This window comes from Cygnus atratus, chromosome 2 (assembly GCF_013377495.2).
Source record: "Cygnus atratus isolate AKBS03 ecotype Queensland, Australia chromosome 2, CAtr_DNAZoo_HiC_assembly, whole genome shotgun sequence".
Taxonomy (NCBI): Eukaryota; Metazoa; Chordata; class Aves; order Anseriformes; family Anatidae; genus Cygnus; species Cygnus atratus.
In genome coordinates, this window is record NC_066363.1 from 93,753,711 (window position 1) to 93,825,799 (window position 72,089).

The following is a 72,089-nucleotide window of genomic DNA, read 5'->3' on the forward strand; positions in this document are numbered from 1 at the left end:
ATATTTTTATTTGGTATTCTCATTTTTTGTACAGTAGCTTTTTAAATATGATAAATGATACTTAGCTTCAAATGCATTGTAAATACTGCATGCATATTACCAATACACATTTCAGAATTTTCTAATCTTGCTTTAACACATATGGTATTATCAATTACACTATTTTAATATAATGTAACATTTATTTAAAATGACATACAATTTATACTGGATGTCACTAGCCCCTAGACTACCTTGGCACATATTTATATATTTCAGCTACAATTTATCACTTTATGAAATGCGCTTTGTGTAATTGAAAATAATGACACAAAAATCATCTACTCTTAATACACTGGTAGTATGATATACTATCCTGATAGCTTAGTGTACTATATGAAATCAGTCTGTGGAGCCATGCCTTTGAAATATGATTTAAAACAGAATTTATAATGTCACAGAATTACATAAAACTGTGTGAAATTGTGCAGATAATCATTTAAATCTCCCTACATGAAAAGATAATTGCTCTAGAAATTAACTGTACCTGGGGTTCATTCATTTGGTCATGGCTAGTTTCTTATATAGTGATGATTTGATATTAGAGCTAATTAAGATCAGGTCAGAGTTGCTGAAGGTCAGACACTAATGCACAGGATCATTGAAATGATAATTATAAACAGATTAGGAAGCTACGGTCTTTTATAAGGGGTTATTAGATAATTACTGTGAGAGTGTACGGCTTACTGTAATAATGGATTATCGACTACTTACAGCATTTTAAGGGTGAGAGTATATTACTTCCTCAAGGACTAAAAGGAATAATGCTGTTGGAACTCAGGGCTCTGTAAATAAAATAGCACCAATTGCATTGCAATTTTCTTCTTGAGAATATTTCCTCTTGTTGGAATACACTGAATTGTTTTATCTTAATTAAACTTTAACTGTTCATGTGACTTGGAAGATCCTTTTTTTTTTTTTTGTTCACCTTTTGAAGAGGAAAAAATAAAATGAATTTTAAAAATAAATATTTTGTTTTATTTTGAATATATAGCAAAGGCTGGTAGAGACTTTAAGAACGGCAGTAGAATGGATACAATAAAACATTTTGCAGTGATTTGGGGAATATGAAATGATTGGTCTGAAACTTACTGATGTGACAACCAACTGCACACTTCTCTCATTACTATGACTATAATTCTAACATGACTTTTCACAAATTAATAATAATAATAATAAAATAATTACTGTATAGCTATAGCATAACTTGATCTACTGATTGAATTCCGTTTCATTTGGAGCTTTGTGCACCAGAGCATGATTTATGAATCAGAGAGTGAGAAAGAGCTAGGGTGTGTTGAAGAGCCTCTGGAAAGATTGCAAAATTTAAATATTGCAGAAGATGTTCACAGACAGGTTCCAAAAGTGGCTAGTGTAAAGGAAAAGGAAAGTCAATCAAGCCATCTGTGGTGACAGTGGTTCTAGAACCAAGTAAAACAAGCATAAGGAACACTTGTATCTTCTCCTCTGAAAATAAGGCTGTCCTTCTGTGCAGAAATAGCCTTTGGAGAAAATGATAACATTATTGTCTTGGACAGAAGTTGTTTTATATAATAACAATGTTGAGTTGTAGATGGAAAAGGAAATGTTTAGCCCAATCTTTTCCTCAGAGGCAGGAACAAGAGTCATGAAACACACTCTGGGAGTGTGGCCTCCCAGGTGGGTCCCATACCTGGTCGTAGAGAAGACTGGAAAAACTGCAAGGGGACTGAGTGGCATGGGTGATGGGGGAAGTTGACCTCTTACACCTGCAGACCTCTGAAAGTATTTCAGTACCTACAGTGGAAAAAAAATATGTACAAAACAAGAACAGAAAGGGGGCTTTTCATTGCCCACAACTATGAGAAGAGGTCTTTGTCATGTTATTGTTTTTAGATCTTTCTTCACCAGTGGTTAAGAGGCAGTATTTTATTTCCTGTTATGCCTTAGAATATGCTGCAATACTGGGCTGGTATTTCAGCATTGGAGACAGGAAAATCCCCTCTCTGAATTTTGGAAGGAATCAGTCTGGGAGGAGCTTTCAGTTATTGCTTTCTCACCTTTACCAAGAGACAAAGGCATTCAAGACCAGTCTTACAGAGGCCATAATCAAATACTTGTGACGGTGCTAAAATCCCTAAAATATATCGTATCCAATCATTGTGTCATGTGAACTGATCCCTGACCTCCACTCCTCTTACATCCCCAATGTCAGGCATCAAACTGAAAAGAAACCATTATCTACCCAGTTATACTTCTATGAAAGTGTAAGTGGCGTTCAGTAAATAAAGGCAAGCATTTGTAATCATTTAACGTTGAGACTAGCTCTGTTATGCAGGCCTAATCTACCCCTGCTAACACCTATGTTTGTCAACAATACTCAAAATTGTTCCATTTTCATTTATGTGTCTGAGGTCAGTCTGTGCTCTGCCTATTCAATCCACAGATGTAAATATTGAAACGTAGCCGTATAAGCACAAAAGTCAGTCAGCTAAATCTATTGTGCTATATCCTTAGTCTTCTACTGAGTGTGTTTGGGCTGCTTGGAACAATGGACGAAGGAAAAGCCTCAGGAGTAACATACAGGTATAACACCTCTCCCAGATTATGGGGAGCACATCACTTTTCCATTCTCAGCTCTTCATGTGATGGAATATCTGTCATAATGCTCAGATTTTAATAGAGTTACTTAAAATTGTAGGGGTTCTATACTGCTTAAATGCAGAAGATTTACTTCTCTATACATGAAAGAATGAGCATATTAAAGCCTCAAGGACAGCATCCCATGCTATCATTCTACACAGAAAGCTAATGTTTCTGTTACAGAATAGCTATAGTTATTATACTTAATACTGAACAATGAATACTAACATCCAACTGCCTTTGAATATTGCTTCCCAATTAATATTTTAGAGGTTTTCTTACTACACATTATGTCTACTTCACATTTTAAAGTTATTTTAAGCTTCCACTAAATTTATTCAATTGTTGAAAATGGCAACATAGTGATTTTTCCCCCTAGCTACCACTGTTGAAGTATTTTATAACTTACAGACTGTCATCTTCCTACTGCATATTAATTGATTATAGGTGCTGAATTGTGATGGATAGCCATGTGATACCTGCAAAAACACCAGCAAAACTGCATGCTTTTTTTTTTTTTCCTTTTTCCTTGCAATTATATATCTGGATTTGAACGGCTTCAATGAAAATTTCTAATTTTTCTTTAAAGGAATGATTCAGAACAAAACAGATACTGATCTTATCATATCATTTTTTTCAGGGATTATTCCAAACATGTTTTAATACAAAAGCACTTTACCTCAAAGGAGAAATCTAATTATAGCAGATATGTTAGATGAAGCTTTCTGTGTGTTTGTGAGTAATAGAGGTTTAATTGAAGAGAGACTTTTGTTTGTTGCTATTCAATCACTGAGACTACACTTTGTACAGTGGAGGTGTTGATTTACACAGTCATAATATTATACCATCTCTTTGTTCAGTCTTTGCGGGAGAAAATTACATATATCTCAGCAGTACTTGGAAGATTACATCTACAGTTTAAATTTACTATTTGAACCCTGTATTCAAAACAGCATTCCATAATTAGTGAGCCATGCCGTGTGGCCTGAGGTTAAACTAAACAGGAGGCAGGGCAAGGGATGCCTGTGACCAGTGTTTTCAGCTAGAGTGTGTGGTTCTCAGACTACATAGGGCTCATTCATATGTGTCCATTTTTGACAGTCATGCTGGTCAAAAAAGATGCTTTTCCAAGGGTGAAAAGTGTCAGCACTTAGGAACAGCATTACTGCCTGTCAAAGTAGAGAAGAAAATCCTGGATGTTCAGATCTTCCCTGTCTTTCTTGCCTTGCATGAATAATAGTAAGATGGCCATGGAGAAACAGAAAAACATCTCTTATGGAAGCAAAATAATAATAATAATAAAAAAAAATAGTCCAAGCTGAATATTCACCACAACTTGCAAGCCCTAAAATATTATTGACCATATGTCAGTTTTGTCTGCTTATAACCAGTGAGGGCTGGAGTACTCTTTTTCTGAAGTGTGAGGGAAGCCAGGGCAGGGGAAAAGGACAAAAGAAGAAGGAGAGAAGGGGCACCTGCCCCTGCTGTGAAGACTGAAATCTTAAAAGGGACTGCACAGTATGCTTACTGCTTCTGGAGAATCTCACAAGATCTGACGAAAATCACTGAAAAAAAATGCTACTTTTCATATCTTTAGGATGGGTGCACAGACACCAGTTTGTTTTTACTTCTGATATTTATTTATATTAATAAAATCATAACATTATGCCATGCATATAATAGAGATTGCACAGACAAATTGCATGTTTGTTTATAAGTAGATGCTGCTGATATAAGTAATTGAAAAGGTTATAACATTGTGATATTTATTCTATCTCAGCAATGGTAAAACAAATAAGTACTTCTAAATATACATAGTGTATGCATGTTGAAGTTGTGAGCGTAGATAGATTTATTGAATCATAGAATGGCTTGGGTTGAAAGAGACCTTAAAATTATCTAACTTCAACCCCCCTGCTATAGGCAGGATGAAACTTAGTGAACTTAGTGACTTAGTGACTTAGTGAAGTCAGGTTGGCCAAGGCCCCAATTCAGCTGGCTTTGAACACCTCCAGGGATGGGGCATCCACAACTTTCCTTGGCAACCTGTTCCAGTGCCTCACTACCATTACAGTGAAGAATTTCCCCGTAATGTGTAATCTAAATCTATCCTCTTTTAGTTTAAGACCATTCCCCCTTGTCCTACCATTATCTACCCAATAGATGTATGTATACCATGTTTTCCTGAGTATGAAAAGTCTGGACAGAGTTTAAGGGCTGACAGAGTTAAGAGATAATAGGCAACTTATCTATGACAATGGAATCACACGGATGAAATTCCAAAAATTCCAAAGTGATTGCTTTGACCTCTTCCCTTTTTTTTTTTTTCCTGTAGAAAAAGGTAAGTCACAGGCAGGTTTAAAAGAGTATATCATGGCATGCCTCTTTTCCTCTGGATCCAATAAAACACTCACACCCACTAACTATGATACTACAGCAAATAATGCTGACTCTTCAAAGTATTCAAAACAGACGAATGAAGACTCAAGAAATAAGATTTGAAATGAAACTCCTTTTGGAATTTTTGTTTTCTGTTTTTGTTTTCTGTTGCTTGTTTTGTTTTCTGAGCTTTTTGTTTGCTTGTTTATACATATATAGGTTTGGGTTCTTGCTTTGTAGCTTTTGAACAAAAATTTCCGCCACAATAAGACTGAGAAGTGGTTTTTTTTTGTTTGTTTGTTTGTTTGTGTGTTTGTTTTCCTGTTCTTGAAAGTGAAATTCATATTTTGCTGTGTCGGAAGTATGGATGAGTGAATGGTAACTGAGAGGTAGGACAGGAAGAGCAAGACAGAAGACAAAAGGGAGAAAGAAGCAAGATCTATGAGAAGGAAGAAAAGCTGAAGTAGGCTGGAAATGCAAAATAAAAGTGAAAGATTTTTTGGCTGTGTAGAGCAATTTATTGAAGTTAGGCAAGCAACGTATACCCAAACTTGTGCAAATAATCATTGTAAATACTCAGCAGTGTAAGTAAATTATCAGTCCAAGCGTGCCTGTCTGCATACCACCAGCTATTCATCTAGTCTTTCTGTGACAGCAAAATCATCAGCATTCTAGTATACTTTACCTTTGCTCAAAAGATCATGATTTTTAATTTTTTTTCTTTTAATGATTTTTTAATTTTTTTTAGTGATTTTTTCTTCTTTTAATTATTTTTTCCCCTCTAATTGAAAGATGTTCTCTTGTCAGCACTGTCACTATTTATTTGTAAGAATTAAAGTATATGAATTTTAAAATATTTAAAAATATTAATGTTCATAAAGAAAATTTTAAAAAGTTTTGTTGTGGTTATTGTTGTTCTAAATTACTTCTGTTGAGAAATTTACAGTAATTCAGTTTTAAATGTGATTAAATGTTTCTGGGTTGATACAAAAGCAAAACATTAAAAATACTTTAACTGATGCCAACTTAATTATTTTTTGAAAGTTAGGGATTTCAATTTTTAAGACAGCTGTATTATGGGAAAACTTTACAATCTCAAAAATTTGCAGAGGATGGAGAATTTTTTTTCCAGCTATCCCTCTAAATATTAATTCAGTGAGGTGTCCAGAGAAAATGAAATCCATGACCATATTCCTAAAGGGGAAATAATACATTCCTGCAAAAGCCATTCTATGATTTTAAAACTGAGGCATGTGTGAGAGAGAAAAATTCCAGCCTCAGTGCTGCTCGAGATGTCTATCTGAGAAGAATGTGTGCTTCCCTTAATGCTTTTAGATCTAAAAATGAGAGGAAGGTACAAAAGCCTGTCCTCAGAAAGAAGGAGACTCAACTTTTACAGGGTTTTCCAGGATGAGGTTTTGATAGGTAGGATGGAAAGGTACATTATTACTATTACTATTATTACTGGAAAGGTACTATTACAGTACTCTGTAACTGGAAGAGATCTCTAGTAGAGAGACAGCAGAGAGATATTTCCTAGTATGAGTGATTCAGGAAAGAGTTGTGTTCAGAGGGAAGTATTTTTAGATCACCAGACTTCTCAACTGCCAATTTTCCATCTGAATGTGATGTACCCCCTCACATGTCTCTCTAGCAATTTTCCAATTATTATTTTCTACACTTATACTATACTTATACCTTATACCTTATACTTATATACTTTATACTTATATATAAGTATATATCTTATACTTATATACTTACACTATACTTATACCTTAAGATAAATACTACTAGTTTTCAGTACAAACATTTCCAGCTCCAAACACAGCTTATCTACAGTTTAAAATCTGGATATAAGGGATACAGAAACTAAATACACAGGTTTTCAACAAACAGTATGTTCTTATACCATCATTTACTCCTATCTCAGAAAACTGAGACATTGTAGAATTACCTTTTAACAATGAATTCATTTTATCATTTATTTATTTATTTATTTGTTTATTTCCTCTGCTCTATCTATTTTTTTGCAGTTACTGATTATGATCCATTTAGGTCCAGATATCCGTGATAATTCCTGCTCTGTTTTCCACAGTATAATGCATCCTATTGGACAGTAAGGGAAATCCATTCACAGTAACTATGTGCTGAGCAGGCATCTGTGACTATCAAAAAAGTGTAGTGCTGCCTGGTGGAAGATTCTTTCCATCTGCTCATCAGCAAACACTTAGTCAATTCTAGTTAAATGCAATGGTGACATCCATTATTTTGTCTTCAGTTGTTCACTGGATATTTACTGTGGCAAAGTGACCTTGACAATTATATAAACATCTTCAAGATGTATTTTAGTTTAGGGAAACAAGTATAAAATTTATTTCCTAATAGTTCAGAGGCAAAAATGTTAGACAGCAGAGGACCTAAGTAATAGATACTCTTTCCTCTGTCCCTCTAAATGGAATCCAGCTTGGCAATCCTCACAGTGCAGTAGGGTAATGCAGACACATGCACATGTTGGGTTAAGAGTCATCTTACGTTAGGCAGAAAGAGACATTAGGACAGGTCTATTGAAAAACTTGAGTCGCTTGACTCAATAGTGTATGTAGGCAGGATTGGGGGTGGAAGGAAGGGAAGTGTTATTATGGGATCAATAGCTTGGTATAACACTGTGGCAATACACTTGCATATCTTTTCTGAAAAAAAAAAAATGAAGGAAAACTGTCTTGTCTTCTGAACTGGTGTCATCACTCTTAATCCTGAAATCCTGTAAAGTTGCTTGAACTGCACAGACTCAGGACATTCTCTGCTGCACAGACTCAGGACATTCTTACAAATATCTGTTAAAGATCACACGGGGAAATAATCACAAGATGGGAAACCTAAATTCAGAGGAGTCAAGCGGAAAAAGTTAGCTATTCATATGGCAAAAAAAGGCCTACCTGTTTAGTGATTATAGCATGCTCCCCAAGTAGAGGGCAGATGTGATTGGACTTCTGCCCTGAGCTGAGAGATACTGGTTTAAAATCCTAACCGAGGCACCTAACCACTACAGTTTTGCATTTGCAGAATTATTAATAGCTTCTTGTGACTTCCTTGTAACTCCTGGAGGAGAAAGACTTGTTAGAACAGATATATAAGGAATTTTGGTGGTGACTTTTAGTTTTATTAGAACCCTACAAAATATTTATTCTTTCTCATATGCATAGTAAAGGAATTTTAAGATTTCTAAAGATGATCAGATTTTCTTTTGCATTTCTTCCAGCTCCGTAGACTTTCATTCAGAAAACTAACTTTATGCATTGAGTGAACTGATTAAAGTATATGGTAAATGAAAAAAATGGGAAGAAGCCCAGTTTGTGGTTTGAATTTCTTTTTATTATTAGACCTAGAATAACTTGCAAAAAATGGTTAATTTTGCTTGTCTGTTCAGATATGTGACTTTTTTTTTTTTAACCAGAAGAATTTAACAAAGACAAAAACAAAAACAATAAAACAAACAAACAAACAAAATCTGACTAGCAGAACTAATCCCGCTCTCTTTTCAAAGGGAAGTTTTCTGGCTGTTTCTGACTTACCACATAGCTCAATAGAAAACCATGGAGCATATGAAAAAAGCATAGGGATACGTTTTGCTTTTTTCACTTTCAAAGGCCATAACATTATTTCTGGGATGACAGTTGCACACAAATATTCAGTTTCCGTGGAAAAAATTCATCCTTGGCAAGCCATTCACTAGTGTATAATCATTTTTACTCTTTTCTTTAAACTGGTAGAAAAAAAAAATGTTGTATTTCTGTTTCTTGATTTTCATTCATTACAAAATTGAGTTCCAAATATGTTTATAAATAAATTCTATACTTATCTAGAAATGTCTTGATATTGTGGTGTAAATCAGAGATCGATTCTCCTTCCTCATCATAACTAAATCATTGCTTACTGCTCATTGTAACAAACCTTAAGGTTAACCTCAACAGAAGTCAATCAATACATCTTTATTATTCTGTGTATGTGTGTAAAACATCAAAGACTAACTGACAAGAGACAGCTAACATTTCATTTCTTGGACACGAACCCGTGAAACTTTACTATATGTTGAATGGCTGAATCTTAAACAATTTTAATGTCTTCTCATATTTCAAAGTCTGAAGAGTTCAAAAATTTGAAGCACATATATTAAGCAAAACAGAGAAAATAATATGAGCTCAGAAAAAAAAAAAAGGGTATAAACTTCTGCAACTATTATAACCATCTTTCACCATGAGGATCTTCATTATATTAGCTGTCTTTTGTAAGCATATGCTTCTAGGCAATACTATCTTATTCAGGATGGTTGACTTTCTCATATGATGAAGTATACACACCAGAAACATCTCTGGTTGGTTCAGAGGAAGAATTCAGTCTTAAATGCCTGCTTTCAGTTCCTGTAGTACATGTATGTACAGTTGAAAAAAGCATTTTCCAAATTCAAGAAAAGATGCTGACAGATTTTGGCACTTCAAATGGGAAATAAATGAAAGATCTTGTCTAGTAAACTATACACAAACTGCTCATGTTAATTTAGTATCACAGAATCATAGATTCATAGTATGGTGAGGGATGGAAAGGACCTTAAAGATCATTTAGTTCCAACCTCCCCTGCCATAGGCAGGGACACATCCCACTAGAGTAGTTTGCTCAAAGCCCCATCCAACTTGGCCTTTAACACGTCTGGGGGGGGGGCATCCACAGCTTCTCTGGGCAACCTGAGAGCAACAAGAGCAGAGTAAAGGGGGAGAATCACCTCCCTTGACCTGTTGGTCACACTGCTTTTGATACAGTTCAGGACACAGTTGAATTTCTAGGTGGCAGATGCACATTGCCAGCTCATATAGAGCTTCTTGTCAACCAACACCCAAAAATCTTTCTCTCCAGTGCTCAGTGATGTTCTCAAGCCATTCTCCATCCAGTCTGTATTTGTGCTTGGGATTGCCCCAACCCAGGTGCAGAACCTTGCACTTGGCCTTGTTAAACTTCATGAGGTTCACACAGGTCCACCTCTCAAGCCTGTCCAGGTCCCTCAGGATGGCATTCCCTCCTTCCAGTGTGTTGACCGCACTACATAGCTTGGTGTCATTGGCAAACTTGCTGAGGGTGCACTTGATCCCACTGTTCATGTCACTAACAAAGATATTAAACAGTGTTGATCTCAATACTGACCCATGAGGAACACCGCTCCTTACTGATCTCCACTTGGACATCAAGCCATTGACCATAACTCTTTGAGTGTGACCTTCCAGCCAATTTCTTACCCACCATGTGATGCATCCATCAAATCTATGTCTCTCCAATTTATAGACAAGGATATCATGTGGGACAGTGTCAAGTGCTTTGTACAAGTCCAGGTAGATGACATCAGTTGCTCTTCCCCTATACTCCAGTGCTGTAGCTCCATCATAGAAGGTCACCAGATTTGGTGGTCTTGTTGGACACACAGGTGAGATTGACTGGCCTGTAGTTCCCTAGGTCTTTCTTTTTTCCCTTTTTAAAAATGTTGCTATATACCTTCTCTTCCAGTCAGTGGAAACTTCAGACTGCCACAGCTTCTCAAATATGATGGACAGTGGCTTAGCAACTACACCTGCCAGTTCCCCACGGTTGCATCTCATCAGGTCCCCTCCAACGGATATCAGTGTGGTTGAAGTTGCCCATGAGGACCAGGGCTTGGGAATGTGAGGCTGCTTCCATCTGTCTATAGAGGGCCTCATCCACTTGATCTTCCTGAGCAGGTAGTCTGTTGCAGACCCCCACTATAATATCACCAGTCCGTGACCTCCCTTTAATCCTGACCCATGAGCTCTCTGCCAGCTCCTCATTCATCTCCAGACAGAGCTCCATGCACTCCAGCTGCAATTTGACATAGAGGGTGATGCCCCTCCCTTCCTGTCCTTCCTAAAGAGCCTGTGTCCTTCCATTCCCACACTCTAGGCATGGAAGCCATCCCACCAGTCTCCGTAATGCCAATGAGGTCATAGCACTGCAGCCGTGCGTATATCTCTGACTCCTCTAGCATATTCCTTATGCTACGTGTGTTAGTATAGAGACATTCGAGTTGGGCCCCTGATGAAGCTGACTTACTGACTGGAGTGGCTGGAATTCCTTCATGCTGCTTTTCAGGTGCTCTTCTGCTGACCTGTGTCTCTTCTCCAGGCTGTGGGCATCTACTTCTGACACTGGCATCACACTGGGAGGAAAGGGATAGACTGAGGTTCCCCTCCATTGGCAACTTTAGTTTAAAGCCCTCTTCACCAGCTTGGCAAACCTATGACCAAAGATGCTCTTCCCCTTCTCTGACAGATATTTCATTAGCATTTCTATATAAATAAGTGGATTTAATAGAAGCCTTATTACATGATGAAAAGTTATATATATATTTGTATATAATATATATAATTATTATAATTATATATAATTATATATAATTATAATTATATTTATATATAATTATTATAATATATTTTATAATATATATATTAATATAATATATATATGTAATCATAGTTAAGTATTTACAACACATCAATACTTGTTATTTTCTCTTATTCCCTTATCAAACTGTACTTAAACATTCAAAATGACATTGTTCAGCTGTTTTTTATGACAAGAAGCTAAGGTTTATGTGAAAATAATTAATACAAAAAAAAAAAAAAAAAGATGTTCTCCGAGATTAAGAATATTGTAGTTGCAAAGTCATCTCTTTTGGTGTTTTCTATTCCTACAAAGATTTCTGACACCACCATTTAATATTTACATTTTATAACTTCTACAGCTAAATCACTTTGAGATTTTAGCAGAGTGGAGGAACTGGTCTAGTGGTATATAGAATGAAATTAAATAACTAAAACTATAGAAGTGAGGACTTCCATCCATTACATTTGAAATCAGTGGGGATTTTTCCTATTTCAGAGCGATAAAAATTGCAAGAGCAATCATATTTGTAGTTTTGGGAGCTGGAGCTGCTACCTATTTATAGAATCATAAAGGTGGCAATGATTGTGATTTAAAGGAAAATAGTTACTAACATTTAATTTGACTAAGTGGGTAAGTCTTAAGATTTCTAGCTAGAAAGTATCTGCACCTCTTCAGTTTAGCAGCTGTTTATTTAAATATACTTCAACTATTAAAAAAAAATCTTAAAGATCTTTCAGAACTTGTTTGGCTATTATTTGAAAATCTAAAGATTTTATTAAAAATAGCTTCTTTTACAGAATTTTACTATCTTAATGTTATTCTCTCTGAATGTTTTAAAGATACACTCTTCAGGAATTCAGTTGTGATTATTTGAATATGTTAACTGTGTCTTTTTTCCCCTCATCTATCTATGTAAAGCCTCTGGTCTTCCTCTTTCAGGAGACTGCTGCTGCTGCTCATCTTAAGTGCAACCTTCAACTTCCTAGGTAGTTTAACCTTTTGCCTGAATGACTCTCTTGTTTTATTCCTTAGTTAATTAGCTATTCCTGAGTAGTTTGTCTACCCTTTCTCCACAACACCTTAATGGCTGTCACAGAGCCATTTGTCACAGTAAAAACCCCCCTTCTCTGAACATGTAATGTTGTCCTGCTACTACTGCTTTTTTGCTGCTGGGTAGTTCTTACAACCAGTAACTAGATAGAAGTGGCTGCTAAATACGCAATAGTCTTGAGGTCATATAACTAACATCTCAAATGAGCAACTTGAACTCCACAGATTTGGAACTGCTTCTTCTTCTGTACTGTGTTGATCCAATGGATGCATTGTTAGGAGAGGTCAGAAATCAGTAGTATTACATGACCGTAGAAAATATCTACTTTTATTTATTTATTTATTTTTGGTGTAGCTTCCTAATAACAAGAAATGCACTGCAAGACTGATACTGCAGAAAATACACCTGGTAGTGAACAAAAACAAGATACCTGTAATATCTAGTCAATGACAGATTTCCATTTTGGTTTGCTTTGGGCAGTTTCACTAGGTCAGTAGTTATTACCTATGGTATAAGCTCTCCATTATTCATAAGGTATTCAAAGTTATGTGCAAAGGCAAAAGAAAGCTGTTTTTCAAGGAACTTACAGTTAAAGCATCTTTCTCACTGTATGCAGTACTGCTGCGAGCTTCTTGTTTTCTTGTTGCCAAATATCTTAATTCTTATGTTCAGTCACATTTACATGGTTAGTACTACCAGAATACCAAGGCTGCACTTCCAAACATTTCCCCTCAGTTAGGCTTTCTTACTCTGTTTTTGTAGCAGATGAACTACAGTGTAAATCTTCTTTTTATAGTAATCTGAAGTCTTCAGCCTATCTTTAAAGATGTAACACATGATATTAGAGACGTGCTTTTTTGTTTTCTTGTTGTTTTGTTTTTCTCAGCTGCTTTCTACTGTTATATTTATACCAGAACCACTTCAAATCAGATGTCATGAAAATAGGTTGTGATTATTTCCTAAATAGTGTAGGAGATAAGCTTGTTATATATATTTGAAATATATTTCAAAAAGCCTCAGAATCATGACCAGTGTTCATTGTACACAACGGATACAAATTAGCTACATAGAACTAAACATGAAACAAATTGCCCATGAGCCTCTTCTCTGTCAACAATCCTTGTGGAGAGAAGTAGGTGGGAAAGGAAGAAAGCCACCAAAGATGAGGACATAAAGACAGGACAGTCAGTATTTGGAAGCAGTGGCTTCTCATTAAGAAAGGAGGTATTTTATTAAGTAGTTTTCTATGTGAGTCAAATAAAACCAGTTTAAGAGAAATAGTGGTGGATTAGCCTTGGCTAACAGACAAACTCCCACAAAACTGTTCCCTAACTCCCCCTACCAGCACTACCAGCAGAATGATAACATGGAGAAAATATGAATGGAAAATAACAAACAATTTTTAAAAAAGACTTAAAGAGTGAATTAGGCAATATTAGTCTAAATAGTCTCGGTTAGAACTAAAAGGAAATATGGATAGCCAGATGAAAAGATGGTCTTCATCATGAGAAGTCACACTTAACAAATCTGATAGACCTCTTTGAAGAAATCAGCGCAAATCATAGAAGTGAAGCTGTTGATATAGTGGAAATTTCAAAAACTTCACAAGATATTTCACAAAATCCTGTTCGTGAAATTAATTTATCAGGGAAGAAAAAGAAGCTTTATTATGGATTAATAAATGGATAAAAGTTAGGAAATAGGGTTTGAGTTCTTAATCTTTAAAGTACAGAGAAGAAGACAGCAAGAATGTATGCAGAGATCTTGTGATACTGAATTACAGTTGTAAAATTATAGATGAAATGCTGATAAATGAATAGTAAACTATATGAGGAAACATAAGCCTAACTATACATAGAGTGACCTGAAATGCTTAACACTAAAGAAAGAAGACTTAGCTTTGGAAACATCAGCTAAATGTTCAATTCATCTGACAGATAGATGCTTGAGATGTGAAAGATTATTAGAAACAGAATAGAGAACACAGGAAACCACAGTGTTAATATAGTGATCTCACATTTTAAAATATTGCATCCAGATCTATTTCTAATTCTAGATATCATATTGCATAGCAAAAGGAAGCCATCAGTGTTTTATGGCAGGAAAGAAGATCCTGCAGATGCTGGATGCCACAGCTTTTTGAAGGTAGTACATGCTGGAGGAATTTTAGATGAGATATGCTGATCCATCTTGAAAAAAGTCTTTCACAATACAAGCAAGGAATTTTGTTGTGTTTCGTGCACTTTTGGTTTACAAATTTACATCTAAAATTACAGCCTTAAGTCTTGCTCAATACATATTCTCTCTCTCTTTCTATCTCTCTTTCTCTCTCTTTCTCTTTCAGAATTAAGCAAATGCATTACGTTGGAAACAAGATTAATTGGGATATTCTGACAAATTAAGTTACACTATGCTTTTAGATGTCCTAAATCTAAATTAAATGTTTAATGAAATCACTCTTGAAGAACTATAGCCTCAAGACATATTTGATTGACAGGGTCTGGGGGAAGTATTCTGAGAGATACTTCAGGAAAAAAAAAAAAAAAAAAAAAGATAACACCAAGCTGGGGGGAAGTGTCGATCTGCCATTGGGTAGGAAGGCCCTGCAGAGGGACCTGGACAGGATGGGTTGATGGGCAGAGGCCAAGGGGATGAGGTTCAACGTGGCTCAGTGCCGGGTCTTGCACTTTGGTCACAACAACCCCATGCAACACTACAGCCCTGGGGCAGAGTGGCTGGAAAGCTGTGGAGAAGGAAAGGGTCTGGGGGCATTGGTCAATGCTCATGTGAACATGAGCTGGCAATGTGCCCAGGTGGCCAAGAAGGCCAACGAACGGCATTGTGGCTTATATCAGGAATAGTGTAGCCAGCAAGACCAGGGAGGTGATCGCCCCCTTGTACTCTGCTCTGGTGGGGCCGCACCTTGAGTACTGTGTTCAGTTTTGGGCCCCTTACTACAGGAAAGACATCGAGGCTGTGGAGCAGGTCCAGAGAAGGGCTATGAAGCTGGTGAAGGGTCTGGAACAAAGTCCTATGAGAAGCGGCTAGGGAAATGGTTGTTTTGTTTTGTTTTGTTTTGTTTTTAGTCTGTAGAAGAGGAGGCTCAGGGGAGACCTTATTGCTCTCTACAACTACCTGAAAAGAAGTTGTGGGGAGCCGGGGGTCAGCCTCTTCTCGCAGATAACTAGAGATAGGACTAGAGGGAATGGCCTCAAGTTGCTCCAGGGGAGGTTTAGGTTGGAAATTAGGAGACATTTCTTCTCAGAAAGAGTAGTCAGGCATTGGAACGGGTTGCCCGGGGAGGTGGTGGAGTCACCGTCCCTGGGGGTGTTTAAGGAAAGTTTGGACGTGGTGCTTAGGGACATGTTTTAGTCGGTGATGGTGGTAGTATGGTGGTGGTTGGACCAAATGATCTTGGAGGTCTTTTCCAACCTTAATGATTGTGTGATTCTAAATAACATGGAAATATTTGCTTATACTACCAGCCAGAAAGCATTCAGAACTGATACAAAGTATATTGCTATACCAAAGGTGTCATCAGGTTTTCACCAGTGATTTTGAAAGGAACAAGGCATTCAGCTTCATTCTTTTTAATCCTCAGGTACATTCTTACCATCATAAGGGTGCAGTTGACAATTGAGATGTTTCAGTAGAAAATGTGAATGATGTAGAAGGTACTAACAACGTGATCTCCAAATAGGGACAGGGAAATTCCCTATAGTTTATGGGTACCTTTGGGAAGAGTAAAATGAATAATCCAAATATAGACAAGCAAAAGCACAAGTCTTCACCTGACAGCAATAACATATATGGGGAAATGAATGGGAGGATGAAAAGAGAGACCACCAAAAAAGGCCAGCACCCAACAGAGAGGATGATCAAAGCTTCCGTGGAACATTAAACAATGTAGAGAAATGTGTGACTAGTTAGCGCTAATTATTTACCTGAACCAGCACTTAATCATGATGTTATGCAAAGCTGTCCGTTGAAATGTGTAAAGAAGTATTAAGAATTACATAAATGAAGATTAAGGAGCCTCACTTAGGAGATATTATGGCAATAAACAAACAAACAAAAAATGTTGCCCATGAATAACTTTCATGGAGATGTTGACAAAATTATTGTAAAATTATAGAATGAAAACTACAGATCGTAAATTCCCATGTCAAGGATGATAACAAATTCTTCAGAGACATTTATTAAAGAAGAAAATGAGACTTTTGCCTACACACACACACACACAAAGTTTACATGCTTACTGAAAAGATGTCTTAGTTGACATCAACCATATACAGATTAATATCAGCATAATGTGGGTTTTGCCAACCCATCTTGAAAGCACAAACCTCTGATTTACAAACAGAAGACAAAAAAACCTGGGGAAGCTGAGATGGTTGTATATTCTGCCTTTGCTCCTTGATAAGTGAACATTGATAATGGAAGTAAACCAGAACTACTTTGAGTATGTCAGTCTAATCAATATAAACAAAAGTAAATAATTGTGGATTATGATTTTCAGAACTGCTGCTGATTTTAGGAAGTCAGAGAAAATAATTAAGATTACCATTATGAGGTTCTGAAAGCCATATTCCTAGCTGCTTCTACTGTACTAGAAAGGGGAATTTTTTATGTTAAACTGTATTTAGTCAAAGAGATCAGGATAGTGATTCCTGGATTAGGGATCATGTTATAGGTCATTAAGTATTGTTGTAATGTTAAAAAAAAATACACTGAGATCATTTAAAAGTTAGAAAACCTTAGACAATGGCCAAATATGTTTACTTTATGTCAGACTCAGATGACGTAGTGACATTCAAAATGCTTTTGATATGATCTGGTAATGTGGGTCAAATCTGGCAAAACATTTCCTTATGCACAGGAAAATTTGACTATCTGGAAAATATGTAGTTAAACTGGGGAGGGACAAAGGAGAAAAATAGTCTATGCTCTTGTTCTGGATTATCACTATCACTTTCATTTAAACTAATCCCAAGAGGTGTATGTTGTAGTATTGGTGCTGGACAGTAGAGGGCACTGCTTATTTGTTCTGAAGTGAAGGGAAAAACGGACGTTCCTGAACGCATGCAGCTTCGTGGTGTACCCTACCCCTGGGGCCATGAAGGGCTGTTGCAATCTTTTTTCCTGTGCAGTCCTTTAAATTACCAGAAGTTGATGCACACTTCCATTGGGCAGGACAAATTGGTGATAAAGAAGAAATCCTTCTGTCTCCCACATCAGTACATGTTATTTCTGCAGCTTCAAGGCATGCCTTCAATCTGTTATTGTACTTGGAGCAGTGCTGGAAAACAATGAACTTGTAATTTGCAACACAGCTTTTTGAGGAATGAGTGTTGTTAGTTTTACATTGTCTTGGAGCAGAAACCAGCTTGTACTCTCTACTCCATCTTTGCAGGTGTTAAATATTTTTTCATTCATGTTCATTTTTTCTTCCCTTTTCTGAAGGACTTGCCGTAACTGAATGCTGCAAGTTTTGTCAACAGAGACCTGGTCTGATAAACTGTTCTAAGGAGGCTGATTCTCTCATGCAACCTGGGAAGATGAAATGGTTATAGAACTTATATGACTTGACTACAGTAACACCAAGCATTAGTGATTAATTATTGCTTGAATAAGACCAACTATAGCCATTGCTACCTGGCTGGAATCAGAAAAGTTTGGGGCATAGGGTGAGGACTAAAGAAACTGTCAATGATGCTACATTTGTAAACCTACAAGACTGGGAAATTCACAACAAACAATGGAAATTGTGGTGATGATGGGAATCTACAGACACAGACAAACACACACACACACACACACACACACACACACACACAAAAAAAAGCTATTATAATCTTGCCAGAGAAATACAAACTCTGTGGAAAGGACTGACATTTTCTTCTGGTATCACCATAGATCCCAGTCTAAAATATGTGATGTTTCCAGGAGACTGAGTTCTGGTTTGGACATGAATAGTTACAGCCATAGACATTCTGTAGTAGTGCACTAGTTTTGTTGTTGTTTGGTTTGGTTTGTGTTTTTGCTACACTGTTGAACCAAAACCAAAACTGAAATACCATCAAAATCCCACATGTGCACACCAAAACAGGCTATTGAAATAATATGTTAGTCTCCTTTTATTTGCTATAGCTATCCTATAAGCAGTAACAACTCCATGCCTGAATTTAATTCTGCATTAGTAGAATTCTGGCACTAGGATTTATTTTATTTAATTTCTTTAACCAACAATCATAAAAATTCTGAGAGGATCACAGCATTTGTTTCCCAGAGAAAGTACTTTTCAAAGAAAATATTGAGAAAAGGATAAGCACAAGAAAGTGTTTATTTGCACATTGACTGCATGAAAATGGAAATCCTGCTGTGGAAGACATATTCAAAACAGCTACAGATAATTTGCTGACAGTATGAGAAAAAAGGACTATAAAGGGTGGGGTTCTGAATTATCACAAAGCTGCTGAGATTCCTTCTGCTCATATATGACAAGGGTTGTATTCCAAGAACCAAACATATATGACAACAGAACATCTTGACTGCTCGTTCATTAGGTGTTCCACTAGAAGATTGAAATGTACTGGCAATTGTTGTATTAACAGAATTTTAAAAATAAAGCTGTTTGCCTAACTTATCTAAATTATCAGAAAACAGATGAAGCCCTGACATACATACATTAAAAATACAATTTGGTATAGGGTTCCCTCTTCCATATATTGTATAAAAGAACAGCTATGAGCTGGATATATGGTTTGAAATACTTATTTGCTGTGCTGAAGGGAAATAATGTACATGCCTTCCTTATGATGTAAATGTGTATAGTTACAATGTTAGATCAAAATTATGACTCAAATATAGGCTTTTGTTGCCTTAATAGAATATTCGAATTGAAGGAATTCTGAAATCTTGCATTATTCACTAGTGGCTCTTTGACAAGAATGATAACATGAAGTAATATAACAAATACCTTTTTCCCAGATTCATCATGGGGGAAAAAACCTCACAACATGTAGTGTCAATCCATTTGCCAATGCACCACTTCATTGTCCTGAAGTCACCTTTATGATAAATGACTTCAGAAAAGGCCAAAAGTATCTTTTATGTCTATGTGCTAGTTCACAGTTTTCAGAGAAACAGCACACATTGTATATTATCTGTATACTATCTTCAAGCTGACTGAAAAGTAGAAGATGTATAACTTTGAAATAGAGTTTACAGGTGATCAGTCTAAGAGGAAAACCTTTATTACAGACTTTCCATTATTTGATGTCTTTTGAATTGTTGTATTGAGCAAAGCTTTACTGGAGCACTACTAGAGTTTTGCTCAATACAACTATTCAGAAGATGCCAATTGAAAGAGATGCACTAAATATTACTGGATTATGGATGCATGAGCCTGAAGTCTATGTCCAGATGGCTACAGTTCAATATACGTCACAGGCCTGCAGAACTTGCATAAATATATGATGTCAAATGTTGGAAATTGGAGTGAGGTTTGTCTGTGTAGGTATGAAAGCCTAAGTATTATATATGGCGTGGGGGGGGGGGGGGGAGCACGGGGAGAGAAGGAAGGGAAAAGTGAGAGAGTTGAAATTCACAGTCTTTTAGAGTCATTGTTTATTTAAAGGGGAAAAAAAAAAGACCATCTTGTACATCTATATTCCATCTGTATTTCATCTATCAGATAGCTGTGGAATGTTTTTTGCGGGTACTTGCAAGATGTTTCAGAACATTTATTGTAAAATATTAAAGATAGTCTTTGTTATGTCCAATCTAATTGGTTACTGAAATTGATGTCAGAATAACAAACATACCAAAAAGTTTGCATAGTCATATTCAGATCTCAGAATACACTACAGCATTGCTGAAACGTGGTGTTTACACTAATATTTCTTTCAGTAGCAAATGCATGAAAACTAGGATGCTTTTATCATGAGAAAAGCCACACCAAAGATCTCCAGATGTATCAGGTGGCAGAGAGTGAAATAGAAAACTAAATATCATGTGTGATTGGTGCCACCATCTCCTAGAAATAGTTATTTCATATTTTTAATGAGAAGCAAAAGTCACACACAATGGTGATATCTTAAGACTGGTTGTGTGGTCATATCAAGTCTACAGTGCACATGGATGCATTTGGCAGGGAAACAGCCAACACTTCATACAAATTCTATAAGGGAATAATGACGAGACTTTGAGAGCCACAGACACAGAGCCAGAGAAGGTGGCAACAGCTGAACCATAGGATGCATCACAAGCAGAGCTAATGGACTACTGACAGAAGACTGGTGTCTCAAGGTACCTCGGAGTAATTGAGTATTGTTATGTAGGTAATAGTTTACTCCTTTTCAGCCAAACAAAACACAATTTCAGATTCTTTTAACCAAAATATCTCTGTTAACGTAATAGCAGGATTATCTGGAGTGTTTGTTTGTTTATTTATTTATTTATTTATTTTGAGAGAGAGGGAGAAAGAGAGGCTTTAGTGGGATGCCTAGCAGTGAGGAATCATACTCTAACTTCATCATCTAGTCCCGCTGAAAATTTCTGTGCACCAATTATTGCATGGCAGACCTTGATCTCCACAAAACTTTATGTTGCAACTTTCAGCAGGGTATTTAGGGGTGATCTATACTCGATCCATATCTTGATTAAAAAGAGATCACTGGCTCCTATTTTTTTTTCTTTGTGTTATGCTCTTATGTTCCTTGTGAAGTTTGTGGTTTCGCTTCTCAAAAAATTCCAGCAATTTCCACTGCTGACAATCTTTTACAGGAAAGTCTTCAGCTTCTCTAAAACTTGCTCTGTCCATTTGAGATCCTGTTTTTGTTTGTTTTACTTTTTGTTGTTGTTGTTGTTGTTGTTCAGTCACCAAGAGTAAGAAATTGTTGTCCTTTAATGACTTATTGAAAATTCTAAGCTAAATATTCTAAACATTAAATGGATCATAAATGATGAAAAAAATCTTACTGCCAAAGGCAGTAAGTTCAGAAATAGTTATGCAGGTATGATACCTGAAATACAGTTTTCAACTTCTTTACAAAAAAGACTGAAAATACAGTTATATTGATGTAGATAATATTTGATCTCAATAGAAAAAGGGTTTCATCAGTGATATTGGAGTTCTGCTTTAGGCAGTAGCCACTACATTTGTAATCAATGACTACATATCTTGACTTTGGCCATTGGCTATAATAAAACAAATATGTATGGATTTATTTTTTTTTTTTTACAGTGAACATTTTACAGGACATGAGTTCAACACATGTGCAGCTTTAGACTGCGTGAGCATACCGAAGCATAAACTAGCACATTATCTCCAAAGTCTCTCACATCCTTACATTAAACTTTGCAGTAGGCTCTTGAATAGTTTCACTGAAAAAAAAAAATTACATATCAATAATTGGAAGTAAAATTAGGATTCTGTGTTCTTACCTTGCCATAGTTTAAAAATACTTTAAAAAATACAGGAAACTATGAGGGCAGAACAAAACACTACAGATCTTCTGTTTTGATAAAAATGAATACCCTTTGATGTTAATAATAAAGGATCACACTTGTGTAGAACTGTGGCCCTCTGGCTGACAAAAAGTAATGTCTGACTAGAAATTTTTAGAATTAATTTATTTTAATGAAAAGATCTTTAAGGATAGCATTGTCAAGGTTAGAAAAGATGATTTCTTCTTTAATTTCCATATTTCCCTTCCTTCTCCCCTCCAAGAAGGATATTTGTCAGTGTTTGAGTTATTTTGTTTTAGAACTATAGTTTGTGTGTAGTAAAGATATATATATTTGTAAGTTATTAATATGACACAATTATTTGCATGGCTAATTTTTGTGCTTAGATTCTGAAACTACTTTTTTATTTTATTTTATTTTATTTATGTATTTTAATTATCCCTCCCCTCCCCGCCCCCCCCCCCCCCCCCCCCCCCCCGCCCCAGGGATGAATCTTTCTTCTTACTTTTCTTCTGTGTTTAATATTAAGTGAAGCAACTCATATGAATATTATAAGTAAAGCAAGTCAAATTGCTGATAAGAGTAGGAGAACTAAGGAAACTGTTTAGAGAATAGCCAGCATCCTTCGTTCCTTTTTTCTTGATGGACACTTTTTGTAATTCTGTGATGATTGCATTATCGTTGGATGTTTGAAGAATTTAGGATTTTTTCAGATGTCAAATCTGCCAAGCTCATAGCAAGGAAAACAGAAAACTGCTCAGAAACAAACAAACAAACAAACAAACAAACAAAACAACCTGCCAAGAATTGCAAATGACCTGATAGAGAATGAAAATGTAATTATTTGTCCACCAAAGTGATAGTTTAAATAACTTCTATAAAACGCTTCTGAGCAATAGTTTATATCATTAAGCATACATATATACGTCTATACTTAAAAACTGGGCTATCTAAAATGACAGTTATTACAAAGACAGAACCAAACCCTTCTCATGCATTCACAGCAACAGAGTCAACAGTCACAAGTTGCAGCAAGGGAAATGCTGCCTACTTATGAAAAAGAAAAAAATCACAGCAAAGGTAGCAGTGGAGAAGGATTTTCAAAACCTGACTTCTCAAGGCCACGAGCAACATGATCTAATTCTAAAATTAAACTTCCTATTTTTGAAGTTTTGTCTGGATGATCTCCTGATGTCTCTTCCAAAATTTTCTATGACATATACTCATACACATGCATATGTAAATATGTTACATATTTGTGTTCCACAAAGTAACTGTTACAATGTGTTTTCTGCTGAAAATTCCAATAGGAAAAAGAAAGAGTAGCATCATCTGCCCAAACTCTTTTTAAAAATACTAACCTGAAGGACACTCTAAGGAAGAGAGATATCCAACGAAGAGTTCAAAGGTATGAAAAAGCTAGTAAGACATTTCAAATGCATATGTACATCAAGGAAGGAAAACATCCTTTTTATCATTTTCTTTTAGTAAATGTGTCTTAGTCTTAAGTGATCTATACCTGGTGAAAAATGGAAGAAAACAATCAATTTCTGTATTTATGAAAAAATAAAAGCAGATTTGGACACATTAGGATGTAGAAAGTCCGTCTGTCCTACCTGAAAGACAAAATTAAAATTAAGAGATCTTTATTCTGTTCCATAACAGCCACTAAAGCATATTTACGTGAGTTATTCTAGAGTGCAAATACATTATATCAATTCAGAAGATTTTTAATATGCAACTTAAAAGTGGATTCCCTTTCATTTTAAGTCCTTTCCTCCCCAATAAAAATAAAAATCTTTGAAACATTTTTACATTTCAACAAGTTTTGAAAATTCAAGGAGTCTTGAAAATTTTGCTAAAATTATTTTGCTAAAATTATCATTTATATTTGAGAAAATCAAATTGATGCAATTGATACTGTAAATGTTTTTCTTCACCAATTTTTAATTGATCAGAAATATTTTACATCAGTGTGGTAAGAAGTGCTCTTGCTTAATCTCAAGCATACATATTTAAATATTTTTTTAATACACATTTAAAAAGTCGGTTTACAAGCACTTAAGATTGTCTCTTAAACACAAAGTCCTATTATGCAAGTGTTGTGAGTGTATGTAATTCTGCATCTTTTACAAGAACACCACAAAACCTGACTCAATCCCTGTGTGAAGACCACCTGAAAATGATGCTAGATTCAAGCAATACAGAGGTGGAAAGAAGGAAACATTCAGATATATAAATCACAGCTAGGGCCATCTGTCCTGCAATTGTCAAGGCAGTAGACTGCCTCAGGCTCCTCCTGGGCTCTTCATCACTACCAGCTACCTGAATAGTAACAGCTGCTGCACTTTCTTTCATCTGTGGATAGTGAGGAGGCAGTATTCCAGCTTGTCAGATGCTAGAGTGCCCACAGTGAGTCATATATTTTTTATCTTTTGAGTCAGAGTATTACAGTAATACACTTCACACGGGAATAAATTCTTATATATAGGGAAAAAATCCAATGTTTTAACATTTGAATACAGTAGATGCACTTTAACAAGCCACTTTCTTTGATTAAACACTGGCTGTTCCTCAGTTATCAAATCAAATTTTAGGTCTTAGTTCTTGGTCTTCAAAGCTCTCAAGAGAATGGATAAATTTAGCAATATAACTATTACAATCATAGTAAGGCTAGAAGCATTCATGAAGAGATCATCCATCCTTCCTGCCAGAAGGAATAATCAACTAGGTCAGTATCACCTCTGGTATACATTGGTCCAAGCTATTTTTAAATATCTCCAAAGGAAGTGTTGCCCAGCTTCCCCTGGCAATCTGTTCCAATGCTTCACTAACTTTGATCACTATAATAAATAAATAAATAAATAAATAAATAAATGGTAACCTAAGTCTATCCTGTTGCAATTGAAATCCATTATTTCCTGTCCTATCCAACTTGAACATGGAAAACAGATTTATCCTTTCCTCTATGCAGCAGTCTTTTGTGTAGTTGAAGTCTTTCATATCTCTCCATCTTATATCTTTTCTTTAGGTTAAACTACCCTGACTCATCAAATCATTTCATATAAATCTTCTCATCAGTCTCAGTGCTGTCTTTAAGACTCTTTTTGATTGGTTCAAAACACACTGGTGCAACTAAAGCTTTATTTTAACTTTTGAATACAACTGCATGAATTAAAAAGTATGAAATAATCAAAACCACAAATGAAAAATGACCCTTGCAGCATTATTCTGATTAGATATTAGGTAAGACAGCATTTTTCAAATGGCAGATGAAAAGATGTTATGAGAATTGAGGTACAAGGTACTAAGAACATGAACAAACATGGGAAGGATAAATATATTAAGTAAAACATACTGAAAGACACTACAAAACAAATGTTATCTGAATCTAAAGTATTTAAAGAGAGAGCATAATCAGAGGTGGCACAAATAGTTGTCACCCTAAGAAAGGACATAACCACTGCCACTGTGATCCTCATATAAAAGGAGAAGGGAAAGTGGAGGACGTGAAGTAACAAGAATAAATGATCAAAAGTCTGCTTTACCTATGCTGAGTTTCAGGTGATGCATCCATAGAAAATATTATAGAGGGAATTGTGGCAAGAGCTAAGAACTGAGTAAAGAAATCTGAGATCAAAATCTGAACCCTATAAAAGAGGCCATCAATTACATTTGTCAGATATTTTGTATGTCCTGTCAATGAAACTGGAAGAAAGGAGAATTTAGTTATCTTCCCAAAAAACAACATGACCTAATTCCTATGGAGACGTATAAAAAGTACATAACCATCTTTGTCATGTCACTGTACTCAGTGGACTCGATCTTCCCTCTCTTCCTTAGAAGTAATCTTGAGAAGTTAATATTTACTGTTAGCATTTTCAGGTTTCAGTTTGACTGGGGACAAAAAGTGATGATCATTTAAAATACGGTAGTCTGTCTTTCTGAAAAATCTGATGAGTCAGAGATTATTATTATTTTTGTAGGAAGACTAAAAAAAGGAAAAATACCCTCTGCTTTAATAGCCTCTCTTTGCTATGTTTGTGTAGATACCCCAAATAGCTTTAAGATTGTCTTTGTCTTCATAAATGGTGGAAAAGAAGAAAGCTGAATCTGTTAGGAGCATGCTAAATATGCCATTAATGTTCTGGAATTGTCTTTTATTGTTCTGCATACATTTAGGTCATCTAGCACAGAAGATTTTCTATTAGCAAGTAAATAAAACCAAATAATTGATTCTGAAGATTGTAAAGAGGTCTTTCAGATGTGAATGGAGCTTTAGCTGAAACAGCAGTGTCCATTCAGAAACTGAACCTACTTCTATCACTGACTCAGGGATATGAACTCTCTTATCTCCTATAAAAAAAGACACTTCATTGCCAAAATTATCTGTTTAATCGATCTCCTGAATGCAAAGGCAATGGCGAAAAGTGGAGACATGAGGGAGAAAACATTGTGAATCAGGAGTTAGGAACTGTTTCAAGAAAAAAAAAAAAAGAGAGAAAAAAAGGAGGGGGAGAAATAGAGCATGAGGAAAGTAATATAGTAGAAGAGCAAGCAAGTGTTAGAAATAGCATTTTAACAAGTCTTTTTAAGGGGAGTTGTACTGAATGTACCAAACACTAGGGACCTAAGCCCTAAGGAAATCTGTTTATATTATGATAAATTAAAAAGTAATCAGTGTCATTTTGAAGAAGTGTTTTTCAAAAGGTGCAGCTTGTCTGACTGTGCTGACAGATCATTTAAGATACACAGTATTAATGATTTTTTTTTTTTTCAGAATGATCAATCACATGGAGCACAAATCTAATTCATTCAACTCTCAGATTTTTTGCCAGTGTCATTGAAAATACTTGGGAATGATAATCTCTGTCATTTTACAACATCCCCATCCCCAGTCTCAGAGACTGGTATCTGTGAAGGTGAGAACAGGCCAAGCACAGAATTGTGTTTCTGCCTACATACCTGTGAATACAATGATGTCCTCCATTTAGGAATCTTTTGACCTAGAGATGAATATACTTATATTTAACAGATCTTGAGGAACTTTCCTTCCATTAATTTGTATAAGCTGTCTCCCTTCCTCCACTCCTCTCTCCGCCCCTTCCTCTCTATCCTCTTCCCACACACATCTAGAATTTGTAGTAGCATAACAGATTTCCAGTTTCATTGAACATTATACAGAAAATATATTAATTTTGTTTGATTTGTGCCTGCAATTGGTAATCTCATTTGATGGCTCCTCACTACTCTGAGCAGCAACTACTTTACCCATTCGCTTTGTTTCAGTCATGGTTTTATAGGCCATGATCATATACTCCATCAGTTACCTCTCTCTGGATTAAGGAATCCAAATCTTTTCAGTCAGTCCTCAGAGATTTTTCTTCACATCTTTGCTATCTTTCCCTGCACCTTTACAGTCTTACTGTATACTTCTGATATAGGTGAACTAGAACTACAAACTGTGTTCAAGTTCTGGAGTATTCTACATAACTCAGTCAAAATGTTTTTGTTTGTCTGTTTGTTTGTTTGCTTGTTTCCTGTTTCCTTCCTTCCTTCCTTCCTTCCTTCTTTTTTCTTTCTTTCTCTCTTTCTTTCTTTCTTTCTTTCTTTCTTTTTTCTTTTTCTTTTTCTTTCTTTTTCTTTTTCTTTTTCTTTCTTTCTTTCTTTCTTTCTTTCTTTCTTTCTTTCTTTCTTTCTTTTTCTTTTTCTTTTTCTTTTTCTTTTTCTTTTTCTTTTTCTTTCACTATAACTCTTAAAATTGTTTACTCTTTTAAGCACTGCAGGGATCTGAGTTGGTCAGAAAAATATTTTCAGGAACCCCAGGATTTTCTGAGTGGTTTATAGTTTATACTATATAAATATAAGTTTATATAGTTTACAACCTATTGATGTATATGAATAGTTATGACTATCCTCCCTTTTACGTTATTTTGCATTTACCACCATCGATACTGTCTGCCATTTTATCTCCCAGCCTCTCACCATCATGATCTATAGTGTTGCCACATCATTATGCATTATGCTTTATCATTATGCTCCTAGATCATGTATGAATGTTACCAAATTGAAGTCTCAGAACTCTACCAGTAGCCTTTTCCACTGTTAATACCTACCCTTTTTTTTCTTCACTCTTTGCTTGCTATTATTTCTATCCTTTAATTATTAGTCTATGAGAATTTCATTACAAATCTTTACAGAAGAATCTTGTGAAAAACTTTCTGAAAATCCTGTATTAGGTCACTGTTTTCCACTCAGTCATTAGTTCTCTGAATAAACTCTAAAGATATGTCTACAAGATGCAAATTATATTTGCTACTATATGTCACAGCTGTCCATGGATTTAGCAAGTCTATTTTTTATTAGAGTTTATACCCTTTTCTCCAGTATTGAAATCTGTCTGTCTAGTCTGAAGTTTCACAATTCAGTCTGAGAACCTTTCTATGAATGGAAACTTTAGTTGCCACTACATGTGCTCACAAAGACATTTTATGTTTTAACTGAATCACTTACTGTAGTGCATCTTTTTCATATTTTAGTCCATTTGAAACTCCTAGATGAGTACCATCTGGTCCTTGCAATTTGCTGTAGCTCGTGTTATTGATTTGCTCTTCATAAAAATGTAAGAATGACCGTACTAGGTCAGACCAAAGGTCTGTCTACCTCAGTATTATGCTTGGACAACACCAGCTGTCTAGGCAAGATTATAAGAAGGAAGAGTGTTAGGATAGTTCCTCTAAATTCTCTCCTGGCGTTCAACCATTTGTGGTTCAGAGACTGCCTTATCTCAAATAGTTTATGTATTTTGAAGCTCTTAATGATTTTTTCTTCTATAAATGTTAAACTAGTTGAAAAGAAGACAGATTTCCAGCATCTGCAAGATCCCATGGCAGAGTACCAAACAGTATCTACACACTCTGCACAAAGAACCAGATCCTTTTGTTTTGTGTTATGCTTATGTTTCTTGTAAGGAAACATTTAGTTTTCAGCATCTTTATGATATTTATTAATTTTACAGATTTCTCCATCTTTGATTATCACTTTTCCAAGCTGAAGCTTGGTAGCTTTTTAGTTATTCCTTGCATGGAATTTATTCCATATACTTTTGCAACCTTACTGACCATCCCTGTCTGAACTTTGTATTGGATTGATTTTGTGGTCTGCAAGCAATCTTCAAGCTAACTGCAACCATTATACCTTTCCAAATGAACTTTCTATCTTCTTTTTAATATATGGTCAGATAACGTCCTTTTTTGAAATTAAATAATACCTCTCTTCATTCCCACTCCCACCAATGGCTGAATGTGTTGATTACAGTCTATCAGCTGCTGCAGAGTAGGTTTTTTTTGGTAGTAAAATTTTGAATGGTACTCTATAGTCATTGCTGAGAGCAAAGCAGAAACACTAGCTGTCTTCTTTTGTACTTGTTAACCAGCTCCTCCAACAATGTGTTTCAAGTATCTGAAAGTTTCATCTCTGTCAATGTCCTAACCTGATTTTTACCCAGTCTGTCTATGGATTCATTCTTGCTATCACTCTTGTGTTTTCTTCTGTTATAGCCTTTCTAGTTAACCTTTCTGTGTCCCCAGTCACTGTAACTATCATGAACTGGAGAAAAATGGGGAAATCATTACCATAACTCTAGTATTACCTACTTTTTATTTATTCAGTCACAGCGACTGAAAACTGATTAATAGGATTACCTTATACACTTTTTCATTTGACCCTGTTAAAACTACAGTGTCCCCACTGTGGCCAAAGGTCATGCCTGAAATACTGATACCTTGTAATTATGACCTTATTTTTTTATATTTTTCCTTACATCATGCTTGTGATATACCTCTTAAGGCAGTATCTTCAATTAAAAATGGCCATTCTGGTAGAATGGTCTTGCTTTTTGGAAGAATCTATTTTACTTGGACCTAGCAAAGTTACTTTTAGGGCTCTGTTGAACTAGACTGAAAATTAGATTTACTGCAGCCAGGGTAAATGTCATATGAAGTAGGTATTTTTCTTCTGGGAATATATATATATATATTTTAATCTGTTTTTCCCTACCCTGTTAGATACATTTTCTTGCTCTCTTTCATTTGTCAACTGCCCTGGCTAACAACTATGACTGTAGCAGCTAACACTGATCAGGAACTGACTTCTGGATAAATAGACTGTTCTAAGACCAGCTACATGTTCAATCAGTGCTTGTTCCATTTTACTTGTATTTCTGGGAAACAAAACAAAACAAACAAAAACACACACACACACAAAAAGCCACCATATCTTAAACAAGAAAGAAAGCTTTTCTGTCTCTGTTGAAGATACTGAGTTCCTTCAATTGCTCTGTATAGCCAACTTCTATCCTCTATTCCTTCAGTAGACATCTATATTTTGCTGAGCATTCATTTGCTGAAGATGAGGAAGAAGGGGAGGAAAAAGCTCAGTCATCAGTGAGTCCAGAAAAAGCATGGCTGTAGTTCATAGTAGTCCATGAGAGATACCATGGAAAATTATGCAAACGCAAAATCTGCAAACACAGGTAAGATTACTAATAAATTATTAAAATATTAATATTAATAACAATAACAACAACAATAATAATAATAGCCACCAATAAAAATGTTTAATTTTGAATTAGTAAATTTCTTACTCTGCATCACTCTGAAATCAAGATTCATCTTGGATCACCTCCCCTGATCCCTAGAATCAATAAATATGTGGAATAAAATACTCAGTTTAGAGAAACTAACATGGGAAGGAGTGTGTGATAACTGGTGTGAAAAAGCTATCAAGAGTAATTTAGACAAAGGAAGAATGAGCAGATACAGCAGGTAATTAATTGTTTAATGAAGATGGATTGTTTGGTGCTCTTAATTTAGTCTCATAATGTAAGAACAAGAAGACACTCATTTACTCTGAGTGCTAGCGAATTTAAAACTGATAAAAGGAAATAATTCTTTATGCTGTGAAAGGTAAATTTTAGAACCAAATGTTCTAACATTCAGTTACCGGAGCAAAGTAGTTTGATTTGATCTGGATCCTACTAAAGGCCCAGCTTTGTTGGTTGCTTTGCTGAAGTAGGGAATTGTAGTGAAATTGCAACTATATCTAGCATGCCTTTGTAGACATTAGAGTGCACTTTCAATTTGATTTCAAGAGCATGGTCTACCTAGGAAAACACTCTATAACTGACTGAAGTGTTAGACTTTTGTAATCAAGTTCTGATAGCTTTTAGAGTTGGATGATCTCTCAAGAAGCAGACGCAGTATGCTTCCTAAGTACTCACTCACAGAGATAGCTTTATTCTTTTGTGCTAGCCAGGGAATTAGAGCCAACATACCTCTCCTCTCATGGGGACTGTAGTAAAAGCACTTGGGCAATAGAGCTGACTACTACAACTAAGTCCTAGATAAATACTGTCATCTTTTTAAGGCACATGGAATTAATCTTTCTTGTCTTATTAGTGCTATACTAGGTGACATGGCTTCTCACATTGAGGAATTATAATTCTTTTTCACTGAACAGTTAGTCCATCTCCATGAAGTATCAGAATTATGTTTGGTAGAACAAAGTGCAAGTGCATTTAAGTGAATAACTGAAGTGAATATTCACAGCTGCCAAAGGCAAACTTCAGACATTATAGCTTTCAAATGGGTTTACACAGAATGATGATCACGTGCTCTCTGTGCTAGATTTAACAATCTGTTTTAGTACAACATGGTACAACAGACATTGCAGTGTTAAGATCCTGCTGTTAATTAGAAATGCCCTCCCTAGGATTGGTCAGCTGCCCATCTAACCCAGTGTTCTATCAGGGACTGATCAGAGGATGCTATTTAAGAGCATATGAGCCAACAACTTGAAAGACACTGCTTACCCTCCCCTCCCCCCATCCCTCCTTCCCATCTTCTACAACTACAGTATTAGGAATGTTGCAAGGTAGACCTTAATGTAATCTTTTAGCCCATTCTCTGTGACATTATTTAGTCTTTTTTTTTTCTTCAGAATTATCTGTTACTACATCCTCCTTGGACAGCAAGTTCCAGATATTCACCAGCCACTGGTAAAAGTGGGACTTAATTTTAAATTAATCTCATAGTAGCTTTGTGCCACCTTACCCAGTGCCACAGCATTCTTGTGTTGCTCAGTTTAGTGAATAACAGCTGTGTTCAGATTATCTGTTCCTTTGAATTCGTAAGACTAGGTCATATCCTTTCTTTAGTCTTCTCTCCAGAAAGAATGGTAACTTCAACTTGTCCTTATGAGGTTGCTACTCCATCGCCTTGATCACTTTAGTTTCTCTTCTCCATATGCATACTGTCTATTTCAACTACCTACTTCTGAGATGCAGAGACGTAGGAGGCACAGGACAGTAGGATGTAGTCATGCCAGAAAACAGCCATTGCCACGTGGTTTAACAATCCTATAACAATCCTATAACTTCTGCAGATGTAATCACCACTCACAGGAAGTCAACAGCTGAGGAACACTAACCCATCTATTATCCTCCTATTCTGACAGTGAAATGCCTTACACAGGGCTTGTCATTTGCTGTCAGTCAAACTTCCACTTCAGAGACCTCCCTGACCTTTTGTTTCCAGTGCTGGCAGCTTGTCTGTTACAATGAAGGTGCAGCCTAGTCTTTCTAGTCTTCCAGTCTTACACTGAGGTTATCGGTCCCTGCCTACCTCTCACACCATCCTGGATTTCACAGAATGCTACCATGCAATTCAGAGGTTTTAGCCACCTAAATAGCAGCCTGACTTTAGCTTTCAGAGTTTCTCTCCTACATTTCCTGCTTGCCATTGGATCATCAAGGATCAAGCTTCTCCTTTCATCCTTAAGTAGCTTAAGTATTTTAATCTACTTGATTTCAAATATAATAAAATAGCTTCAGATTTGGAAGCTTCTCTTCAGTTTGGGGAAAGCAAGTGACAAAGACAGGCACCATTACAGTCATGCACTTGTACATGAATACAATGGGAGGGATTCTGTGTTGGGTGGTAGAGGATTTTGATGTGAAAGAATACGTTGGCTGAGGTTGCCTGCAAACTGTGCGTAGTTGAAAGAGAACTATGAATATAAATAATACATATTTCATATACACTATCTTCTTTGTTGGTCTTTGAGGAAATAATGTTCAAATTGTCTGCAATCTTAATGACATGAGTGGTGGGAACAGATCTTCATCTCATCTGCAGAGATGGGCTCAAAGGCCCAATAGTATTCCCACCATAGCATAGGACGTTTTAACGTTCATCTCCTTTACTGTTCTGCTTCATAGAATTTCTCCAACTCTCTGGTTTCATTGTCATTGTTTCATGGCAAATCTCTAAGGAATTTCTTTAGCACCTGTCTTTTATTTGCAAAGTCATAGATACATCTGTTAGCATCACTGGAGTTCTGGAGTTGCTCTGCTTGCTCTTTCTGCTACCTACCCCTTTGCACTGGCAGGGACAGCACTCAAATTGTTACTACAATTTCTTTTTTTTTTTCTTTTCCTTTTTTTTTTTTTTTCCTGAGCTGCACGCTTTTTCATGCTTTGACATAATTAACATACACAAATCATAATTAACATGTTGGAATGACCTCCTGGGCAGATACCTTCTCAGCTTTGAACAAGCAGGAAATATGCATAACCATTTTTGCAAATCCTGCCATACATTGGATGCTTTGGATGCTGTCAGTGCCCTGTGCTCTGGGTATTAATTGGCCAACCAATAACATAACAGCCAATCAAACAGCTTAAGTAACAAAGGCAGCATTGTATATTTACTCTGATTATCTTTTGCCTAATGAAGCTGCTTTAAGATTTCTCTCCTGGCAAGCATCCAAACTGCTTTTATCTTCCTGCACTCAGTGGGCTGTCAAGATGAGAGAAAAAGACTCCTTTGTGTGCATGGATTGCCTATTTTATTATTATTAACTATTATTATTATTATTAATTTGTTTATTTATTTATTTATTTTCAGAGGAGCAGCTGCAGAGAAAAGGACGGATATCTTTGTACGTGCCTTGAATTTCATATGTTGGAAGGCCTGTAAGGGTATCTTTTTCCTAAATGTTCTGATTGTTTATAACTTTGATCCCAATGACTGGAACATGCTTTGAGGCATGTGGTTTCATCAGGCATGCAGTTTCATCACCATACAGCTCCTCCATTTTGGTTAACTTGTGTCAATATTGATATGCAGAGTCCGTGGATTGTTTGGTTATGCACCATAGCACTGCATTGACTGGACATCTTCCATTGTCCCAATTCTTCTCAAAATGAATGGAGGTATATTAATGCAATTCTTACAGAAAATATTTCTGAAGGGAGAAAGAAAACAAACAAACAAAAAAACAAAAACAAAACAAAACAAAACAACAACAACAAAAAAAAAAGGAAAAGAAAATGAACCTAGATGGGCTTCAAATTGTACATTGCTTTAATTCCCTGTAAAATATACAACGTAGAGATACAAACCTTTAAGGAAAATCAAAAACATTTGTGAAGAAAGTGCAGACTGTGTAACCACAGGCTTAGTTTGTGTGTGAAGAGAAGAACAGATAGTTGAGGACCCATGAGTGAAGCTGGTGCTTTTTATACTCAAACTCTATAAATTCGAGATACTGAATTAGGTACTTGTGCTTAAGGGGTCACATATCTTTTGATTATTAAGTTCAAATAAAGATTTTTTCAAATTTTGTATCTGATGAGTTTTCTTATGATCTACTGGGTAGAGAACAGTGCTTAACAACTCTGCAGTGCTTGTCTTCATGTTTGAGGTACTGCATCTAGCAGACTGTGAAGGAATTCTATATCCAAGCACTTAAAGAGGTTGCTAACACTGAGGGCTATTACATATTTGTTGGACCTAGAGATTACTGAAAAACAAACAAAAAAAACAAAAAAAAACACTCCTGGGACATCGTATGATTTATGATATCATTATGGATTCAGAAAATAGCTTAAGAAGAAGTACTGCTAATACTTGGTCCTTGCTCAAACTCACCTAATGATGTAATGACTGAAGCAAAAATCATCTCAGAATTTGGTTGCAATTTTCAACTATGACTTATCTCAATGTGGGAGCCCATTCTGAAAAATTACAGATGACTATTCTCAAATTTTTGCCCAGAAAGATTTTTTTTTTGTCGGTGCGCCTGAGGATAAAATGGTTATCCAGTTTGTGTATTAATTTCTTAACTTTTAATCCCAATTAAATACTGCTCTTAATTCACAACAAAAAAAATCTTCAATTTCAGAGTGATGTAAAAATGCTGTAAATGATACTCTCAAAGGTACGCACAGGTTTCTCATATTACAAATGAGAATATTGTAAATGGGGGATATATATATTTTTTTTCTTTTACTTTTATAACTAAGAAGATATGTTTACACTTGTTTACACATGAAGATCCTATTTTTTTCCTTTTAAGAAGTTCCTTGCATAGTCAAGTGATGACAACAGTAGCAATTACAGACCAAGTAAATAAACTTGGAATGAGTCTATTCTGTCTTTTCATAGAATCATTGAATCATTAAGATTGAAAAAGACCTCCAAGATCATCTGGTCCAACCATCACCATACTACCAATGTCACCGACTAAACCATGTCCCTAAGTACCAGGTCCAACCTTTCCTTAAACACCCCCAGGGACGGTGACTCTCCCACCTCCCCGGGCAACCCGTTCCAATGCCTGACTACTCTTTCTGAGAAGAAATGTCTCCTAATTTCCAACCTAAACCTCCCCTGGAGCAACTTGAGGCCATTCCCTCTAGTCCTATCTCTAGTTATCTGCGAGAAGAGACTGACCCCCGGCTCCCCACAACTTCTTTTCAGGTAGTTGTAGAGAGCAATAAGGTCTCCCCTGAGCCTCCTCTTCTACAGACTAAACAATCCCAGTTCCCTTAGCCGCTCCTCATAAGACTTGTGTTCCAGGCCCTTCACCAGCTTCATAGCCCTTCTCTGGACATGCTCCACAGCCTCAGTGTCCTTCTTGTAGTGAGGGGCACAGTACTCAAGGTGCGGCCTCACCAGAGCAGAGTAGAGAGGGATAATCACCTCCCTGGTCTCGCTGGCTATACTATTCCTGATACAAGCTACGATGCCGTTGGCCTTCTTGGCCACCTGGGCACACTGCCAGCTCATGTTCACGTGAGCATTGACCACATCCCTAGATCCTTTTCTTCTGTGCAGCTTTCCAGCCACTCTGCCCCAGGACTGTAGTGTTGCATGGGGTTGTTGTGACCAAAGTGCAGGACCTAGCACTTAGCCATGTTGAACCTCATCCCCTTGGCCTCTGCCCATCAACCCATCTTATCCAGGTCCCTCTGCAGGGCTTTCCTACCCAACGGCAGATTGACACTTCACCCCAACTTGATGTCATCTGCAAACGTTCTGAGGGTGCACTCAATTCCCTCATCCAAATCATCAGTAAAGATATTAAAGAGGATGGGCTCCAATTGGATTTGTTTAGGCTTGTTTCCTAAATAGATGTCAGGGTGCTACTCAGATGCCTCCGTCTGTCCTCTGGACTGGAACTAAGCCCTAATAACCAATCATGGAGAGGTATGCTCAGGACCCTGGCAACAGAAAAGACATGAACTAACTTGGAGAAAATGCAGGGCATTTAAAAAAAAAAAAAAAAAAAAAGATTAAATTGGTAGAAAGTGGTTGTGACTGGTTCTTTGCTTTTTCATATTGAGGTTGTTTTTTTTTTTTTTTTTTTTTACTGTAACAACACCTGAATTTATAGTTTTTTTTGTTTGTTATTTTGTTTTTGTGTGTGTGTTTTTTTTTTTTTTTTTTTTTTTTTAGTGGTTGGGAAGAGGCCAGGGACAGACTAAGTGAAGTATGTGGCATAATTCAGGGAAGTTGAATGGTGTTCAATCACGTCTTTGTCAGCCACCTCAGAAAAGCAACTATATGTTTTTCCAGTAGCAGAGGAGAATGAGAGGCAGTCAGAAACTTGAAGGAGGAGAAAAAGATTACAACACTTCTTACGCTGAAGTCACCATTTACCTCCATTAATCCAGATAGGGTATGAAGGTGACTGAACTGGTAAGATTAAAGAGAAAAGAAGTGAGGTGTTAGCAGATGAGCGGAAAAGCTGCTTTTCCAGTTATAGAGAGGAAGAAGAAGTAACTGTTTCTAGAATGTGAGTCACCCAGCCAATACCATCCCCTTGGGAAGCCCTAGTCAGTGTCAATATATGCCCATATAAAAACCTGTAAAGTATGCAGCCTTCTTACTTTATAAACTCACATTTTTCCCTATTTAGTTCTTTTCTTTTAAATTCCCTTGAGCTGCAATATGTGTATTTATATGATAAGATCTTAAGTAAGAATTTCTGTGTCTTGGTAATGCTTACTGCTAATACTACTACTAACTAATATAATGTTATTATTATTTTATTATTATATAAACAACATTTTCTCTCATTATATGACTTGGCACTACCCATTCAAAATTAGATGAATGAAGAATCTGTTTTACATATGAACAATAAATGGTTATTTGTCATTAATAAGCAGAAGAGTTTGTATTTTTTACTACAGTAAATACTTATCTAGCCTTCAAAAAAATTTAGGAACCAAAGTATCATACAGTTTGGTGTTTTCGATAATGAGTACTCATTTCTTGAGTATTCAGTGTAAAGTAGCTGTAATTATCTTGTGGTTTTTAGAAATGTCCAGCCATCATAAACAACAAATTTCAGTTTACAAAAGATGTACCATATATGTCAGTTTGTGTTTAGTGTGTGCTTATTCCAAGATACCAAAGGAGCTGAAGTAAGTTCCTAATGGAAGTCATTGTTTGCTTTAGGTAGAACAAATATATATTTTTTGATCCTTTGTGTATGAACAGAAAATACTGTGTGATAAATCCATAGATAAAGGACATACACAGCTGTTTTTTAGTATCTCAAACATGGTGCAGTGCAAATAACCATCAATTTTCTTTTAGGTTAGTAACAAGTCATGTATTAATGAGTAAAACCTGTTTCACTGTTACGTGCCATATGAAAATTTATCCTCTGGAAACATAACGTGGTTGCTGGACAACAAGCAACCTTTCTGTAGCATTAAGTGCTCATTTCCAGTTCATGTTAAGCTATTGATAACCGGCCCAAACACTTGAATGTCTTAGGTCATTCAATCAAAAGAAAACTTTTAACAGAAACTCTGTTGTTTTATTGATTATAATCCAGAATTCAGAGTACTTCTATGTACTTCTTATGCAATGATAAAACAAATGAGGGAAAGAAGAACCAACCTCCCCCAAATTATGACAGTATCATTTACTTTTTAACTCTACAGACCTGTTACTTGAAAGGTAACAGTAAACTAAATCAACAGAATGTCAGATTCCCTACAGGGAAACTGAGATGGATTACTGCTCTACATATTCAAAATCTAATTTAAAAAGCTTGGCATTTTTGTATTTTGGCCCACTTTTACTATTACAGCATCTTTACCCTAAAACATGTTAAGGTATACATTTCTATTTCAGTAGGGCTTGTTTCACTGTGAAATGATTTTAGGGGTTTGTACCTGCCCTGCATAGATCTCTAAAAAGTAAGAAAGATTATTTTTTTTTTATTGTTTATTATTATTATTATTACCTACATAAAATTAATAATATATCTTTCCTCCTGTGCAAAGCCACAATAAATAGTCTTAATCACAATAAATCATCATGTCTGTATACATGTGTTTATGTGGGTACATGTTTAGATATTAGATTTACTAGAGAAAAAAAAAAGTGAGAGATGATTGGGACTATTTATGTCTATGCTATGTTTACATTAGCAAGCAGTGCAGACCAGTAGAAGCAAGATCTGCAGAATTAAATGGTTGACACTGATGCCACGCAACACACATTTTAGGCTCTGCCTTGCTATTTGCAGCTGAAGTGCTTTAGGTATACTCCTCATTTAGTTTCACCGAGAATTCAGTTCATGTGCTCCAAGGCAACTCCATGGTGCAAATCAAAGTAGAGTATGTGGAGACAATTGGCAGGTTTGATTCAAAAATACTCTCTTGATAGAAATTAAAACACAAATGTAGGCACATGTTTTGTTTTGTGTCTCAAAAGCCACAACCAAGCCATAATCAAAAAGGAAGGAAGGAGCTTGGAAAAGGCAGAAACATGGCCTAAGAAAAGACATATGTAAAGGCCTGTCACATGTACAGTCTGTGTACAAAACCTATTGAAGAAAATGAAAGTTGAAACTTGATCAGAAACTAGGAGTTATAGAAAAATGTTTAAGGAAGCAAATGGTCATCTGTTGATGCTATAGCTAACTAACATTCTGAAGAAACAAATGGAATTAGAACAGCAACATTCACTGATTTCTAGATGAAGAATCTGTGTCAACCAAAATACCAAAAAGACATAATTATTCACCAAATAAATCTGTGTTAGGGCAAAAAGAACCATGGATGTAGCATACTTCATTCCAAAAACATGTTAGGAAAATATTTAAAACACCATCCAATGTAGAAGCTTGTACAAATAGTAGGACTGGAGGATCTGAGAAAAGATATTGTGTTCAGAACCATCCACTGCTGAAACAGTGGATTAACAAACTGAAATTCTGATGAGTTGCATTGGACAAGAGACCCTTTTCTTCTTCCCACGTACTTTTCATTACAGTTACATGTGTTGCAGCATGATATATGAGAGAAAGAATAATAAAATAATCAGGGAGCAAAGCAAATCCACAAAGATGTCTTCTCATTGTCCTTCCCCCAGTAATTCCCAAAAGATTTGCTTAGATAATGAATATCTATGAATTCATTGGTGAGAATCATCTGTCACTTAATGAAGAAAATAACTCACTAAAGAAAAAACTTTTGTTGCTCTTTGGGAAATTCCCTCATAACAGAACATTTGTTACCATGTAAAAATAATGCAATAAATAACACAGCTAACATAGTCCACATTGTATTTCTTGGGCAATGAGTTTACAGTAATTCTCTTGAACACATATAAATCCGTACTATTTTTTTACTAGATGCTATGCTTGACTCAGTAGGTGTTAACTTTGATTTAGTACATTAAATATCCGATTCAGCAGGTAGTTCACGTTTCAACAGTTTGTATAACTGACTTAACCTGTGAAGTATCTGACAGTATTTATTTTTTTCCAATGGTTTGTTTATCCATTTTAGGATGAAATTGGTCCGATTCTCCATAAGGCATATTAATTTCAGAGCAAGTTAAAAATTCTACTGCTCATGTATATTATAAAATATCAATTTAAATATATTTATACAACTCATCTGATTTATTTTTTTTTTTAGTAGAACATTACCTAGTAAAAAAAAATACTTGTTTCTATATATATCATACCAGAAGGAAGGATGACAAAAAAATAAAAGAAGAATAAGGAAAAGGTTTGTTTCAGCATTAGGTTTCAGCATGATGGGTCACCTTTGACAAATAGCTATCTATGTTGTTCTTGTTTGGTTTAAATTCATTTATATTGTACAGGATAGACAGCAGGAATGAATTTGCTAGAAACCTTGAAAATAAAGCAGGCATGGGAGACTCGACATGAAAAAAAAAAAAAAAAAGAGTAAAATGACAAATTGAAGAGTAACATGGTTAACATAGTTTGAATAGTTGGTGACAGGTTGTGAAAGAACACGTTATACCATACCTCTCAATTTTTTTATTTTTTATTTTTGCAATAAGCAACATTTATGTTAAGTTTGCAGAGGCTGTATCTATGAATTGTCATTCATACTCATGAATACAGAAAAGAACCATAGCATTTGATACTGAGTTGCGTCACAGCTAAAAACCAGCAGATCTCTTGGGAGACACCCCTTAAATATCCAAGGAGCAGAAATCATTGCACTGTCTACAATACTACCATCTAGTGGTTCCTACTAATATTACCACTATGTAGAAAAGTAAATGAAATTTTGGCTAGAGAATGGCTTAGTTTTGAACCTTTTTTCTGAACTTTTAGCAATAAATTGTTCTGATTTTAATAGTCGAAATCATTAACTCAGGCAAACAAAAAAATGATTAGTAGGATCCTAAATCCATGGAGTGAACTCCATAATAGATTTATGTCTATTTTATCAAATGCTCAGTCATCTGTATCTGTTTTTCCATTCACACATTAGACTGCTGACAGCAGATCTAAAACTACTGAAAATAGTGATTTTTATTTTGTTTGGTTTCTTAAATATTTCACTGAAAACTTCTATTTGTTGCAGACTGGAAATCCTATGGTGACAAATATTCTTTTGCTTATCTTTTTTTTTTTTTTTTTTTTTTTTTTTTTTCTCATTTAAAATGATTATTGCCATCCTTCACTGCAAGTAGATAGTTTTGCTTTGTTTTGCTGTTCTTGCTTTATTTCATTTTCTTTGTAACAGTAATGTTTTAAAGGCATAAACAAAAGTTGCATAGTTTTGGAAAATGCCAGTCACAGCTTAGAGAGCTGCAAAACTGTAAATAGGTAAGGTAGGGGAAGAATCACTAATGAACTCCTGTTTTTTCAGCCTTATAACCTTTTCTTAGCTTACTCTAACTTTGCATTTCATAGTCATCATACTGAATATACTAAATATATTTGTGTTTACATCTTAGTGGATTGATATGTGATTTTGCATATTTGTCCTTATTTTTTTGTGGGGGGAAAAAAAAAAAAAAAGCAATCTACTAGAGAAGGTGATTTCATTTATTTGTTCCAAGAGCAGTTTTGGATATTTTGTTGAGTAAATTTTAGAAATAACACAGTGCTAAATGTGATGTTGATGTACTATGCTCTTGAACTATGCTGGAACGGACTACATTTTAGCTTTCTAATGCATGACTTCTTCATGTACGTCTAAAGGTATTAGAGGTAAAGAAAGCATGAATATCAATCTGTTTCTGTACTCAACATGACCCCACGTTTTATTAGTAATGGAATTTAGGTGACATCATCTTTTGACAGTCATGATCTTTAACCCAGTTTGATCTAAACCAGACTCCTTTGGAATGATATCATTAAGGTAAATCCCTGAAAAGAGAGTAAACCATTTTAGTATAAAGCATTTAAGGGTATTAAGTTACTGGGAATTATTTCACTAATTTTATTCTTATAAAGGTCAAACAATTTCAAGATTGCAGATTAATACGAGACACAACTAAATTTTCAGATTTTTTGCAGTTGAATTTAAACTTTCTTAAATACATTATACGTTTTCATGTCTTTTAAAACATGATTCCAAGGAATCACAGTTGATTATTTCTTAAGTGAACATTGCACTTCAATCTATATCATTATACTGTTGAATTGAATTGTTTTGTTTGTTTGTTTTTTACTATAAATGTTTTATGTAGGAAATCTTATCCATTTCACCTTATACAGGCCTATCATCTCCCATTTGTTCTATGAATCCATGGTTCTTTTCAAGAACTGACTTTTACAAGATTTTTTATTTATTTATTTTTTAATCAGCTATCGACTAAGAGTTTTAATGAATTGACCAGGGTCCTCTGTGTATGATAAATATATCATACAGGACTATTAATATATATAGAGAGATAATAAATGAAGAACAATAGAGTTTTGACTAGACACCAGAAGGATAATTCCATATTATCCAAATTACCCACCTAAGAAAGGAAAGTTTTGAGCAAAAATGCGTGATTCACATCTATGTCTGATACAAATATTTACATTTGATTTTTTTCAATTAGAAACTCTTCAAATCACTGAAAGGAAATAGAAACAACAACTAACAACAACTAACACCCCACCCCCCAATATATATATATATAAAATATAATCTTATATATAATATATATAAGATGAAGAGCTTTGCTTTTGCCAAGTGAATATTATGATTTAGTCAACTGATTAGATTTGTCAATGTTTTTTCTTGAAAGCAAATCATATACCATGATTTTGATGGTATTATCTTGAACTTTATCCTGATATTTTTGATAACATTGCTTTTTATTTATTTATTTATTTATTTATTTTAATATATATATCTTCCAGCCAGGTGTTTCCAATAGTTTTGACTGTGAGATAACCCAATAGCTGATGATTAATGTAGCCATTGTAAAGAATATAAACAATCCTGGAAACAGACACCAAAGTTCAAATATGGATGCTCAGAGTAATTGCTTTTAACAAGTGCAAAGAAGAAGTCAGAAGAAACCTGGCATTGAATTTTGTGTTGCCAGAGAGAAACTGGCCAGCGATAACAGAAGCATCAGACACAGAGTGCAGAGAGGTAGCACTTTGCACAGGAAGTATCATGAAACAGCCCATGTCAGCCCAGTAGTAATTGGGCCTTTGAAGTTTCAAATGTGAGAAGAGATGAACATTCATCTTTAAAGTGTGCTGAGTCTCGGGGATTGCTTTTGGTTAAAGTAGGAATGTGCAGTTATTTGAAACCTGACCCTGAGGTCTCTAAAAAGTTTGGCTTAGGTTGTGCTAGAACTGACCTTGTAAATTTAGACAGCTGCTAGACTACTGCTAGGAGCAAATTATTACAGCAGTTGTGATTTTCATGACTAGCATAAAAGCAAAGGGCACCTATTTAAGACCTGTGGGGTCGACTTTCACATTTACTACATTGCTAAGAAGTAGAAGCAGTGGAATCTCACAAGAATAAGGTACTGTGAAGAACTTAGAGACTGCATAAAGATAGAGGAAAAAGATAAAAATCACCTAAGTATAAGAGGGTAGTTCTTTTAGGGCATGACAACTCTTGGTGTAAAAAATATTAGTTAAGAATATTTTATTTTTAAAAAAGCATCTATTCACAAACAGGTATTTGGAGAGAAGGTACCAAATGTTAAAAAACATAGTAAACCTTGAAATTAAGACATATTTTTTTATTTGTTTGTTTTGATTATATTGTCAATATAAGAAATATTTCAGTTTCAGAGTGAGCCTTTTAGAAAAGCAAAAATGGATTTATTAAAAATTAATTGATACTATTTCTGAGTTTATTACAGCTAAAGACTGGATATAAGCCAAAGGTCAAAATCTAAGATCTAGGTATGATTTTGTGGTCATTGGTTTATGCCAAGTTAGTTGGTCATAGTCTGGATTTTCTGTCAGAGATTAAAATAACATACTCAAAATCATGATTTAAACTTTGGAACTGTTGTGATTTATTATTATTATTATTATTATTATTATTATATTGTTTGAAGGATCTGCATACTGTTTTCATTTACATAGAGACCTGAAGTAGAGTTCTATTTCTTTATAAGTTATTTTACAATTTTATATGGAAGCAAATTTAATATATTTTTTCGTCTTGTTTATATAAATTTTATTTCAATTATTTCTTTCTAGAAATTAAAAAAAATAAATAAATCTTGTCATCAAAGCAGGCATTTTTCTAGAATAGCTGCTATCTTAGGAAAAAGATTTCTTAAAGTACAGTATTACTTTTTAGCCTTTTGCCTCTCACTCATATTTTTATACATATATAGTGTTTTATTCTAATTTTCCTCAACAGTAACCAAAGATAAAAGATGGGTTAATGATAACATATGTCACTAAAATGTTTTATTCATGAACAAACCACTGATTTTATTGTGAAAATTTTATTGTCAACAAGAACAGACAATATAGTGGAAGAGGATTCTAAGAGATCGTCGCATTTTCCCGCTGTATAAGAGCAGCCAGTCATGAGCTCTTTTCATACATTTGTCTTAATTATCATTAAAAATCTTCAGTTGATAAAAGTCCATAATGACATTAAATAATCTAGTCCCATGTTTCATTTGATAACAAGAATAAAAATAGTAATAATTATTGTTACTGTTTTTTATCTCTTCACATCTCTACCTAACATCCAATCATGTGTTTTCCTCAGACCACTTAAGCTTTGATGAACCCTGAGGTTAAACACTCATATGGTGAAAGTGACAGAACAAATCTATTCTTTGTTCCTTATTCAATTTATTGGCATATGACAATTTGCCTGGCTTATTCTTTGTGAAACTCAGATGTTCATCGGCAAACCACATGACTCTTAGAGCTGACTCTAAAGAAAAGCTCAAATGTTGCCTTAGTATATCTGTACTGAGATGTGATTGTTTCTCAAAAATGTGGAGATTTCCAGAAAGTCATTTCCTTCCAAAATAACAAAACATAATTTTGATATCAATAACATTGCTGTGATTTGGAGCTCTAACTCATGAGTTTCATTGTGCTAGATACAATACTTATAAAATGCAGAGCTTATAAAAGAAGTTTGAAAAGAAACAGCACTTAAGATTTTAAAGAAACAAATGAACTAGTTTGCATGTCACAAATGAACTAAACTGCATTCAGAGGTCAAGCTATTGGGAGTTTTGTTTGTTTGCTTGTTTGTTTGTTTTTGTGTGTGTATGTGAGTATCATATTTAAGTAATACAAGCAGGACAGTAAATGCTAGTTCAAAAGTCTGGTTAGGAAGAAATCATTAAGCACTTGGATGAGAGTCATGGTTTTCATTTATTACAGTGGACAGGAACTTGATTGAGAATATCTAATATGGAAATGTATTTTAATTTGAATGTGGTATAGAAGTTCATTTAGTTCAGAGATGCAAGATGTATATGCTAGGTAGGCAAGCACATCAAAATAATTTTTTGGTAAAATGGATGACAATAATCTATCCATATTACAAAGGAAGGAGCCAGAAGAAGTAGAGAAAAACAAGAAAAATGCATAAGAATGAACTCAGGAAGGATCAGCAAATGGACTGGACTCACTACTGAGGATGTAGGATGAGTTTGGTCTTGCTTCTCGTCAGTCATTTCTTAAAATAAACTGGTGAGCTCCTGTGTGCTGAAACGGAAATTTAAAAAGCAAGCCAAATATAAGAAATCATGACATGGACAGGGAGCATAAGCTCCACTAGGAAGAAAAATAGATCTATTTAGCCTGAAAATAGACTTGCTCATGAGGAAAATACCAGAACTTAGATGAAAGTGGATTTAAGTATTTCTTAGAGACATTCACTAATGGTATGAACAGCATCAGAGGAAAACAGTACAAGAATAAGTCACAACTGGCAATTGTAGAGCAGACCTTGCAATACAAGAAATGGGCAGGTGAATGAAGGAGAGAAAGAAAAAAGTGAAGACTAAAGAGGAATATTTGATGCTGAACATTAAAACCATGTTAATGAAGAAAAAGAACAGAGAACAGGGAGGAAAATGTTGAAAAGAGATTATATAATATCAGCATTGAAAGAGTGTCAGAAAATACTGAACAAAATACGGAGACACTAAGTGGCAAAAGCTGATATAAACTGATAAAGGAGAAATTGTGAAAACTATGTCAAGAGAACAGTACTTTAGCAGTACTTTAACATGACTTTAGCATCACTTCAGGTAAAACGAAGGAAAAAGCATGAGGAAATACAAAGTTCAAGGTTTAAGAAACTAAGATGGAAGCTGAAATCATGGAAAATTAGTAAGAGGGCTCTAACTGCCATGAGTTAGTGTGTAGGGTTTCTGTGTATAGTAGATGAAAAATACATAAAGAGACATAAGAATATTCAGAAACAGTACTTTTCAGAAGAGAAGACATAGTAATAATTGAAGGTAATGTTTAGATCAGCAGGCATAGTAATAATTGAAGGTAATGTTTAGATCAGCAGGCAATCTTCATCTAATTTAAGTCAAGATATTGACAGAGGGCAAAGTTCAGTCAGATTCTTTGACATCCAAAAGAGTAAGTTATGAAGACTAGGTGTGAATCACTTAGACATGGAGTGGGTATTGCAGTCACTGCACACACAAAATAATAAAAATAATAAATAATAAATAATAAACAATAAATAATAATAAAAATAATAAAAAATAAAATAAAAGGTAAGAAGTGAAATTTATACATGGTTGTTGGAAGTCTGGTGGCATATGTCAAAAGCAGTTTGAAGAAGATGTTAGAAGTAAAGAGTAGTCAAAGGAATATGTGGATTTGGAATCTGTTATATGTTAATGGACGAAAAGAATGCTAAAGATATATAATGTTTTCAAGTAATAGATCATAGATTTATTTATTTTTCCTGAGATGAACTCCAGTTGATGCATTAAGGTGTGAGAAATAAATTTTCTCTCTTGTGAGAAAAATCACATGCTAATGTGATTACAGGTTAGTGAAATTTGATTTGTTTCAGATATTTAACACCATCATGACACCTTGTGTTGAACAAAACCTTTTTTGCCTTTTACAAATTTTAACCGTGTAGGTTAAAATTTTCCACGTTTTCTGCAAATTTCCAGGCTTCATTTATTTATTTATTTATTTTGAACGTTTCAGTAAGTATGATACAATATAAATTAATTCAGAAAAAAATATATATATTTGTATATCTTTAAGGAATTTCTGCGCTCTTCTTTGTCTCTGTACATACTCAGTTGTCATCCCTTCAAGCATAATTCACCACTTAATATTTCTATATATTTTATGCTGTGACTGTTAGTCCCCTGTAGCTCATTAAAGCCAAGTAACTCTTTTGACCTCCGTTATGTTTTCTAGAATTGGAGGCATTCTTTTATGTCTGTTCTTAATCCTCTCTGGATTTTCAACAGACTTTTAGACAGGGGGTACAAAAATGAGGAGTTTTCCAGAATGTATTTCTTTAGTTTATGTTCAGCCTAAGGTCATATCACTGTATATGAACATTTCCTTGGTGCATCAAGTAACTAAATTTAGTTTGGATATTCTAGTATTTTCTAAATTCTGAAAAACTAATTTTGTTATCTTTACTGTCAGTAAGATACAATTTTTATTTTTGTGGAATTCACATGTTTTGGGGAATATACTGAAGAGTGTACGGAATTCAGAAGTCTTTAGATGAATTAGTTCACTCACTGTGCCACAAAATATTTTGGAAAAGTATAGATAGCCATCCAGAAACAACACTTGTCAAGAGGACAAGTTACCAGGTCTGACAAGCATGTATATGGGATGCCACAATATAATTTTGCTATTGATTCCAAGGGCAGAAATCAGTGCTTGTTCTTTAGGGGGATTCAATTTCACCTCTACCCTATGCTGTTCACTGACATTTTTCTGTTCTAAGATAAAATTTCTTTGTGAATACTTTGTCTTCTGATGATGAAGTTATCATTCTAGTCTTTCCTAAGTCTTTTATATTTGTAAGTGGCATTAAATAATGTGTATTCATATTCTTCTGTTTCTGACTGGCACCTCACACATAGCCCCTTTACTCTCATCTTAGAAGTGTAACAATATTGTTCACTATATTTTCATTGTCAGTGCAGATGAAAGTAATTCCTAGCAAAATCTGCCATGGAGCTGGCAGAAGAGCTGGTGTCAAGCACAAGTCCTTAACTGTCAAGGACTATGGAATGGTAATGATTGAAAAACTCTAAGGTATTGCATGCCATTCACCTCTGGTGCATATACGAGGGTTATGCTAGTTGGAGTTCTATTTGACACCTAATACTAGTACTGGTAACTGTGGAGGAATATTCCTGAAAATGAAAGCATTTTATTTGTGGTCAATCATCTGCTCTTCTGCCTATAGAAGTGCATGTTTACTGGATATATTTCTCTAAAACAGAAATTTGTCATGATTTTTCATGTGTCTGGATCTTATAAAGTATCAGGCACCTTATTAGCTAAACTACTGAATAACTACTGAATGTAGAAGTAGTGAAGACAAAAAAAAAATAAATAGGTTCATCTGGTTCATCTCAACTTTATGGACATCAGGCTCTTCTAATGGTTTTGTAAAAAGTGTGGATTGAACTATATTGTTGCATTTTACTTGGCTAGTGTATAATGAATTTCAATCTCTGGATGTTCCGTACTTTAGGTCACACAAATAGTTTCATTCATGTGGATCTAGTTTCATTGTCTTTGTCAAATATCTTAATCATGATAAGCAGGCCACAAATGCAAGGCTGGTTTAGACAGACATGGTTAATAATCCTGTAATGACATGGAATGTTATTTTAAAATGTCTCCATTATTAGATGTGTTTAGTAGGGTAAGTGTTCCTAAAGAAAGAGTGTTTTGATCATGGCTTGCACTGATCTAACCTGGATGTGCTCATCAAACTAGGGATTTAGGTGGAAGAAGACAAAAATTTGTAGCCTAAAAGAAAAAAAAAAAAAAAAAAAGACACAAAGACACAACATTTTTTCTGAGATTTGGGAAGAATAGACGTATAATCTCATAGATATTCAGAACATCAAGAAAGTTGTATGTTTACTAAGAACTACTTTTTCAAAAAAGCATGGAGACTGTTGCCAAAATAGAACCTTCATAACTGTGAGAGATGCATTCTGTATTCACATTAATTGAGTTATTCTACTTGTGTAGTAATTCTGTGTATAGAATAAGTATTAGAATCATAGAATTATAAAGGTTGGAAAAAAACTCCAAGATCACCCTACTACCAATGTCACCTACTAAAACATGTCCCTAAGCACTACGTCCAACCTTTCTTTAAACACCCCCAGGGACGGTGACTCTCCCACCTCCCTGGGCAACCCGTTCCAATGCTTGACTACTCTTTCTGAGAAGAAATGTCTCCTAATTTCCAACCTAAACCCTGGAGCAACTTGAGGCCATTCCCTCTAGTCCTATCTCTAGTTATCTGCGCGAAGAGGCTGACCCCCGGCTTCCCACAACTTCCTTTCAGGTAGTTGTAGAGAGCAATAAGGTCTCCCCTGAGCCTCCTTTTCTACAGACTAAACAATCCCAGTTCCCTCAGCCGCTCCTCATAAGACTTGTGTTCACATCCACCAGCTCCCTCAGCACCCTTGTGTGGATCCCATCTGGCCCCATGGACTTGTGACAGTCCAGGTGGAGCAGCAGGCCTCTAACTGTTTCCACCTGAACCGTGGGGAAGGTTCTTCTGCTCCCTGTCCCAGACTTCCAGGTTGGGAGGCTGAGTACTCCAAGGATAAGTGGTCTGGCTAGTAAAGACAGATGTAAAGAAGGCACTATGAACCTCAGCCTTTTCAGCCTTTTCCTTATCCTCAGTAGTTGTGTTCCCCTTTGCATTCAGTAAAGGATGGAGATTCTCCTTGGCCCGCCTCCTGCCACTAATATATTTACGGAAACATTTTTTGTCATCCTTAACCATAGTGGACAGGTTGAGTTCATACTGGGCTTTGGCCTTCCTGACTTTTTCTCTGCCTATGCTGGTAACTTCCTTCTACTCTCCCCAAACTGCTTGTCCCTTCTTCCACCAGACATAAACTCTCTTTTTCTCTGGGCCACTCAACAAAATTTCCCTGTTCAGCCACACCGGTCTTCTTCCCTGTCGGCTCATTTTACAGCACGCGGGGACAACTTGCTCTTGTGCCTTTAAGACTTCCTTCTTGAGGAGCATCCAGCCTTCCTGGTTTATTGACAGTGCAGACAAAGACAGAAGAGTCAGATATAGAAATAAAGATTTAGAGTATCTGCTATAAGAAGTGTGACAGGACTCGGTTGATCCAGATCCGTTCACTGGATGGACAAGAGCAGCAGCTTCTTACCTCTGCAAGCATGTGGTGAGATGTATCTTGTAAGGCAGAAAGACATATTTTCTTCTTCTGAGGAATGCATGCTAGTGGCGGAGAAAATAAGTCAGACAATCAACACAAGAAAGGAAACATCAGAAAAGCACAAGCCAATAAATGTTTTCCTGCCCAGGGTTATCTTGTCTAAATACTGCCTAAAGCTTGAAGAAACCTGCATAAAACAGTCACTTTGCCTTGAAGACTAGGGTGGGTCTTGTGGAGAAAAACCTATGTGTAGTCTTAGAACAAGTTCTGTAGTTTGCCCCTGCAATTCACCCTTATTCCTTACCAGCTTCCTTCAGCATGGAATGGAGATGATGTTTATATGCTATATCCTCACCCCAAAATCACAGTGAACCAATGTTGGGCTTCTTGCTTGGATCAGGTGGAGAATACTCTCACATAGGGAGTGCAGTTGTTTAGCAATGAATCTCTTCAGATCTGGAGTTATTCTGCTTCCCTTTCATGTGACTTTGATTCAATATCCCCTGAAGGACTGTCATTTTTCCAATAGTTTTGCACTGTCTGTTGCATTTTTCTTCACAGTGAGATTTGTGGCAGTCTCTACAGCTACTTTCATTGCCATATCTTCTTGCTTTCCTGCCTCCTGGAATGGAGCTAAGTGTTTCTCACTTCCCATTTTCTGGGCAGCTAGGACACTGGCACCTTGGAAAGACTTTTAAGACTACCTCTTGGGAAGTCTTTTAAAAATGGCATGATGTCAGGTATGATCTTGCCTAGCTGAGGAGGAGGAAGCTAATGAGTTCCGGTAAAATAGGTGAAAGGAAAGAGGTGGGCCTCTTCAAGGGCAAGAACATCATGAGGTCTAGGTCATGTAGGTGCATTTTGAGTGAAGGAAGATACATCTATAGGTTGAGTGAAGAGACAAAGAGGGAACTTATCAGCCTGGACCTTCTAATAATTTCTGAAGAGTGTGTTTTTGTTGGAATTCATCTTTCTTCCTCCACTCAATGTCCACAGTTCTAATCTTATATTGAGAGGGATTTCTGTCACCGCTTCTGAAAACTAGCTTTAAAAGAAGTTCCCAAACACCTTTGAACTGCTACTTTTCCATCAGAGTAGTCACTATGCTATCAGATGGCATTTACAGTAGCAATTTACTTTTAATAACGTCAGGTCCTTGTTGCAATCTATGCATGTTCACAACATTGAACAAATGCACTATATATGTGTGTTAGCATAAAGTAGCTTCATTAGACAGTAAGCAATGTTTCCTACAAAGAATACAGAAATGAAAATACCACGACTAAACAGTACCAATACAGCAACACCCCATTGTTACTTCTCTTTTCGTTGTTTCTTTTATCATTGCTTGCTTGACAACATGTTCTGCTGTCATCATTGACCTGTTTTTTCAACTTTTATCCTTGGTTACTTGGACTGATCTTGATTCAATGGAGGAAGAGAATCAAGAATGGAAATCGCAAATTCTTGAGAAGAGGCAGCATGAACATCGATATCAAAATATTTACAGTGGGTACATTAGAGCATCCAAGATCTTTCAGAAAGGATAACTATAATACTATCAGATAGTTACTGTAATGGTAATATGATTGTAATATAAAAAGTCAGTAAAAAAAGACTGGAGAAAAAACAATGTTGATCAATATATCATCAAAGCATTTTGTAAGTTTTTTTTGTTTGTTTGTTTGTTTGTTTGTTTTTGATTATTACATCATACATTTTGCATGTTTGTAACTTGTATTATACTTTTTCAATATACTATTAAAAAATATCTTTGTTGTTATGCCAGGTAAACTATATATGACTCCCTCTCCCATCAATTATTAACACTGCGTTAATTTAAAGAAATATTATCCGTTACAGTTTTGTTCTTTATAAAACACCTGAAAGTGTGTTTACATTGCTCCATTTCAAAAGAAACTCACTGCTCTATGAAATACTTGAGGCTGACACAAGTCCAGTCAGGGCTCACATCATTAAATAAATATCAAAGCAAACAACTGAGTTTTGTCTTTGACTGGGGAACTTCAAGGAATAAATAAACCAATATACTGTAGTCCTGCCATAACTTTCACATGATTGCTGATATGGTTATGACATGAAACAGTCTATTAGTACAAAGTAAATGTTAGAAACGGAAACCAATATTTATCTCTATCGTTAGCCAAGCTGTTTCTTTTCCAAACTGAACATGTTTACAATTGTTCCTACCTGCTGTGACTGATAAAACTTGATAATACATTTGCTAAAGGTGCCTCAAAAGTTTTCCATGAAGATTGACTTTACAACCTCCTGCATACCCAGCAGCCATAACATAAGCTACCAATAAACAAACAAACAAACAAAAACTTATTTGTCAGTAATGGCATTCTAGCTATCTGAATACAAATAACCTTTTTAAAAGTAAGTTTGTATTGTAAGTACTTATGGCGATTTTAAGAAAAGAAATATTTCAGATTTCTATCACAAATTATAATTGGTAAACTGATGGTTTGATTTTTAAGCTTCAAATAGCTTCCTCCTAATTAATCTTATTCAATTTTATTGCCACATAGAAATTTAGTACTGGCCTTGGAGAATTAAATTGGTACATTAAAATGACCCACAACAAATGGGTGCACAGAACTTTTGGTCAGATCTGCTACCCTATGTTCCACTGTTCAGGATGTCTTCTGAAATTTTGAAAGAATAAGTTTGTTCCAAAATGGCTTATAATGCTTTTTTGTTGTTGTTGTTCTTGTTCTCTGAATGGTCTTGTTCCCCCCTTAACACCTTATTTTACTATGCTATTTAGAAAATCTCCCAATCAACCATTTTTGTGGTTTGCAAGGCTCATTAAAAAGCTGAGGAAAATATTCTTAACTTCCATTCAAATTTTTAGGAAGACTGTTAAAGTTGCCATAGAGAGGATGGGAAATGTACTGCTTTATAACACAGATAGATCTGAAATGGGAAAATAGGGTAAATGGGGAGAACTAAGATCTGCAAAAATATCAGTGTTTTTTTTCCTGGCTTTCCAAGTGCTTTGACAGTTTCAGATGTTTATTACAACCTTGGTCAGAAGTGTCAAGCCACCTTTTATATGACTTCAATTTAAATACATGTTTATAAAGTGAAAAAATAAAGTGTTTTGGATGGTCTGAATAAAAAACAATTACATTCTCAAAGTTCTGTTTACATACTTTCCCTGTAACTATAAACTTTCCAGTTCAGTTTATTGCTAAGAACATTGTATTTAGCAGTCCTGTACAACAGTTGAATGTGATTAGTTACAAAGATTTTTTTCTGAATCTTTTTTTTTTTTTCACTAACACAAAAACACTCAGCGTAAGATATAGGGAAAACTATTATGATTCAGACAACTTTATAAGTCAATTGCAACTATTCTAACAGCAGCTGTTGAGAAGCTTCTTTGAATTCTTTTGATACGACATCCTGACATTAGAAAATCTGTCATTGTGATATGTCTTGAAGTGTGGAGTAAAATATAGTACAGGCTGCTTGCATGGTATGAAAAGTTTCAGTTTTATGACTGTACTGTTATTCAGGCTTTCATCTGCAGTGCAGATCAACATTTCTGAATTTATTACTTACATCTGTCTGAACTCTTGCTGCTCAGTGGGGAAAAACAACAGTTGAACATAAGAAACTGGAACTCCAGTTCTGGCAGGTTCTATTCTAAGTAATCAGGAAATATTTGTAGTCTTGTTTGAAATGGATGATTTAAAGCAAAACAAAGCAAAAAGATTTAAAAAAAAAATAAATCAAAAAACTCAAAAATCACATCACATCATAGTAAGGGTCTCTCCACCATACCTCCCCCCTCTCCACCCCTTTTCTTCTTTTTTGAAAATAGCTTGATCTTGCATGATTATGATTCTCAGCTCTATACTGTTATCATGTCATATTCTTAATCATAAATATCTTAAAATCATCTGAAAAGTTGGCATTGCCATCTTCTAATTTTTAGCTCATTAAAGGTACCTGGATTAAGGAAGATATAAATTGTGTAATTATAGACAAAAGTTTAATTTTCTGCTTTAATGTACACCAAACTTGTGTATGTTTTTGTGAAATTGGTTTCCATACCCTAGACAACATATGATTTATATAGAAAAAAAAGAAAAAAGAAAAAAAAAGAACAAACAGGCAGTGGTAAAAAGAAAAAGGACATTGCATAGAAACAAAGGCAAAACTTGTTCATTCATCAATTTAATAAGAAAATTGGAGGAGAATAAGAAAAAAGAGGTGCAGCAGGTGAACAAATGTGGAGATGAGCCAGACTTACAAACTAAACTACAAGGAGTAAAAATATGCAGCTTTTAAAGCAGAGTCTGCTGAATCATTTTTATCAATAGATGCCTTTGCACCTAGATCTTTTCCTTGTATTTCAGTACTGGCTTGAACTTCTTAATGGAAAGCAGTGTTTTTTTTTGTTGTTGTTGTTTTTGTTTTTGTTTTGTTTTGTTTTTTTCTTCTCCTTGGAAAAATATCACTCCAGAAACGTCTTTCTTCCCCAAATGGGGAAAGAACACAAGAGACATATCATAACATAAATCTCTAAGAAGGCAGGCAATTGGGATGGCAGAGGCATTTGCTTCAGACTGCCTCTGTTTAGTTCATCTTGAACTTTATTTCTCAATGCTAGATTTTTCCTGTTAAGGAAAATAGTTCGCCTGTCTCTCCCTCCACACAGATATGATGCCAATCATTCATGAAGAGATGCTTCATGTAAGACATTTCTTTAGAGGTCCCTTTTTCAGGGTTTTCCCTTTCATTCCTTATATCTGGTCTCTAACAACCCACTTCTATATTAATTTTATTATTTCTTGCTGTATGTGTTTTCATCTATCCCTTCAGTGGTGACGAGAGATACTGAGTGGACCTGGAAGGCTCAGCTGATCAATACATGGCTGAAAGGCTGGTGCCATTGCAGGAATTTTTAATTAATTAATTTCTTTATTTTTAATCACAGGGAGGTTTACTCAGTACCTGGCCTGATGGCTGCAGATGAGACCCATCTGTCTCAAAGAGGGAAATGGACTCTATCCTGGGAGCTGGCAGGGCTCATTGAGAGGGTTTTAACTAGGTATGAAGGGGGTCAGGGGGGAAATGAGGCTCGATAGAGATGAGCCTAGGGAAGCAGTCCCCAGGGGTGGGGGTGAGGACAATGGCACAACTGAAGTTCACCTTGTGCAGCAGGCAAACTGTGACCTAGTTGCCATCACTGAAACGTGGTGGGACGAGTCCCATGACTGGAGTGCTGCAATGGATGGCTACAACAGCACAAGAGCAAGTTGTCCCCGCGTGCTGTAAAATGAGCCGACAGGGAAGAAGACCGGTGTGGCTGAACAGGGAAATTTTGTTGAGTGGCCCAGAGAAAAAGAGAGTTTATGTCTGGTGGAAGAAGGGACAAGCAGTTTGGGGAGAGTAGAAGGAAGTTACCAGCATAGGCAGAGAAAAGTCAGGAAGGCCAAAGCCCAGTATGAACTCAACCTGTCCACTATGGTTAAGGATGACAAAAAATGTTTCCGTAAATATATTAGTGGCAGGAGGCGGGCCAAGGAGAATCTCCATCCTTTACTGAATGCAAAGGGGAACACAACTACTGAGGATAAGGAAAAGGCTGAAAAGGCTGAGGTTCATAGTGCCTTCTTTACATCTGTCTTTACTAGCCAGACCACTTATCCTTGGAGTACTCAGCCTCCCAACCTGGAAGTCTGGGACAGGGAGCAGAAGAACCTTCCCCACGGTTCAGGTGGAAACAGTTAGAGGCCTGCTGCTCCACCTGGACTGTCACAAGTCCATGGGGCCAGATGGGATCCACACAAGGGTGCTGAGGGAGTTGGTGGATGTGGTTGCTGGGCTTCTTTACATCAGCTATCAGTGGTCATGGACATCCGGGGAGGTCCCAGATGACTGGAGACTTGCTAATGTGATGCCCATCTACAAGAAGGGTCATAAGGAGGACCTGGGGAACTATAGGCCTGTCAGCCTGACCTTGGTGCCAGGTAAGGTGATGGAACAGGTCATCTTGAATGCAATCACACAACGTATGCAAGGCAACTGAGAGATCAGGCCCAGTCAGCAAGGGTTCATGAAAGGCAAGTCCTGCTTGACCAACCTCATCTCCTTCTATGACTGGGTGACCTGCCCAGTGGATGAGGGAAAGCCTGTTGATGTAGTCTACCTAGACTTCAGCAAGGCCTTTGACATGGTCTCCCATAGTGTTCTCCTGGAGAAGCTGGCAGCTCATGGCTTGGACAGGTACACTCTTTGCTGGGTTAAAAACTGGCTGGATGGTCGGGCCCCTAGAGTAGTGGTGAATGGAGTGAAATCCAGCTGGTGACCAGTCACCAGTGGTGTTCCCCAGGGGTGGGTGTTGGAGCCCATCCTCTTTAATATCTTTACTGATGATCTGGATGAGGGAATTGAGTGCACCCTCAGAACGTTTGCAGATGACATCAAGTTGGGGTGAAGTGTCAATCTGCCGTTGGGTAGGAAAGCCCTGCAGAGGGACCTGGATAAGATGGGTTGATGGGCAGAGGCCAAGGGGATGAGGTTCAACATGGCTAAGTGCTAGGTCCTGCACTTTGGTCACAACAACCCCATGCAACACTACAGTCCTGGGGCAGAGTGGCTGGAAAGCTGCACAGAAGAAAAGGATCTAGGGATGTGGTCAATGCTCACGTGAACATGAGCTGGCAGTGTGCCCAGGTGGCCAAGAAGGCCAACGGCATCGTAGCTTGTATCAGGAATAGTATAGCCAGCGAGACCAGGGAGGTGATTATCCCTCTCTACTCTGCTCTGGTGAGGCCGCACCTTGAGTACTGTGCCCCTCACTACAAGAAGGACACTGAGGCTGTGGAGCATGTCCAGAGAAGGGCTATGAAGCTGGTGAAGGGCCTGGAACACAAGTCTTATGAGGAGCGGCTAAGGGAACTGGGATTGTTTAGTCTGTAGAAGAGGAGGCTCAGGGGAGACCTTATTGCTCTCTACAACTACCTGAAAAGAAGTTGTGGGGAGCCGGGGGTCAGTCTCTTCTCGCAGATAACTAGAGATAGGACTAGAGGGAATGGCCTCAAGTTGCTCCAGGGGAGGTTTAGGTTGGAAATTAGGAGACATTTCTTCTCAGAAAGAGTAGTCAGGCATTGGAACGGGTTGCCCGGGGAGGTGGGAGAGTCACCGTCCCTGGGGGTGTTTAAGGAAAGGTTGGACGTGGTGCTTAGGGACATGGTTTAGTCGGTGACATTGGTAGTAGGGTGATGGTTGGACCAGATGATCTTGGAGGTCTTTTCCAACCTTAATGATTCTTTGATTCTATGATAACTGAAATGGTTCTTCTTATTGCCTTTCTACTTCTCTTGCTGAATGCTCTGATTTTGAAATTATAATAGCAAATTCATATCCTCTCTTTCTTTTCAGATCACCCAAGTCTTCCTTCTGTATCACTACAGATAAATTTTCCATTTCAACCATTCAAATACCTTTTCCACTTTCAAATTTAAATTCCACCTCTTTCACATTATGTAACAACATATAATGAAATAATTATAAACTTAACATTTGGTATATTAGTTGAGGATTTCTGTGAACCAAGACTTGGCATGGCATACATTTCTTTTATGTAAAAATACTATGCCATTAAATATGCATAAAAAGATAACAGGCTATATGTGAAATCTTACTGGTGGCATATCTATGTAAATGTTATCTTTTTGATTAAAGTACTCTTTTTGAATCCTAGCAAATTATTTTATAACCATGTTTGGATTTCCCTCTAAAATATACAACAAATATTTCCTCAAAAATAGAACAAATTCAAACACTGTTTTCTTTTTCAGAAATTCCAAAGCAGTCTAAAAGTTTCAGAAATTGCTACTGGAATCTTTATTTTGAAAGTAAATGCTTTTTATATTTTTGTACTTATCTTTTCAGTTAGTTTCTCAGGGACTAGCTAATAATGTAGAGCAGAAGATGATGAGCTTTGTTTAATTCACATTTTTGCAGCCAGTTTACAAGTCACAGTGCCCTCAGCTGAAGAGCAGGACTGAAGAATTCCAAGTGCCAAATATGCATGAAATATAATCCCAGGTGTCCAAATATATTCCCACTATGAAAAGGTGACCCTCTTCTGCTGTTTAAATAGCAATTCCTGCTTCTATGTCTTGATGGATTTCTCACAATTATTTTTAAAAGAACAGATAAATTAAACCCTTGTCTTATCACTTTCTTGCATTTTTCTATTTGTAGATGGAGGGAGAGCCAGATGAATTTATATGGACATCATCAGACTTGAGCAGGGTTAATCTACTTAGGCTCAGGTGAGTTCATTTTAGTCTTGATTCACTTCATTGCACATCTATAATGGTTATTAACAAGCTTAAGGACCTTTGGGAGCTTATGGATAACAATGCAGCACCATGAAAGGTGGGAAATCATTATCCTAATAAGGTTGGTGTAATAATTTGCAGTCACACACTGTTTCTGTACTAATCCTTGGGGTTGGGATAGGTCACTAGGTCTGTAAACCTTTCCTCAACTTTATACATTTTTTGCTCTTGCTCTTTAATTAATGAATATATAGTAACATAAAAGAAGATGTAAAGAGTTTAATATGTAATTATTATTTTTTTTTTTCATGCATCACTGGCAAATTTTACTGGCTATATGTGCATATTCATTTTAAATACAAGGTTAGAAGATTTTTTTTTAACACTATCATATTTATTGACTGTCTAGCATGTGATAGTTGATGAATTATATGAGAAACAGCCCCATTGAGAATTGTAAAAATAATAATTTCATATCATATTTATCAGCATATTTATTTAGTTTAAGCTTTTTTTTTTTTTTTCCTTCTATCTGGATAATTACTAGTGTCATATTCAGAATAATTCTATATGTAAAACAGATTCTTACTCTGCATAAAATATTTTTATATGTAGTTCCTAATCATAGATTCATAGAGTGGCTTGGGTTGGAATGGACCTTAAAGATGACCTAGTTCCAACCCCCCTGTCATAGGCAGGGATGTCACCCACTGGATCAGGTTTGCCAGGGCCCCATCCAGTCTGGCCTTGAACACCTCCAGGGATGGAGCATCCACAGCCTCTCTGGGCAACCTGTTCCAGTGCCTTACCACCCTCTGAGTAAAGAATCTCTTCCTAACATCCGATCTAAATCTCCCCCTCTTTCAGTTTAAAACCATTCCCCCTTGTCCTATCAAACCATTCCCCCTTGTCCTAATGTGGAGAATAGATTTATATATTAATTTCATAATAAATTGTGATTATCTAGTAATCAGATACATTCAATACCATGTTTCTCTGACTCCTTTCTTTCTTTCTTTCTTTCTTTCTTTCTTTCTTTCTTTCTTTCTTTCTCTTTCTTTCTATTAGAAGGTAATAAAATCTCCCTAAAATATGGTCAAAGGATATTGTATTCTTTCTAAGACATCAGAGGTTGCATAAAGTTGAAATTCTGAGAGGGAATTTTAATCTATGGATCTATTACACGAACAGAAAAAACAGGTTTGTATACTTTCATGTTAAATTTTATAATAATAAGCATTATTCTTTTTCCATATTTATGATTTTCTTCTCTAAATAAGCATGTGCAAGGACTCTAAATAAGTCTGAGCAGGAGCTGCATGTAATGTGAACTAGTAAAATAATCATCTCGGGTATTTTATAGTCACCAAATCCTGGAAAACAGGGAAGTTGTAAGTGTTATACATTTCCATAATCTCAGTCATTTGTGCAAATTTTAACCACAGCCAAAATATTGAGAAGGAAACTGGCCAGAGCTATTTGGGAAGTTAAATCAACTTGAGCAAATCCACTGGAGTCTTAACACCAGAGCCCACCTCATAGTGTTTCATTGCTTCCTCATGCAGAGAGTGGAAGAGGTCAGAGCACTTGCACTCCCCATCTTCTCTGGTATGGCCTGTGTTGGGTTTACATGGCAAGGTTTGTGTAGCAGGGGGCTGCAGGGGTGGTCTCTGTGAGAAGAATCCAGAAGCTGCCCCATGTTAGATAAGGGCCAGTTCCAGATGGCTCCAAAAGGGACCTGCTGCTGCTCAGAGCCAAGCCAATAAGCAATGTTATTTGGTCCTCTGTGAGAGCATATTTAAGACAGGGAAAGAAGACTTCTGTGCAACAGTATCTGGGAGAGTGAAGAGTGAGAAACAGCCTTGCAGACACCAAGGTCAGTGAAGAAGGAGGGCAGGAGGTGCTCCAGGCACCTCTGGCCTGTGGAGAGGCTCATGGTGTATCAGGTTGTTCCCCTGCAGCCCATGGTGTACCATGGCAGAGCAGATCTCCACACTGCAGCCTGTGATCTGGCCTGAAAGAGGCTGCGGCCTCTGGAGAACCCCCACAAGAACAGACTCCAGGCTGGAGCTGCAGCCCATGGAGAGGAGCCCACTCAGGAGCAGGAGATCTGGGGGGAGCTGCTACTCATGGGGGACCTGTGCTGGAGCAGTTTGCTCCTGATAGACCCTGTGGTATGGATCCATACTTGGAGCAGTTCTTGAAGAGCTGTGCTGCCTGTGCATAACCCACTCAAGATCAGTTCAGAAAGGACGGCATCCTGTGGGAGGGACCCCATATTGGAGAAGGGGCAGAGAGTGACCGTAAAGGAGTGGCGGAGATGAAACATTAGGGACTGACCACAGCCCCCATTCCCTGTTCCCCTGCACTGCTGAGGGAGAGGAAGCGGAAGAGGGTGGATGGGGGGAAGGTGGTTTTAGTTTTGTTCGTTTGTTGTTTTGTTTTTGTTTTTGTTGTTTGTTTCTCACTGCTTTAGCTTGTTAGTAATAGGTAATAAATTTTATTAATCTCCCTATGCTGAGTCTGTTTTGCCCATCATGATAATCATTGAGTGATCTCCCTGTCCTTATTTCAACCTTTCATCATGTTTTCTCCCCCTTTCCCTTTGAGGAGGGAGAGGGAGAGAGTGGTTGTGGTGGAGCTCAGCTGCCCAGCTGAGTAAAACCACCACATGATCTAGTAGTTTAGTCAGAAATTGCCAAGGGAAACCAGAATCAATGTCCTATTCTGCCTAAATTGCACACCTGTTTCATGTATGGTTTCTCTGTAAGGGTTTTTTAGCTCCTTCTAAGGTAATTAGGGAAGCTGGAGACAGGTGTGTTACTCTTCTTTTGAGGCTGCATCACAAATTAGTAAGGAACTCAGGAAGGGAACTCAAGAATACGCAAGAGGGGAGAACCAGCCAATAATGATTAGAAGAAGAGGGGGGGGGAGGGGGGAAGAGAGAGAGAGAAACAGCAAGCTTCCTAAATTTTGGTGCTGCTTCTTAAGACTGAATTTTATGTCACACAAAGTATTATGGATCAAAGAGAATACAGATATTTTTTCAGCTCAGGTGCCAAAATCCTGCTTCAAGGAAGGCGCTTTACAAGCTACTACTAATAAGCAAGAAAAATCTTTACTATAGAGAACTACACAGATTCTTATGGAGATACTCAGGGATTACAAATGGCAGCTTCTGCCCTCTCACATTGACTGGATGTGTGCCAGGATGCTGTCCAAAACAAAGATGTTCTTTATCCATTGTAATGGATACGTTTGATTAGTCAAAGGGACATGCTTACCAGCCTCTAGTGATATGACACGATTCTTACGTAGTTTTCCATTACATAATGAGATATGATTTTGTCATAAGAATGGAGATGCCTGAATTTTGGATGTTCAGATATCCTGTTTGGAAAGAAGGTACAAGACTGAAGTCTGTCATTGAGCAATAGTATTTGTGTATCATTTCCAACTCAGTCTTTCATTGAGTACAACTCTTTATAATTACTTGTATCCAAATATATTTTTTAGATTGCTTGGCAGATACTAGACAATCTGAACTAAGGCAAAGTTTTGCATCTTATTTTCAAAAATGAAGCCAACAGTTTCTGGTAAAGAAAACAGTAACATCCTGCCTTTGTGGACTGGTGTGTGCAGTACAACCTTTAGTTTCACTGAAAATTAGAAACTATGATTCTCTTTCCTGTCTACACTCCAGTGGAATGTGTTAGTTTGGACAAGTCACAATTCTGTGTGCTTCACTTAATCCATCTGTAAAATGGAGATAATTATGGTATATGCCTCTCAAGGATGTTACAGTACTTAATCAGTGAGTTCTTAATTCCTTGGAGATTTTCAGAGGAAAGATTTTATATATTAAATGTATAAATCATACCCAAATAATTTTAAAATTATCATGATAATTCATAGTATCATTTCACTGTAGTTATCAAACTTTGGGACAAAGAACCAAACTTTCTTAAGAATATGTGAAAAAAATGCATTTTTATCTGTTTCTCAGAATACTTGAAAGGCTTTATTCATTCACTGTAGCAACGGGAAGGCTAAGAAAGTTTACCATTGGTTACATCTTTACATATATTGCAGAAAAATACTGGTGAGGGGGAAAAAGAACTAATGGCAAAGAACAGTGCTCGTACAAGAACCAACATCTATGAAATGACCATTAGTTAGACTGAAATTTGCAAGCAAGTGTATAAACACAATCATGTTCTAGAGGGATTTGTACCAATGTTAGCAAAGGCTTTAGAAAAAAAAAAAAAAGGCAAACAGTAGTAATTTAAAAGGGTTATACTTTGTAGTGGCTCAAGTAATAGGATACCATATTCAAACCCATAGAAACTACAGGTTACTATAAGTTGAGTAAGCTTTTCACTCCATGACAAATGGAAAAGTGGTATTTTATGTCATGGTCAAAGAGGCCGAGTAGCAGACTTAGACAGGCTGGTTGAGTCTCTATTATATATATGGAGCTTGTATGAAGCCATTCTGTCAGATATGATATACAGCATGGAAACAGTGCCACATGAAGGAAGTTGTTCATACTGCTCTGTGATATTCAGAAAGGGATGATCATATGTTTTATCAGCTAAAAGTAATTCATGACATTCATTTTCTGCCCAAGACCTATGTAATGTTGCTTGTTTTTTTTTTTTTTTGTTTGTTTGTTTGTTTGTTTTTAATTTTAGGACACTAAGTAAGTGAAAGAAGAAACTGTCTGTAAAAGGAATAAAAGCATTTTCAATTACTAAATTCATAGTTAATCTGTAAATTATGATGTAGTTAGAACAGCCATATATTCAGTGTAGTCTGTATAGTCATACATGGATCTAAATGTTGAACGTAAGTAGAATTAAATCTCCCTCAGCTCCCTGTTCTCAGTTGTTCATTTGTCGCATCTATTTTAGATTACACCTAAAACTTTTATTTTTAGGTTGAATAGATGTGACAAATGGCTGATAATAGTAAACTGTAAGAAATTTAATTTCTCTTTTGCTGTTCTGTAAATTAATAATAAAGATAGATACATGGTAGATATAATTCTCATCTTTGATGCAACATAATATACTTCTATTAAAGGAAAGAATTTTAACTGTCAGTTAAAATATAAGAAACAGGAACAAAAACTTTCTGTAACAAGAGCTCTCAATACAACAAAATATAGTCAACTATTGTGTGTACATTAACATCTCATTTGAGAAAAAGACTGAAGCTTGAAAGCAAATTTGCTGGCGAAAGTATTTGGTGCAGATTGATTTGAGCTGTCGCTTCACTGCATGCAACTGTATTTTTTTTTTCCAGAGGGAAAACAAAACAATCGAACAAACAAACAAAAACCACCACTGCTCTTACTGCACATAGTCATCTCCAATCCCTAATAAGGACATAAACATACACATCTATGAGTTGTCCTCCAGACAGCTAAGAACCACGTACGTGGTGAGGACATGACTAAATTGTGCACAGAGTAAGACTCTGACTGAAATACCATTTAGGTATAGGGCCTGCAGGAGTAACTGCTTTGATCTGCTGACAGCTTGTATTGCACTAAATCACTTGTTAGCATATCCACTTGTTAGACATGTCCAATATTATCCTGACCATGCACCATTTTTCTTGTAAATCAGTTATTCATTTTAACTTAAGTGATGTTATATTTGTATTTAAACATAAATACACATATAGAAGCATATATATATGAATATATGTATGAATATATATATATATATATATATATGAAAACATGTCCTGCATGCATTAAGGCAGAGCTATGTGAAACTTTTTTGAATTAAAATATACAGGGAAAATGTTTTGAAGCTTCATTCCCACTTTAGTGAAGACACTGCTAGTTAAAGTTCTTAAAGTTCTTATTCAGAAAGTGCAACTTGGTTAAAAAAAAAAAAAAAAAAAAAAAAAAGAGCAGTCACACAAAATTGGCCAAGATTCTTATCACCTGGAAACTTCTGTAAAATGGATTACAGAGGTAAATTACTGGTGAGTGGCAAGCCAGCATGTATTCAACTGGTGTGTACAAAGATGTTGATTTGCAATAACCATATGAACACTAAGGACATTCCTGAGGACTAGAAGAAATATAATACCATGCCAGTGCTTAAAAAGACTAAATAAGGGTACCCACATCTTTATAGGGCTGTCAACATAAGATCAAACCCATTCAAAATAGTAGAGTGACTGTTATGGGACAGTTGCCAAAGAATTAAAGGAGGAAAATAGAATGAGTGCCAAATCAATATAAGCATACAGAAAGAAGATTCAGTCAAAATAATTTTCTTTTGTGTGATATTACTACTTTGGTTGCAAAATGTAATTGTGTTGATACAATGTACCTAGGTTTCTGTAAGACATTTCATATCCTACAGACATGCATATATACATGACATTCATATAGATACATACACCATTTAGTTAGAAAGAATAGTGATTCAGAATTAATGTGTTACACATTAAAAAAGCACTTAAGGCAATAGAAAGACTTAAGAGGTTATCTTACAGGTCCTGACATGTAAACACAGTTATCCTTGAGTGTATGAGGTTTGAGCTGAGTCTTGCAGGGATTTTTTCGTTGTCCTAATGTATTTAATAATAATTAAAACAAAACAAAACAAAAACAAAAAAAAAAGAGAGAAAGAAAGAAAAATGCTGTATTTGTGCCATTTTCAATGGTGGGAAAGTTTAGCAAGAGAAAGAGAGAATGAACTAGAGAGAGAGAGATAACAGGTCACTGCAGCAGAATGATTTCTTTATCTTGGTTATCTGAGTACAAGCAAATCATGGGATTTATTGTCGTCAATTACAAGGTAGTACACCAAGAACCAATGTTATATGACAGGGTTATACATTTGGTTGCTCTTGTCACACCCAGACCACAAGGAACAATGGAGTTGTGTTTTAATTTCCAAGCATTTGCAAGGAATGGCATGAAGGAGACACAGGAAGCAGTGAGGCTGTGTTCACTGACTACAGTCAGGAGCCAATGCAGGAGATGTTATAGTCTGCATCCTTTTTGTACAGCCAGAACCCACTGGCAACCTCTCCCAGTCCCATCTTCTATGACAGGGCTCTTCAAGTGGTATCTTATTACTCCCAGCCTTCTATCATAGCCTCCCTGCTTTGACCCCTAGCAGTCCCAGGTCTTTCATACTTCTTTCTCCCCTTAATGTGTCCCATAAGTAACATTCTGTAGTTTCCTGTGATTGCAAGAAGCAGAACTCAGGAACTACCTGAGCATGCTCTTAACACTACAGTCAATAAAAACATTCAAACTCTTAGAGGTAAAGACGGGGAGAGCTTGAGTTCTGTAGGACTCTACAACCAAAACACAAAAGACTGCACAGTACCTATTCACATTGTGTAGCCCTGGTCTTGGAGCATATGATTTTGAGTTGTCCAGGTAGATTTCTTACAGCGCCCAGGGAGACTTAGTTCCTCTACAGTAGGAAGAAACGGAATACTAAGTTGTCAGCATGTGAAACTGAAAAATCCCTGAAAAACAATACTGTGCAAATAATACACTGTGGGCAGTATTCTCCTTTACTTTACTTGTCAGCCTCTATTTGAGCATTTTAGATTTCTATGGTTGCATGCACCAGAAGAGTGTCTCACAGAGTATGTGCAGCCACTGAGTTAGTGGAAAAGCAACTTTTGATTTTTTTGTAGTTAAGATAATGTTAGAGGTAAAATGAGCCTTAATTCATAACTTCATGGTCTATTCCATGAAGCACACAGATATTTGAAAAAATAAAGAGCAAGTTAGGAGTTTTTCAGAGGAAGCCTATGCTGCTGTTGTTTTCAATTACTGAGAAAGAAAATAAAATTTAAAAAATATTAAAAATATATATATAAAACCTAGGGTCAGATTTGATTGTGAATGTGGACCACATTCTCAACTGATGTAAAACAACATAATTTTCTATAGTTACAGCAGAATTACTTTCTTTCATATCAGCTGAGGATATAGTAGCTATTATTTATTTTAACATTCCATATGACATGAAACTACTCCAAGATACTTCTCTCTTTTCTCATTTAACCATAAGCCAACATCCAGAGTAGAAACATTTGGTGATAAATTTTCCTTACCACTGGAATTTAGACTAGATATGAATGTAATTTAAATGGTACTTTATTTCACAGCTCAGGGGATTTGTTGGTACTTCCTATGGGGAAAAAATATTTAGTTTAGATATTGACACCAGCAATACTGTCATCTGGCAAGCACTGTAACATGTATAGCACTTAGGAGAATTATGTTTGGTAAACAAAAAAGAAGTGTAAGTGCAAAATATCTTCATTGTAGTATAGACTGATACTTTAAACAATCACAGATGGTGAGGTACTACTGGCTGGCTATTGACAACAGTATCAGCTTTAGAAAGGGTTTTGACAGGTCTCATCGTACAATGATTAATTACTGTGAGGTATTCCAATTTCCTCTCTTGTTCTGCTCATGGCTCAGGGTAAAATCTGTTGCTCTTATTACGCTCTACAACACAGGAAATATCTTCTCACTGCTGTATCCAAGGACCAATCAAAGTGAAAGAGTCAGACAAATAAGACCCACAGCCAATGCTGGAAAAGATTTTTTTTTTCTCCTTATTTTTTTCTCAAGGGATCAAGGAAGGAAGGAAGGAAGGAAGTTAATGTGGCTTTGCTTTCCATGTTTTAATTTGCTTTAAATGACAAATGTGTGGGACAGATGACTAGATTTTCTGAGGAGAGCAGGTGAGTACTAATCAGGTCAGTTTAATTATATGTAAAAGATATTAGTAAAAGAGGAATAGGTGTGAGAGGAGGCAATGGATATTAGTGATCTTGCTTACTTATTATGCTCACTTTCCACTAAAAAAACAAAAACAAAAACAAAAACAAACAAAAAACAAACAAAAAACACCAAGAACAGTAATAGAAATAAGCAAGATCTACCTGTTTTCCTAACATTAACTTAAAGAAGAGACTTTGTCTATTTACAGGATTGCTCCTATGTTCCTGGTTTTGAATACACAGTGGTATTGGATGTAAATTGGTCATTGAGATATCCTAGAAATGGACAGGGTTAGTCCTGCCCCATGAAAGTAAGGTAAAATATTCAGCAAGTAACTGTTGCCAAGGAGATATATTTTTTAATAATGCAAAGGAGAAGTTGCATTGCCAGATACTGAACGTGTTTAATGTCTAAAAGTTCTCCATTGCGTGATCTGAAACAATAAGAAGCATGTATTAGGGCGAGCTGCCTCAGTGCAGGATTCTGTTTAAGATTTTCATGCTAGCTCCAGATGAGGTGGTAGATCTACACATCTGTACAACGCTGAATAGAAATTTTACTCTGGGTTCTGGAAGCAATGTAAACGCATCATTGCTGCACTGCATTATGCTTTGGCTAGAGTGGTTATGCTGATGTGGCTATGCTGCTTCCAGTCTTGACCTTATCCTGAGTGAGCTTAGATCTTTCTGCCCTGTAGTGCAAACTTATGCATAGCCTTCATCTCTACCGCAATCTAGAAATGTTGATCTTTCAACTATACCACCTATTGAATCTACAAAAGAGGGTGAGAACACTCACAGAAATGTCTTAACAAGTTGTACTCTGGATGTATCTTCTTTATTTTTGCCAACATTCCTCATAGGCATCAGAGATTGACCACAGCTACACATGGGACAATTTGTTGCTCAGAACTGTGCTCTCTTGTTTGTAAAGAGAAACTTCTTCCTTTGGTTCCTGGTGGCTGTGGCTTGCTTCAAGGTTGAGGATCACACTAGTAGATTGGTGAGGGACAAACCTGATTTAGATTGATAGGCTTCTCAGTGTTGCTCTGTGTGACTCTGTGTGTGTGCCAGGGGAAAAGGTGTTTTCAACTTCCTCTGCAACTTAGGATGTGGTTTAGCTTTTGGGAATCATCAGGGCAGCTCTCACTTCGTCAGTTTTCTAACATCAAAGAATCCTTTGGCATTATTAGTGCCTTGATCTCTTCTTCTCTGTCTGTAACACAGAGTTTATTCTGAAACTCTGTGGTCTAATTAAAACCTTAGGGTTAGTATGAAACTGAGTGATAGATAAGTTTTTTGATATAAGAAAAGGAGAGGGCCACATGATCATCAGATTTGGCGATCTTTTCTGGCATCATGTTCTGCAGGCCTTTGTCTTCACCCCATGAAACATGGTGTGAAGACATGGAACATGGGGTGAAAACTCTGCTTATGACATGCAGAGATGGAATAGCAAAGTAGATTCAGTCACCAGTACAGTATTTTGTTTTGGCACAATTTATTTCTGACCCATAAAACAGAATACGTGGCCAGGAGCCACTAACAAGGAGGAAAAAAAACAAACAAACAAAACCCTAAAAAATGAAGACACCAATGAAGAAGACATGTTAACAGAAGTGTAAAAAGGAAATAATTTTTTAAAAGAAAGAACAAAAATATATCAAATTAGTTCCCACCAAAATAATAATAATAAAAAAAAATCTACATATGATTAAGATACAGGATCGCATTTTGCATTGTTGATAGAAAATGTACAGAAATTACTTATGGGCTAGTAATCATACCAATAACAGAAATGGGACCAGATCTGATGACACCTGTATCAATAGTTCTTGCATTTAACCACATTTTGAAGATTTTTATATTAACTCACTGGCTATATCATCAACAAAATAACACAATTGTAGTTTTACTGAAATAACACTGTCAGATTGCCTTATATCTTACATTTTTTAATTACATACTTTTTATATACTCAGAAACATAGCATTTATTTTGCTTTTGGAAAATAATCTCTATTTGCCATTAAAATAATTAATCCCATTTTCATTTTACTCCTGTAAAAGTCAGTGAAAAGTCCTGCATATGTTGAAAGAATTAGTGGCATTAAACAACGTTTATCTCTGTCAATATGCATTACATAATTTATTAATTGTTTTAAAATGGGAATTTGATTCTTAAAATAGCCATTAGCATAGGTAACATGCTAACATCAAAAACCATATTTCACAAAGCCAGGGGTCTTCACCTGTCTTTCTGAAATGCAGCCTAGCCCAAGACATGCCTGAACTCTGGATATATGATATTGTTCTAGAATGCAGTTTCATGTATGCCAGAAATCTTGCTTGCTTTTGTAAGAATTAGGAACATCATAGTTGTAATAGAGACCTTCTTACTCAGGCTGTCACTCATTAGGCCCCCAAGAAGTGCAGTAGTGGCTGACAAATTTCCTTTGAACAAGACTAAAGGAAGATTTTTCCCTATCTTCCTTGTTATTGTCCACAACAGCATAATTCATACTGAGCATTTCAGTAAGAACTTTAATGTATCAAAGAAAATGCAGTCCTATGATTCCCTAAAGAAGACAACCTTCTTCTAAGAGTTCATAGATTATTTGGGGAGAAAGCTTAATTCAGTAATAAACTTGAATTCAGTTTTATTCCAGGTCAACTTTATCCATGAAAACACCAGAAGCGAAATCAATATTCCTTGGGGAGACTCAAAGACAAATATGTGGTGACTTACTACATTCCTGAATGAGTATTTAAAATTTTTTTTTTTTTCAAGTCAAAGAGTGAAAATATTTATTTCTTTAAATAAGCTCTGATTAATGCAGAAGAGGGTAGTAAGCTTATTAAGTGATTTGATCTTTGAAGACAAGGACCTATTGGTAGGCTGTGTCATATATCCAGTAGTTAACACTTAAGAAAGGGAAAAGTGAAAGAAGGAACAAGAAAATGTAGTTGTTCTATGATCAGGAAATGATGTATTGTGTTGTCCATAACCATTCCTTATGAAATCCGAGTTCATCTCTAAAATGTCTATTGAGAGTGAACCAAAGACTACTTTTATACACAAGCACAAAAGCAGTAGTTCTCTTTGCTGTGTGTGTAAACCCAGGCTCCATCTGCAATGAGTTTCAGTGCAGACTAAGGGGAAATTTGAGCCAAAGTATTTCCACGTCCAACTGTATTACCTACAAAGGTGGATCAGAAACAAACATGTGTCCTGACATGCCTGACCCTGTAGCTCATCTGGTCATGAAGACCTAATGTCAATAAAGTCAGGATAATAATATATCACCTCTTTTGATGGAAAGAGACTCAGACTGCCTATAAAGTGTAGTTGCAGGCAGCCTGAAGACCGCACAAAAAACATACAGCACTGTGGTCTCTCTGATGCTGAAAACTGATTTGTGGATTAGTCTAGTGGCTAATGGAATGCATATAGTAAGACTGTTCACAACCTGTGATGTAACATGCTTTTTTAGCGTAAGTAAAACTACTTACTATGAGAATATTTTTTTCTTTTACAATCAGTTTGCAAATTGCTGTCTAATTTTCAGTCCAGTATCACCCTTCGACTAAAACTCCACCTGAAAATATTTTCCAGGTTCCTTGCTTTTACTGAAAAATTAGATTGTCTTTTTCTTTTTTTTTTTTCTTTTCTTTTCCTGTTGTCTAACTTTACAGGGATATCACAATTTCCCATTTTATGATTTGCTTTCTCAGCTTTCTAAGTGACTCTCTATGATTTCTGTCTGTTTGTTGAAGTTGCTTGCAAATGTCAAAACATTGTGAATGTTTCTGCAAATGATTTCTATTCTACTTTCAAAAAAAAAAAATCTGAGAAATATCAACCCCTTTAAAAAAAAACTGAATTTCTTCCAGAATAATATATTTTTAAAGTTAAGTCTTAAACGCACCTACTCTATATTTTTAATCAGGTGAATTGAGTCCTGTCTTCACACATTTGAGCAGCATCCGAGGAACCTAATACATGTATCTAAATTTTGTATTGTTAGTGTCTCTGTCTGTATTGAATCCTATCCCTGTTCTTATCTCTATCCCCATCCTTATGCCTATCCCTATCCTTATCCTTATTTGATTGACCTAGATTTTTAGAAGCTATTCCCAGAAAAAAAATTTAGGATATTAAATCATTCAGAAAGGCTTTTAAATGAGCAAAAATATTGACTCTAATCCTGCAAGAGTTTCTTCACTTCTGCACCCAAATTAAAATATTGAGTATAGATAAAAATCAAGCCTGAAACTTTCACAGGTGTTTTAAATAGCCTATTGGTGTAGCTGTGACTACATTACAGCTGCCTTCACAGTCCAGCTAAAATAGATGTAATAGGTGAGTTTATATCACTGATCAAAAATTTAGTCACAGATATGGTAATAGAAAATCTGGTAGTTTTTATCTGCAGGGTCTCAAGAGTTTCTGGATCTTCTAGAGTTACAGCAAACT